Here is a 72,089-nt window from a genome sequence, read left to right as displayed (position 1 = left end):
GAAGCAAATGTCTATCCCTTCCCTTTGTAATCTTCCCCGTGTCTATCCCCAATATTCTCATCCTGTATCTGCTTCCTCTCAACTTCTGGAATTTGAGAAGTCAGTTTATGGGCACAATTCCTTCATCTCCACTCCTCAGCTACTGAGAAACTCTTTTCCCCCCAACACTTATTTCCAGGATATTGTTTTTCCCAAGATCTCTAGAATCTACTTTGCATAATAATGCAATAGATGCCAAAGGGAGTGCTTCAGAAGGAAAGTGAAAAGGCATTAGACAGAAATTCAATGTGATAAAAAGAACAAAAACATGGCGGGGAAAGCTAAGACTATACTTGAATGTTTTTAAAAGAAAAGGCATAGAGAGTGGTCAACATATATCAATGAACATACAACATTTAAAAACATATATGTCTCCTTTAGAAAGACAATGTGATCTCCATTCTATGGGCACACATACACACTCAGGTGAAATTTTTAAGACACACTAAAAGACTGGAAAAAAATCAATGTAAATTTTGAAATGAAGAAAAAAAAAGAGCTGAAGAGATGGCTCATAGTTTAAGAGCACTGACTGCTCTTAAAGAGGACCCAGGCTACATTTTCAGTACCTACATAACCACTCAGAACTACATGCAAACCCAGTTCCAGTGATTCCAACATCCTCTTCTAACCTCTCTATGCACTAGGCATGTGCATTGTATACAGACATACATCAGACAAAACATTTATATACAAAAGGAAGGAAAATGGTTCCTTAGAGGAAGCTCTATTTAAAACAAAGCACTCAACATTCATTTATTCTCAGAGATTTGACCAGTTGTGGGTCTCTGTCTCAAGCTCGGTTAACTACAAAAAGAATGTCCTTTGATACGGGCTCAGAGCTGCAGCAATCCACGCCAGTTAAGTACTTAGAAAGCAGTCTGACTCTGTGTCCGTAATAAAATGTAGTTGCTGGTTCTTACCCAGGGTCTAAGGCTTCCCCAGCAGTGGGCTCCTGTTCCAGATTTGGTGTGCTCAAAATACATTACATACATGAATAAATTTTTCAAAGAATAAATTAAAATGTTTATTTAAAAAATAATAAACCCATAATGAGTAAAGAGTCCATCATGAGTCAACCATCCTGAAAACTGAAGTGAGAAGCTATGCTCCTGTCTAGGCAGCAGAACAAAGTCTCAAAAGACACATGGGCTGAAACTACTGGCTTTGACCCATATCTGCAAGATAATTCCTGAGGTTCATCTCATTTCATCGTGCCTCATGCATTCCATGTGTGTTGCTTGCTTATTTATACCTCACTCTCTTTGCAATAACTTTTAAGAGGTTCATACAACACATATTGATCCTACTCAGCCCATGGATAGATCTCAACTCCTCCCAGATCCATCACTCAACCAACTTTGTATTCTGTTTAAAAATCCAGCAAGTTCAGTTTTGCTATTCATATATTCTTAGATGTATGGTTATCCACTGGAATGAGACCAACCTACCAGTGGCCACGCCTTTATACAACATCACCTCTCCCTCTCCCATTAGCTACCAGTTGCCTACAGCTACTCAGCTAAGAGTCAGACTTTAAGCCCACATTCCCTCTCCATGATGAGATTTTCTCTGGCTTCAGCTTGTGCAGATCAGTTTTTTTCCCTTCTAGTTAGAGAGGTCCTGAGTCTCCTTCTGCTTTCGGGACACCTACCTGATCTCTAGCACCCTCCCTAACTTCACACCGAGTCTTACAAACTTCCTCTGGGCCATTTTGGAGAAAGATCCAAGATTTCAAGCGTACTTCTCATGATCACTGGAGTGGCCACAGTGTGATTTTGTTTTACAAATGACTTAGGTCTTTTATGAGCTCCTATGAAGGGACTTTTAGGTACTTGAGCATCCACTGGCTACCTCAACACCTGAGGTATTTGTAAACACACTCTAAGCACTGGGGACCTGAATCTCTTCATCCAAATGACTTACTTTCCCACTCAGGGATTGCACTCCCTTGGAATGCCATGTATCCAAGAGTACAAGAGCAATGAAAATTTTAATTCATTTAAAAAAAAAAAAGGACACAAGTTCAGTGGGAAGGAATGGAGCATGGATCTGGGAAGAAATGGAGTAAGGGATGAAAATTATCTGAATACATTGTAAGAAATTCTCAAATAACTAATATCTTTAAAATGTGATTGTAACTGTCTGGCTTATTTTGTTTGGCATAATATCATCAATATTTATCATATCCAACCAAGACCAGGATGTCTATGTCTGAGTAATATTCTGCATACCAAATGGCCATACTTCACTTCTCCATCCTTCCACTGATGGACACTTGGGTCACTTCCACTTTGGGTGTTGCTCTTTTCAGTTGTATTTGCCATGTGTCCACAATTGCAACTGCTGAGTCACATGATAATTCTATTAACCTTCCAGAAAAATTGCTACATTGTTTTCAGAGCTGCTGAGTATTGTTGCATTCATAGTATCAAGGGGCATGCATGGCATTCAACTTTGACAACCTTTTTCAATTGATTTTTTTTTTTGCATAAACAATTCCAGTTGAGTCTAAAGTCCTGGAGCTTTGTTTTCCCTGGGATCAGTAGGTTGGATATTTTTTCTCATATTAATTATTGATCACTTATGTGTACTCATTGTATAAATATCTATTTGGGTCTTTGTCTAATTTGATATTAGAATGCTTCTTTTGATGATTTAAGGTGCTATCTTCTGGGCATTAATTTCTTACATGATTTTTTTTTTTTTTTTTTTTTGGTTTTTCGAGACAGGGATTCTCTGTATAGCCCTGGCTGTCCTGGAACTCACTTTGTAGACGAGGCTGGCCTCGAACTCAGAAATCTGCCTGCCTCTGTCTCTCGAGTGCTGGGATTAAAGGTGTGCACCACCACATCCGGCTTTGATTTTTATTTTTGAGATAGGGTCTCACTATGTAGCCCTGGCTGGACTGGAACTTGCTATGTAAACCATGCTGTCCTCCAACTCACAGAAATTGATCTGCTGTGATTAAAAGGTGGCCACTGTGCCAGGCCTTTAACTAATCTTTAATTTGTATATATTCTTTCCCATCCTGTGGATTATCTTTCTAAACACGCGTGTTTTATACCATGTGATCATAAAGTTTAAGGCATGTGTTCTTATACCTAAAGTAATAATACTACTTTACCTTTGCACTAAAAACAGCACAACCACCGTGCCTAGAGTTTTTGAGTCACATTCCAGAAACTTGTCACTAGATGGCACTAAAACACCGATCAAATGGGATAACTTCCAGCAAGCAACTACAAGAGAGTATGCATATGCACTACAAGGACAGTGATTTGGCTAAAAGGATATTAATATTGTTGCTTTACTGTCATCTCTATTCCATTTGGACATGACTATTACGGAGCTATTGCTGCAGGACAGCTGAGTTAGAGGGTGTACAGGAACCTCCATTAATAGATAGGGGTCTTGCACCCGGGACACGAGTTGCTGTGTCCGTGGTGTGCTCTCTCTCTCTCTCTCTCTCTCTCTCTCTCTCTCTCTCTCTCTCTCTCTCTCTCTCTCTCTCTCTCTCTCTCTCCCTCTCTCGTCATTTATTTATATTTCAAATGTTATCCCCCTCCGTGTCCCCCCTCTGAAAACCTTTCATCCCATCCCCCCTCCCTCACATTTGCCTCTAGAGAGTGCTCCTCAACCCACCCACCCACTCCCACCTCACCACTCTAACATCCCCCTTATGTTTGGGTATCAAGCCTCCAGAGTGTGTGTATGTGTGTGTGTGTGTGTGTGTGTGTGTGTGTGTGTGTGTGTGTAGCAAAACTTCTCTGTTGATATGTGGGAGAGGTTAAATAGAAGGAGGGACTGGAAGGAGTGAAGGGAGGAGAAACTGTAGTTAATATGTAATATATGAAAGAAGAATAGAAGTTAGAAAATAAACTTGAGCCTTCCTCACTGAGATCTGTCCAAACAAGGTGAAGAGAATAGGGTGGGGAGGAATAACTATATATTCAGGAGCCACTCAAAGAAGAATGAATCAGGGACATTAAGCAAGATGATTCTACCTGTCTTCTGGTCTGTGCCAGCTCTGAGCCACCTTGAGCAGGAACTCTGCGGACCATTCCACGGTCCCCAAAGGACTCTCCACCCCTCAGGCATTCTAGCATGTCCAGGATCTTAGGATCACAGGTAAGTGGAACGCAACATCTATCCAACACAATTGAGAGTGCCTGGGGTCAGCAGGAGCAGGGACACAGGAGCCCTGCCCAGCCAGCAGCTCAGGTTCCTTCTGGTCAGCAATGTTCTACCTTGGTTTCAAACTCAGCAGACAGCCCCACAGTTCCCAGAGGAGGTACCATTTCGAGGTGCTCTAACACGGGCAGGATTCTAGGATCCCAGGATATTGGTCACACCAGGATCTCAGGGTCTCAGAGAAAGCTTGACTGCCAATAACTCTGACACACCCAGAACCACAGGATCACAGAGAAAGCTGGACTCTTAGAAGTTCTGACTCAACTGAGATTACAGGAAGAACAGGTTCCAATCAGATATATTGAGGGCAAGGAGCACTTGAGATAAGCAAATAACGGGAGGTAAGCATAAGAACAGAAGCCACAGAAACCAAAGATACCTGGCATCATCAGAACCCAACTTTCCCACCATAGCAAGTCCTGAATACACCATAACACCAGAAAAACAAGATGTGGATCGAAAGTCAAAGAGACTTTGGTCACTTTGAAGAGAGAAGTTCATGATGAGATGGAGGACTATAAGAAAGACATAAATAACTCCCTTAAAGAAATACAGGAGAGCACAGGTAAACAGGTATAAGCCCTTAAAGAATAAACACAAAAATCCTTTAAAGAGTTACAGGAAAGCACTACCAAACAGGTGAAAGAATTGAACATCCAGTATCTTAAAAAATGGAAGTAGAAACAATAAAAAAATCACAAAGGGAGACAAGTCTGGAGATAAAACACCTAGGAAAGAAGTCAGGAGCCATAGATGCAAGGCTCACCAACAGAATACAAGATATAGAAGAAAGAATGGCAGATGCAGAAGATACCATAGAAAACATTGACACAACAAAGAAAATGTGAAATGCAAAAAGATCCTAACTCAAAACATCCAGGAAATCCAGGACACAATAAGAAGGACAAACCTAAGGATAATAGGTATAAACGAGAAGGAAGATTTCCAAATTAAAGGACCAGTAAATATCTTCAACAAAATTATAGAAGAAAACTTCCCAAACCTAAAGAAAGAGAAGTACATGAACATACAAGAAGCCTACAGAACTCCAAATAGACTGGACCAGAAAAGAAATTCCTCCTGACACATAATAATCAGGACAACAAATGCACTAATTAAAGATAGAATATTAAAAGTAGTAAGGGAAAAAGGTAAAGCAACATATAAAGGCAAACCTATTAGAATTACACCAGACTTCTCACCAGAGACTATGAAAGCCAGAAGATCCTAGACAGATGTTATACAGACCCTACGAGAACACAAATACTAGCCCAGGCTACTATACCCAACAAAACTCTCAATTACCATAGATGGAGAAACCAAAGTATTCCAAAACAAAATCAAATTTACAAAATCTCTTGGCAAATTCAGACGTTCAAAGGATAATAAAGAAAAAACTCCAACACCAAGAGGGAAACTAGGCTCTAGAAAAAGCAAGAAAGTAATCTTTCAACAAACCTAAAGAAGATAGCCACATGAACAGAATTTCAACTCTAACAACAAAAATAACAGGAGGCAACAACGACTTTCCCTTAATATCTCTTAATATCAATGGACTCAATTCCCCAAGAAAAAGACATAGACTAACTATGTAGTGTAAACAGGACCCAACATTTTGCTGCATACAGGAAACACACCTCAGGGACAAAGACAGTCACTACCTAAGAGTAAAAGGCTGTAAAACAATGTTCCAAGTAAATACTCCCAAGAAACAAGTTGGAGTAGCCATTTTAATATCAAATAAAATCAAATTTCAACCTAAAGTTATCAAAAAGATAAGGAAGGACACTTCTTACTCATCAGAGGTAAAATTTACCAAGATGAACTCTCAATTCTGAGTATCTATGCTCCAATAGCAAAGGTACTATCATTCATTAAAGAAACTTTACTAAAACTCAAAGCGTACATTGCAATTCACACAATAATAGTAGGAGACTTCAACACCCCATTCTCATCAAAGGACAGATCCTGGAAACAGAGACTAAACACAGACGGAGTGAAAATAACAGAAGTTATGAAACAAATAGATTTAACAGATATCTATAGAACATTTCATCCTAAAACAAAAGGATATACCTTCTTCTCAGCACCTCATGGTACCTCCTCTAAAACTGACCACATAATCAGTCACAAAACAGGCCTCATCAGATACGAAAATATTGAAATTATCCCATGCATTCTATCAGATCACCATGGACTAAGGCTGATCTTCAATAACAACACAAATAATAGAAAGCCAATGTTGACATGGAAGCTGAACAACGCTCTATTCAATGATAACTTGGTCAAGGAAGAAAGAAAGAGAGAAATTAAGACTTTTTAGAGTTAAATGAAAATGAAGCCACAATATACCAAAACTTATGGGACACAATGAAAGCAGTCCTAAGAGAAAAATCCATAGCTCTGAGTGCCTCCAAAAAGAAACTGGAGAGAACATAAACTAGCAGCCTGACAGCACACCTAAAGGCTCCAGAACAAAAGGAAGCAAATTCACCCAAGAGGAGTAGACAGCAGGAAATAATCAAATTCAGGGCAGAAATCAACCAAGTGGAAACAAAAAGAACTGTACAAAGAACCAACCAAACCAAGAGCTGGTTCTTTGAGAAAATCAACAAGATAGATAAACCCTTAGCTAGACTAACTAGAGGGCACAGGGACAGTATCCTAATTAACAAAATCAGACATGAAAAAGGAGACATAAAAACAGAACCTGAGAAAATCCAAAATATCATCATATCCTACTACAAAAGCCTATACTCAACAAAACTGGAAAACCTAGATGAAATGGAAATTTTTCTAGAGAGATACCTGATACCAAACTTAAATCAGGATCAGATTACTGATCTAAACAGTCCCATAACCCCTAAAGAAATAGAAAAAGTCTTTAAATCTCCCAATCAAGAAAAGTCCAGGATCAGATGGGTTTAGTGCAGAGTTCTATCAGACCTTCAAAGAGACCTAATTCTAACTCTTCTCAAACTATTCCACAAAATAGAAACAGAAGGTACTCTACCCAATTCATTCTATGATATCCCAATTACTCTAATACCTAAACCACACAAAGACCCAACAAAGAAAGAGAACTTCGGACCAATTTCTCTTATGAATATTGATGGAAAATACTCAATAAAATTCTCGCAAACTGAATCCAACAACGTATCAAAATAATCATCCACCATAATCAAGTAGGCTTCATTCCAGGGATGCAGGGATGATTTAATATATGGAAATCCATCAATGTAATCCACTATATAAACAAACTCAAAAACAAAAACCACATGATCATACCATTAGAGGCTGAGAAGGATTTGACCGTATCCAACACCCATTCATGATAAAGTTCTTGGAAAGATCAGGAATTCAAGGCCCATGCCTAAACATAATAAAAGCAATATAGAGCAAACCAATAGCAACATCAAACTGAATGGTGAGAAACTTGAAGCAATTGTATTAAAATCAGAGACTAGAAAAGGCTTCCCACTCTCTCCCTGCCTATTCAATATAGTACTTAACATCCTAGCCAGAGCAATTAGACAACAGAAGAAGATCAAAGGGATGCAAATTGGAAAGGAAGAAGTCAAAATATCACTATTTGCAAATGATATGGTGGTATTTATGAGTGACCCTAAAAATTCCACTAAAGAACTCCTAAACCTGATAAACAACTTCAGTGAAGTAGCTGGATATAAAGTTAACTCAAACAAATCAGTGGCCTTTCTCTACACAAAGGATAAACAGGATGAGAAAGAAATTAGGGAAAAAACACCCTTCACAATAGTCACAAATAATATAAAATACCTTTGTGTGGCTCTGACTAAGGAAGTGAGAGATCCGTATGATAAGAACTTCAAGTCTCTCAAGAAAGAAATCAAAGAAGATCTCAGAAGATGAAAAGATCTCCCATGATCATGGATTGGCAGGATTAATAGAGTCAAAATGCCTATCTTGCCAAAAACAATCTACAGACGCAATGCAATCCCCATCAAAATTTCAATTCAATTCTTCACAGAGTTAGAACGAGAAATTTTAAAATTCATCTGGAAAACAGAAAACCTAAGATAGCAAGAACTATTTTCAACAATAAAAGAACCTTTGGGGAATCACCATTCCCAACCTCAAGCTTTATTACAGAGCAATTCTCATAAAAACTGCATGGTACTGGTACAATGGCAGACAAGTAGATCAATAGAATAGAATTGAAGACCCAGAAATGAAAACACACACCTATGGTCACTTGATCTTTGACAAAGGAGCTAAAACCATCCAGTGGAAAGAAGACAACATCTTCAACACTTGGTGCTGGACCAACTGGCAGTTATCATGTAGAAGAATGCAAATTGATCCATTCTTATCTCCTTGTACAAAGATCAGGTCTAAGTGGATCAAGGAACTCCACATAAGACAGACACTGAAATTTATAGAGGATAGAGTGGGGAAACGCCTCGAAGATATGGGCACAGGGGAAAAATTCCTGAACAGAACAGCAATGGCTTGTGCTGTAAGATCAAGAATCAACAAATGGGACCTCATAAAATTACAAAACTTCTGTAAGGCAAAGAACACTACCAATAAGACAAAAAGGTCACCAACAGATTGGGAAAAGATCTTTACCAATCCTATATCTGATAGGAGGCTAATATCCAATATATATATATATATATATATATATATATATCTCAAGAAGTTGGGCTCCAGAAAACCAAATAACCCTATTACAAATGGAGTACAGAGCTAAACAAAGAATAGTGAAGAATACCGAGTGATTGAGAAGCACCTAAAAAAAAAATGTTCAACACCATTAGTTATCAGGGAAATGCAATTCAAAACAACCCTGAGATTCCACCTCACACCAGTCAGAATGGCTAAGATCAAAAACTCAGGTGACAGCAGATGCTGGCAAGGATGTGGAGAAAGAGGAACACTCCTCCATTATTGGTGAGATTGCAAGCTGGTATAACCACTCTGGAAATCAGTTTGGTGGTTCCTCAGAAAATCTGACATAGTTCTACTAGAAGATCCAGAAATACCACTCCTGGGTATATACCCAGAAGATGTTCCAACTTGTAATAAGGACACATGCTCCATTGTATTCATAGCAGCCTTATTTATAATAGCCAGAAGCTGGAAAGAACCCAGATGTCCCTCAGCAGAGGAATGGATACAGAAAATGTGGTACATTTACACAATGGAGTACTACTCAGCTATTAAAATGAATGAATTTATGAAATTCTTAGACAAATGGATGGACCTGGAGGGCATCATGCTGAGTGAGGTAACCCAATCACAAAAGAACTCACATGATATGCACTCACTGATAAGTGTATATTAACCCAGAAACTCCAAATATTTCTTAGAATGGGGAACAAAATACCCATGGAAGGAATTACAGAGACAAAGTTCAGGGCAGAGATTGAAGGAAAGACCATCCAGAGACTGTCCCACCTGGTGATTCCTCCCATAAACAACCACCAAACCCAGACACTATTGCATATGCCAGCAAGAGCTTGCCAACAGGAGCCTGATATAGCTGTCTCCTGGGAGACTCTCCCAGTGCCTGGCAGATACAGAAGTGGATGCTCACAGTCATCCATTGGATGGAGCACAGAATTCCCAATGAAGGAACTAGAGAAAGTACCCAAGGAGCTAATGGGGTTTGCAGTGTCACAGGAGGAACAACAATATGAACTAACCAGTGCCCCCAGGGCTCCTTGGGACTAAACCAATCAAAGAAAACACATGGTGGGACTTGTGGCTCTAGCTGCATATGTGTCAGAGGATGTCCTAATCTGTCATCAGTGGGAGGAGAGCCCCTAGGTCCTGTGAAGGTTCTATTCCCCAGAATAGGGGAATTCCTGCCAAGGCCAGGAATGGGAGTGAGTGGGTTGGGGAGCAGGGAGACAGGGGAGGGGATAGGGGATTTTCGGAGGGGAAACTAGGAAAGGGGATAACATTTAAAATGTAAATAAAGTATCTAATAAAAAATAATAATAAAGATGATTCTGTCTATTTATTTTAGTAGTTGCTTCTCACTGCAGAAAACACATTTCCTCATTCTGAGGAAAGACCAGTCTTTATCTATGTAAATCAGATGGTAAGAAGGAGGCTATATCATGGCCCCCAGACAAATCCCAGCATGGGCTGTCAGGAAAGCTCCAAATCAGCTGTGATTGGAGTCAACAGTAGAAATTCTTGGGAAATCTGCCTCAGCATGACACCAGCACCATACCCATCACAGGGTAGAACTGAGCCTTTGTTCTCAGACCTCACCCTCTGTCTTGGGATTTCCATTGCTGTGCAGAAACACCATGACTAAGGCAATTCTAATGAGGGCTTTTAATTGTGGCTGGCTTATAGTTCCAGAGGTTTAGTCCATTATCATTAGGGCAGGAAGCAAGGCAGCTGGCAAGCAGACATGGTTCTGGAGGAGCCAAGAGTTCTACTTGTAGATCTAAAGGCATCCAGGAGACTGGGTGTGTTTTACTCTGGGCATAGCTTGAGCATTTAAGACCTCCAAACCCTGCCTCCACAGTGTTGTACTTCCTCTAACAAGGCCACGCCTCCTCCAATCGTGCCATCCCTTATGGGTCAACATTCAAACACATGGATCTAGAAGGCCCATACCTATTCAAATCACCACACCCTCCAAGCACCAGATACATCTGTGACTCTGAGATCCCATAACTGCCCACATAGGGCTCAGAGACCAAAGCCAAGGAAACCAAGATACATAGTATTGAAAAGGGGCAGTTGGTGAGTTTAACTTGAGGTATGTAAAGATATGGGGTACCCTGATGATAACTTTAGAAAGCAGTTAGAATTGTTCTTAGACTAACAGTGAAGTAATTAGATATAACTTCTGATGCACACATATTCTATATACAGTGAAATTTCTATACATATGAAATTCCTAAAAAAATATTTCAAGGAAGTTTGAAAGAGAAACCTTTCAGATGCTTCCCATCATGTAACATATTACATAATGCTAATATAATTCTTCAAATCAGAAAACTGACACATAATACAAGATGCCTGACTTTGTGTACTGGATGTAATCATGTTCTGTTTTCTTATTATTGTGTCTTTGCTATCCATGAATAAAAGGTCAGATGAATCCCTAAACTATTCAGGTCTCCACTAGAGCAGCCAACCCTTTTACCTAACTCTTCTACATCTCAGGTCAACCCGGAGCCAGAGACCACACAAAGAGCAAAGCCTACTCTGGTCCAACGTTACACACACCAGTCAAACTAATGCTCAGTATCCTGCCTTCCCTGTCTGACTCAGAAACATAGCAAAGGCTCTGTCATTCTTTTGCTTTTAGAACATACAGCCTGATTCTCCATGTGACCCTGCAGGACATGTTGGATGCTCACTTCCAACAAAAAGCCATATCCCATAGCCTTTCACTGTAACTGATCTGTCTGTGTTGTCACCTCCATAAACTAACATCCCACGTGTGTAAATGAGACAGACATCTCTTACATCTCTTCTGTCTTGGAGGATTGTGTGGTTACACAAGTTTTGTGTAGCCTGGCTCTAACAGGGAATTTCAGCAGGCCACACAAGAACCACCAGAGCACAGATCTTCCCCCTTTTTAAAAATCAGGTGCTTTTATTTTATTTTATTTTTAATTATTCTGTGTTTGTTGGTGTGGGAGTGGGGAAAAACAGGGTGTGAGAACAAAACGTCATTGATCCTAAAAGCCAATAGAGGCTACCAGATCCTCTAGAGCTGGAGTTACAAGCAGATGTGAGCTGACCTGCATGGGTGCTGGAAACTGAACTTGTAGCTTCTAAAAGAGCAGCACACATTCTTAACATCAGAGCCATCTCTCCTGTCCTGCCTACTTTTCTTGAAACCATACCACAGAAGGGATAGCTACCTCTGCTTGCAAGATAATCTACATCTGTACACAACTGCCTCTATCCAAGTCTCATTTCCCAGGAAAACATCTGGGTCTGAAGAATGGAATGAAAGGCATGCACTATCACATTCAGCTCTTTATAACAGCTTCAAAGCTGCTCTGATCAATAAAGGCCACCAGATCTAGTCACCGGTCTCATTAGTAGGTGGGAGATAGCACACCTTCAGTTTTGAAGGCTATTTTAGCAGAGCATACAAGTCAATATAGGCTGTTATTTTCTCTTTTTTTTTTGCAATAAATCTGTTTTATTAAATATTCTAATAAATGTGTCTAAAATTTAAAAAAGTAATCCAATGAACAACCGCCAAAGTGTGGCAGTTTTCTTAAGTGGTACATAGAACCATATCACCACACTTGCTACAAGTTTTGAGTTGTTCTTGTTTAAATATTGAAGTCTGTGTATCTAGTATTATAAGTTTTCCCATGTGACTACTATTTTTAATTATGTATTTTCTTCATTTACATTTCAAATGCTATGCAAAAGTCCCCCATACCTGCCCCCACTCCCCTACCCACCCAATCCCACTTCTTGGCCCTGGCGTTCCCCTGTACTGAGGCATATAAAGTTGGCAAGACCAAGGGGTCTCTTTTCCCAGTGATGGCCGACTAGGACATCTTCTGCTACATATGCGGCTAGACATGAGCTCGGGGGGGGGGGGTACTGGTTAGTTCCTATTGTTGTTTCACCTATAGGGCTGCAGATCCCTTTAGCTCCTTGGGTACTTTCTCTAGCTCCTCCATTGGGGACCCTGTGTTCCATCCAATAGCTGACTGTGAGCATCCACTTATGTGTTTGCCAGGCACTGGCATAGCCTCACAAGAGACGGCTATATCAGGGTCCTTTCAGCAAAATCTTGCTGGCATATGCAATGGTGTCAGCATTTGGAGGCTGATTATGGGATGGATCCCCAGGTGTGGCAGTCTCTAGAGGGTCCATTCTTTTGTCTCAGCTCCAAACTTTGTCTCTGTAACTACTTCCATGGGTATTTTGTTCCCAATTCTAAGAAGGGGCAAAGTGTCCACACTTTGGTCTTTGTTCTTCTTGAGATTCATGTGTTTTGAAAATTGTATCTTTTATCTTGGGTATTCTAAATTTCTGGGCTAATACCCACTTATCAGTGAGTACATATCATGTGAGTTCTTTTGTGATTGGGTTACCTCACTCAGGATGATGCCCTCCAGGTACATTAGTTTGCCTAAGAATTTCATAAATTCATTCTTTTTAATAGCTGAGTAGTACTCCATTGTGTAAGTGTACCACATTTTCTATATCCATTCCTCTGTTGAGGGTCATCTTAAAAGACCCACAATGTGAGGACTCTCCCACATTCTGACTCAGGAGAGGCGACACCCCAAATCACACAACAAACAATCTTGCTGCAAATTGCAAGAGGATTTTTATTCAAGAGCGCTCTCGGGCCCATGGTCATACACCACACAGGGGTAGAGGACCATGGCACCCCGAGTAGCTGAGTAAGGGGGTATTTAAAGGAAGAAACCACAACTCATGGAGGTGGGGAGGGCGTTGTTGGAAAATACCAAAAATACCAGTTAAGAGTCACAAGGAAGTATAAAGTCACAAGTGTCAGGTTATCTCTCAAGACAGTTTCTAAGAGCAAGAGCCCCTAACAATCTAAGAGCCCTTAAAGATAGCACATTTGCACTGCAGGTTCCAGTAATGGTCAGGGTGCCTTTCTTTGAATTGAACCCAGGAAGCAGGTGGGTGGAGGAAGGAATGTCGCTATCTGTTTTATGACCAGCACCTGGAGCACTAAGCCACAAAAGGCTACACTCCCAAGCCTGGGCCCAAAAGCCTCAAATTTTGTTTTTACTTTGCTATACTTCTTCATTCCCCCCTTCTACTTGTTAATAGTTCTAATCTTAGAACTAGACACTATCTTTTCCCTGACATACTTGATCCTTTAGGGCATGGTACTGTTGTCTCAAAACTAAAAGCCGCACTGCACTAATTCTTGTTTTAATAAAGGTGACTTGCCTATTTAACACACATGGACCTATAAGTAAAAGCAGAAGCAAAATCAAAAGGGGTCCCATAAAGGTAGAAAGTAGGGTGGTCAAGAGTACAAGATAAGGGCCTTTCTACCTGAGTCTCAAGGTTTTCTGCGTGGAGCAGGTCTTCTTAGGCCTTCTGAAGCTGCTTTTTCGCTTGCTGTCTCACTCACTGGAGCACCTTGAGTCTAGAGAACAAAGGCTGGGAAAGCAGTATGTCAGCACTATGTACAAAGGCTATTTTTACCAGTGGAGGGGGCCCCCTGTAGAGTAATTTATAGGGGGGTCAGTCTAAACTGTCCAGGGGTGTTTCTATCCCTGAAGAGCACAAAGGGTAGGAGAGCTATCTAATCATTAGCGCCAGTCTCCGCTGTCAATTTGGTAAGGGTCTCTTAATGGTTCTATTCATTTTCTCTATCTGTCCTGAGCTTTGGGGCCTGCATGCACAATGTAACTTTTAACCGATCTCTAATATCTTGGCCAGTCCCTGATTTACCTGGGCAACAAAGGCAGGTCCATTACCTTGAGAAGATTTTTTTTTAGAAATTCTACCTCGTCATAGCAAAGGCCTTGCAGCTTTTGACTATTTCTTTTGCCAAGTCAGAGAGTCCTGTAACATAGTAGTCAAAGGACCTAACCACACCTTTTAATTTCTTGGCCCCCAGGCCAAGTCAAATACTGTCCATAACTTGATAGTGCTCAGGGGTGTATCTAAAGCTGGTCTCTCTGATGTCATAATAATCTTTAGGCTCCTTGACTGCCAGGATCATTGCTCCTTGAGCCACCTGTTTGGCAGTTAAATCTGCCATCTGATTTTCTTTAGCCACAGTATCTTAGGTCTTTCTCTGCAGATGTCAACAGCCCTCTTTGTATATTGCTCCATACAGTGGCAAAAGCATACCATACCTGCTGTCAGTGTAGACTTTTTTTTTGCCATTTATAGAGCTTGTCTCAAAGTCACAAGTTCAGCTTTCTGGGCCAACGTCCCTTCAGGGATGCTGCTGGCCTAGATCACTTGCATTCTGTCCACCACCGTACTGCTGTCCCCACCTTCTGCTTACCTTTAACCTCAAGGCTACTGTCATCAGTTTACCAGCTCGAACCCTCAGGCCAAGGCTGATCTGATCCTTCAGATCATTTTAAGTACCAGTTTCTCAGCGCAGTGATGAGTAGGTGCAGTCTCACACAGTGGGACAGCAGGTGGAACGAAGCGAAGGTCACTCGTTCAGTCAACAAAAAGCTCTGATGTGTCACAGGAGCGTTGGTCATCATCTATCAGTCAGGGGGCTTTTAGATAATGCTTTCAAGAGCGTGGGATGCCATTACAGTTAGTTACTGTCCCAGAGTGAGCTTATCAGCATCCTTGACAAGCAGATTATGGCAGCAATAGCTTTCAGGCAAGAAAACCACCCACTGGCAACAGGGTGTAACTTCTTGGATAGGTAAGCCACTGGCCTTTTTTAAGGTCTTAAAGTCTGAGCAAGGACTCCTCTGGCGACCCCTGATCTCTCTTCCACATAAAGAGTGAAAGGCTTGGTTAGGTCAGACAAAGGCTGGCCATCAGTAGGGCCTTTTTAATTTTTTAAAGGCTTTCTGACGATCCGGGATCCACAAAACACCTCCCCTTTCTTGGTTAGGGGGTACAACAGGGCAGCTAAGGTCACCAACCCAGGTATCTAGAGTCTGTAGAAGCCAGCAGTACCCAAGAATTTTTTTACTTGCTTTGGCGTAGTTAGCCACTACTTCCCGTCTCGAAGGGTGTATCTTAAATAAGTAATTTTAGTCTGACACAGCTGAGTCTTTTTAGCTGAGGCTCGGTCTTCAGTTGCCCAGGTTTCCTGTCTAGATCCTGTCTTTTTCTTTCTCTCCTATTACTGTGGTCAAGATTTTAGTCAAATTTCTCTCTTGTCTAAGATCCCTCCTGTTTTCTCTTTCTTCTGCCTCTCGCTTCTCTCTCTCTCACACACACTTTTTCTGCCTTTTTCACTAGATCACATAACTGTCTCTCTCTTGTAATACACCTTTTAATCTCTGAAGTTTCTTCCTAGGTAAGATCAAAGGGAGTGAACCACCTGAAGGCTTCCATAAGCCTTTTAAGGAACATTGAGGGAGGTTCGATCGGCCCCTGCATTACCTCTTACCTTAGCCAAATTAGTGGGCCTGTCTTGAGGCACCTTGGAGACCAGAGCCTGGTGTTATATTTTTAAGCTCTCCTTACCTTCAGCCATGTTGCAGTCGCAACTGGGGTGAGTCAAAGGGAATCCGATGTCCATCTCATTTTGTAGCTGTGTAGACTGCCCATTGGCTCCCAGGTTATTTTTCTAGCCTCTAACAGAATTTTCTCTTGCTCTTCGGTTGTTAAGAGCATCTGCAACAGCTGTTGACAATCATCTCAAGTAGGCTGATGAGAAAACATAAGGAACTCTACCAACCCTGTGAGGCGTTGGGGATCCTGAGAAAGGGGGTGGTTAGTTTTCCAGTTATAAAGATCAGCAGAGGAAAATGACCAGTACTGAAGGGTTAAAGTTTGGTCGGGTCCACCAGAGTCTGTCCGGACACTGTGCTCTGCAGCTCCATGTACCCGCAGCGGTCCACCTCTTGACACCCCGAGGGGTTTGGGGTTCCCTCCGCGGCTGGGGTTGAGGCTGTGGATAAGGGGAAGGTTGTGGACTAGGCCACTCAGGAGGCTTCATACAACCACAATTTTGAGAAGCAAAACCAAATTTTAAACAATCTATATATTTTTTAAATGAACTTTAAAAACATTACTTGCTACAAAGTTTGGCTGTCCGTTCCTGCACACAAACACAAGAAGGTGTAGCCGCCAATATATCTGTTATAAATCGGGTTTCTAGGATAAGAATTAAAACATATTTATACTTTTGAAACTATTTAGAAACAAAAATGAAATGGCCGTATACATTTGCTCATTTAAACCAAACAAAATTCTTAATTTTTCTAGCTGTAATTTCAAGAGAGGAGCACCTTGTCACCTGATGAATCCAATTTTTACAAGCACAGAGATTTTAGTAGGAAAAACAGCCATTTGTTCCCTTACCATAGAACTTTAGAAGCTGCTGGTCCCTATAAGAGCAGCGTTTATAATCAGCTCCTAGCAGGGCTTCTCCAGCCACACTAGATTCCTAACTACAGGTGCAGGGCACCAAAGACCAATTAATACTGTTTATTTAATTCTCTCTCGCTCTTCTTGACATCCACTGACAGATTGTGGGCCCTAGTCCTTACTTCAGTCCAGTGATCAAGAGTCAAAGTCAAAGGAGTTATCACTGTCTGTCCCATCTCGAGCTCGACAATACACACCACACAAGCAGACACAAACACAAAGGAAAAAAGAAACCAAAACCTACGTCGACTTCGTGTCGACCAGAGTCAGCTGGCCTAGAGTTAGGACGCTGACACAGATTGTCAAGGAGAAAAACTATCTCTTGACTACCGCAGGGGTCCACCAGGCATCCCTGGTCCTCCCCCTGTCCTCCCAGGACGTCTCCAAGGGTGAACGGACGGCGGGCACCTGGATACGTCTACCCTTACCCACCCCACTCTCCTGGAGCGCAGTCTCACTACTGAGCATCCGCAAAACCTAAACTGCGATCACACTGAACAGAACACAGAATCAACACAGAGACTACACAGAGAATCTTACCTCTAAGTGGGTCTAGGACTCCTGGGTGGTCGCGCAAAGAAACATAGGACAAGAAACAAACAACCCAACACAACAAGCACATGTTCCAATGTTCGGCACACACACAAGAGGGGATCCCCATACCTCTAAGTCGAAAGACCCACAATGTGAGGACTCTCCCACATTCTGACTCAGGAGAGGCGACACCCCAAATCACACAAGAAACAATCTTGCTGCAAATTGCAAGAGGATTTTTATTCAAGAGCGCTCTCGGGCCCATGGTCATACACCACACAGGGGTAGAGGACCATGGCGCCCCGAGTAGCTGAGTAAGGGGGTATTTAAAGGAAGAAACCACAACTCATGGAGGTGGGGAGGGCGTTGTTGGAAAATACCAAAAATACCAGTTAAGAGTCACAAGGAAGTATAAAGTCACAAGTGTCAGGTTATCTCTCAAGACAGTTTCTAAGAGCAAGAGCCCCTAACAATCTAAGAGCCCTTAAAGATAGCACATTTGCATTGCAGGTTCCAGTAATGGTCAGGGTGCCTTTCTTTGAATTGAACCCAGGAAGCAGGTGGGTGGAGGAAGGAATGTCGCTATCTGTTTTATGACCAGCACCTGGAGCACTAAGCCACAAAGGCTACACTCCCAAACCTGGGCCCAAAAGGCTCGAATTTGGTTTTTACTTTGCTCTACTTCTTCAATCTGGGATCTTTCCAGCTTCTGGCTATTATAAATAAGGCTGCTATGAACATAATGGAGCATGTGTCCTTCTTACCGGTTGGGACATCTTCTGGATATATGCCCAGGAGAGGTTTTGCGGGATCCTCCAGTAGTGTTATGTCCAATATTCTGAGGAACCGCCAGACTGTTTTCCAGAGTGGTTGTTCAAGCTTGCAATCCCACCAACAATGGAGGAGTGTTACTCTTTCTCCACATCCTCACCAGCATCTGCTGTCACCTGAATTTTTCATCTTAGTCATTCTGACAGGTGTGAGGTGGAATCTCAGGGTTGTTTTGACATGCATTTACCTGATGATTAAGGATGTTGAACATTTTTTCAGGTGCTTCCCAGCCATTCAGTATTCCTCGGGTGAGAATTTTTTGTTTAGCTCTGAGGCCCATTTTTTAATAGGGTTATTTGATTTTCTGGAGTCAATCTTCTTGAGTTCTTTATATATATTGGATATTAGTTCCCTATCTGATTTAGGATTGGTAAAGATCCTTTCCCAATCTGTTGGTGGTTTTTTTGTCTTATTGATGGTGTCTTTAGCCTTGCAGAAGCTTTGCAGTTTCATGAGGTCCCACTTGTCAATTCTCGATCTTACAGCACAAGCCATTACTGTTCTATTCACGAATTTTTCCCCTGTGTCCATATCTTTGAGGCTTTTCCCCATTTTCTCCTCTATAAGTTTCAGTGTCTCTGGTTTTATGTGGAGCTCCTTGATCCACTTAGATTTGACCTTAGTACAAGGAGATAAGAATGGATCGATTTGCATTCTTCTACATGATAAATGCCAGTTGTGCTAGCACCATTTGTTGAAAATGCTGTCTTTTTTCCCACTGGATGGTTTTAGCTCCCTTGTCAAAGATCAAGTGACCATAAGTGTGTGGGGTTTTTTTCTAGGTCTTCAATTCTATTCCATTGGTCTACTTGTCTGTCACTATACCAGTACCATGCAGGTTTTATCGCACTTGCTCTGTAGTACAGCTTGTGGTCAGGCATGGTGATTCCACTAGAGGTTCTTTTATCCTTGAGAAGAGTTTTTGCTATCCTAGGTTTTTTGTTATTCCAGATGAATTTGCAAATTGTCCTTTCTAATTCATTGAAGAATTAAGATAGAATTTTTATGGAGATTGCATTGAATCTGTAGATTGCTTTTGGCAAGATAGCCATTTTTACAATGTTGATCCTGCCAATTCATGAGCATGGGAGATCTTTTCATCTTCTGAGATCATCTTTAATTTATTTCTTCAGAGACTTGAAGTTCTTATCATACAGATCTTTCACTTCCTTAGTTAGAGTCACACCAAGGTATTTTTTATTATTTGTGACTACTGTGAAGGGTGTTGTTTCCCTAATTTCTTTCTCAGCCTGTTTATCCTTTGTGTAGAGAAAGGCCATTGACTTGTTTGAGTTAATTTTATATCCAGCTATTTCACTGAAGCTATTTATCAGGTTTAGGACTTCTCTGGTGGAATTTTTAGGAACACTTATCATATCATCTGCAAATAGTGATATTTTGACATCTTCCTTTCCAATTTGTATCCCCTCGATCTCCTATTGTTGTCGAATTGCTCTGGCTAGGACCTCAAGTAATATATTGATAAGTAGGGAGAAAGTGGTCAGCCTTGGGATTGCTTCCAGCTTCTCTCCATTTGCTTTGATGTTGGCTACTGGTTTGCTATAAATTGCTTTTATCATGTTTAGGTATGGGCCTTGAATTCATGATCTTTCCAAGACTTTTATCATGAAGGGGTATTGGATTTTGTCAAATGCTTTCTCAGCATCTAACGAGATGATCATGTGGTTTTTGTCTTTTACTTTGTTTATATAGTGAATTACATTGATGGATTTCCATATATTAAACCATCTACGCATCCCTGGAAGGAAATCTACTTGTTCAGGATGGATGATTGTTTTGATGTGTTCTTGGATTCGGTTATCGATAATTTTATTTAGTATTTTTGCATCAATATTCATTAGGAAAAATGGTCTGAAGTTCTTTATATTTGTTGGGTCTTTATGTGATGTAGGTATCAGAGTAATTGTGGCTTCATAGACTGAATTGGGTTTCTTCTGTTTATCTTTTGTGGAATAGTTTGAGAAGAACTGAAATTAGATCTTCTTTGAAAGTCTGATAGAACTTTACACTAAACCCATCTGGTCCTGGGCTTTTTTTTTTTTTTTTTTTTTTTTTTTTGGTTGGGAGACTATTAATGACTGCTTCTATTTCTTTCGAGGATATAGGACTGTTTAGGTCATTAATCTGATCCTGATTTAACTTTGGTACCTGGTATCTGTCTAGAAATTTGTCCATTTCATCCAGATTTTCCAGTTTTGTTGAGTATAGCCTTTTGTAAAAGGATCTGATTGTGTTTTGTATTTCTTCAGGATCTGTTGTTATGTCTCCCTTTTCATTTCTGATTTTGTTAATTAAGATGCTGTCCCTGTGCCCTCTAGTGAGTCTGGCATCTTGTCTGGGCATCTTGTCTGGGGCTATCAACAATGAAGAAAGAGGCATGAACAGAGCTCATTAAGATGATATAAGACTCAGGGAAGGGTGTCAGTGTTGAATAGAGGTGGTTCTATGGTAGAAGAACAATGAGGACAGGAAGAGAGGCCAGGACTGAAAGTGAAAATTGAGACAGAGGAAGTTATGTATGATGATTGGAGATATGTCAGGATGGAGGGTTTTTTTTAATAAATCATTTTTTATTATTGTTATTTTATCTATTTACATTTCAAATGTTGCCCCCCATTCTCAATCACCCTTACCAGAGTTCTTCATCCCATTCCCTCTCCCCTACGCCTCTGAGATGGTTCTCCCACACTCACCCACCCACTCTCCCACCACCACCTCCCTCCACTATCTCACCCCGACAGCATCCTCTTTCCCTGGAGGATCAATTCTCTACAGGATTAGGCACATCCTCTCCTACTGAGGCCAGACAAGGCAGTCCTGCAACATATGTGCCAGGAGCCACAGGACAGCCTCTGTGTGCTTTGGGTTGGTGGCTTAGTCTCTAGTTGCTTCCAGGAGTCCAAGTTAGTTGACACTATTAGTCTTCTTATGGGGTTGCCATTCCCTTCAGCTCCTTCAATCCTTCCCCTAACTCTTCCATAGGGGTCCCTGATCTCAATCCAGTGGTTGACTGTAAGCATCTGTCTCAGTCATCTGCTTGTAGAACTTCTCAGAGGACAGGCATTCTAGGCTCCAACACAACATGTCATCAGTAATAGTGTCAGGTTTTGGTTCCTGCCCATGGGATGGATTCCAAGTTGGGCTGGTCACTGGATGGCCTTTCCTTCATTCTCTGCTCCATTTTTGTCCCTGCATTTCTTTTAGACAAGAACAATTCTGGGTCAAAAATTTTGAAGGTAGGTGGGTGACACCATTCCTCCACTGGGGGGCCTGTCTATCTACTGAGGGTGGTCTTGTCAGAATCCATCTATCCCCACTGTTGGACATTTGGTTAAGGCAGGATGGCATTTTGGTTCTGTTCTTCTGATTCCCGTTACAGCCTCCTCTGTTGGCCTTGGCTCTAAGGCCATAAGAAGACATGAGACATGGCGATTGTTAAAGCAGCCTGAAGCTCATGTGAGCTCATCGCAGAGTCTTTTACTGAACACAGACATGTAAGGTGATGTGACCTTCCATGTCATTCTCATAATGACAGGACTTTGACCCAAGGGATTATGTTAACCTGACCTGGAATTGAATTAGGCTGAGTTTAAGAGTTTAAGAGATTCTATGAAAATATTCAGATGTCTTGGATGTTCCTCATGTGCACTTTCCACCTGGGAGCTCAGGAAGCATTAGAGCCTCCCTTGCCTTGAATCTAGAGGTGCACATAGATGGTGCAAGTAGGTGCTACTGCCTAAGTTTGCTAGATTTAGGAAGTAAAGGAAAACATAAAAGTCTCATAGACTGTATTAGTCAGCTTTCGTGACCACAGCCAGATGACTGAGGCAGGCTATCCATGAAGAAAGACGTCTCTTAGTAGCAAAGAAATCTGAGGCACAGGATTCAGCCTTTCCAGTTCAATGCTAGGGGATATGTTTTGACCCCACTGAGATCCCCAGTGTCAGATTCTCTCAGGCACAGGGAGGTGTTGATAACAATGTGTCTTTTGCTATAAAGTAAAGAAAGGAGAAAGAGGATGCTCAAGACAGTCAGATGCCAGAGCCTCCATTATTGTTCAGAAGAATGACCCCTTCCTGGGGCACATGGGCAAGCTTCTACTTACTATTTTGAGTCTTCAACATCTTTCCTTCTTAAATTTTGAGATTTTTGTGTTTTAATATGTATGGGTGTCTTGAGTATATATATATATATATGTGTGTGTGTGTGTGTGTGTGTGTGTGTGTGTGTGTGTGTATCACATTTGTCCTGGAACTGGAGTTACTGATGGTTGTGAGCTATAACATGAGTGCTGGGAATTGAACTCAGGTCTTCTACATGAGCAAGTGCTCATAACTGCTGAGCTATCTCTTTAGTCCTGAATCTCCAACACCATCAATGAAAATGACTGACTACAAGAATTGGTCCATAAGATTAAGGTTCTCATAGTCACATATAATTTTTATCATAAGGTTCAAGCCACTTTAATATTTTCATTTAAATGCACTTCATTTTCCAGAGGAAAAAAATAGCCACTAGCCTTAGTCACTCTGAACCTAAAAGAAAGACTAAGAATGTGGGTTAATGTGGATGCCTGGCAGCAATGGAGACAGAAGTGGGTGAAGGGTCAAGACTCAGAAACAGGGCCTTTTTGATACACCTGTGAGACTGGTGCCAAGAGTAGGCTGAGAAAATGAGTTGAATGTTTTCTAAATATATTCTTGAAATTATATTTAATCATTTTCTCCTACACTTTCCACCCTCTATACACTCCCATATACTCTCCATTCATGTATTTCATCTTCATACCCTCTTCTGATTAAATTGTTCACACTCACACTCACACGCACACGCACACGCACATGCACACGCACACGCACACGCACACACACACACACAAATATTCCTAAAGACAAGATGGAGTTTGAGAGAATGGGCTCTGATCCAGTTCCTGTATTTATAAGACAATCATAGCCCCAATAAGACTTCCCTGGAAATCTCTCAGGCACAGGGAGAAACCCTCAGGTAGAAACCTTCAGGCATCATTGCATGACCCATCCTGTATCGGTTCCATGTCTAGGATCACGTCCAGGAAAGTATTATTCATTTCAATTTGGAATTGAAAATCTTATAAATGAAGTAAAAGACACTGGCAGTAAATTAGGATACTAGAAACATCCAGAGTGAATGAGAGAGACACTTGGCTAGGGCACGTTCCCACAAGAAGACTGAAGACAGAAAGAATGACTTTCAGTTCCAACCTAGGCCCCAGGAGGTGACCTTCTCAAGAAGAATCCAAGAGCTGAGTGATGAGCAGTCTGCCATGAAAACACCCTTTACTGTATCAGACATTGGGGTGGTGGAGCCACAGATGACAAGTGAACTCTGGAAATGGAACAGCACAGCAAAGGGATAAAATGCTTTGGTTGTGTTTTTATTGTTCTTGGAATTTCATACATGAGTATTTACATAATTCATACCCTTTCCTTTCCCAACTCCTTCTGTGCCCTCCACTACCTCTCAAATCAAGGACCTTCTCTCTCTCTCTCTCTCTCTCTCTCTCTCTCTCTCTCTCTCTCTCTCTCTCTCTCTCTCTCTCTCTCTCTCTCTCTCTCACTGTGTGTGTGTGTGTGTGCGCGCACACGTGCGCATTACATTGTTATGTATATTATATATATTATATAACATATAATATTCAGTCTGTTTAGTGTAGATAGCATGTACATATGTTTAGGGCTGACCACATAGGATTGGATAGCCCATCAGGAACTTAATCCCAGGGAAAACATGATTTATCCTACTCTCAACATATATTGATTACCTATAGCTCTTTGTCTGGTCTACATGAATCCCTTCCCACTCATAATGGCATGTCAAATGATAACATTCAGGTTTGGTGGACAAGCATATGGTTGAGAATTAGTGGAAACACCTCTCACAGGAATCCTGATTCTCCAGCTCTTACAATCATCTCTTCCTCCTCCTTCTCTTCCTCCACGTCCTTTTCCAGTGGGAGCTGGAGACAGAGATCACATTTTATCTGCTCACAGGAAATAGAGAATAAAGGAAGTAGGGCTAAGCTAGAAATTCTCAAAGCCCACTCCCAGTTACCTACTTCCTCCAGGAATCTTACACCTTCTAAAGGTTCCATGACACACCCCACAAAACTCCAATGGAGGACCAAGTGTTCAAATGAGCCTTTGGGGACATTTCTCATACAAACTTCACACAATAAGCATCTCTGTAATATGTTCACATATTATACCCAAGACTTTCAGAGCAGGGTCACATGGTAGTGCTAATTTCAGTACACACACACACACACACACACACACACAAGTATGAGCCCACATATAAGAGAAAGTCTTGTGCGTGCCCGACTGGCCAGGAAGAACGACTCTGCAACAGGATCCTTCTGCACATGTTTATTGGGAGAGCTTGATTGAAGAGGCGAAGTGACCACAAGCCCAGAACTGGTGCTGTTTATATAGGCCTAGGAGAGGTGTTCTCTCTCATCTGATTGGTTAACATGTCTCTCATCTGATTGGTTGATGTGTCTCATATCTGATTGGTTAACTTTGGTTAATTCTCAAAACCTCATCTTGGCAAAAGAACCTTTACATGTATGTGTGGTGGCCAGCAGTAGCCAACTGCCACTCTGCAACTGCCACTCTGCAACTGCCACTCTGTAACTGCCACTCTGCAACTGCCACTCTGCAATGACTTCCCACAAGAAAGCATTCATGATTTGTCTTTCTGAGTCTGGCTTAGTTCACTTAACATAAGTTGTGGTGAACTTCCATACTGATCTCCATAGCACTTGGACAAGTTTCCTATCGCACAGAGGTGAATGGGGTTCCTCGTCCCCGGCATCCTTGCCTGTATGTGGTCATTGTCCCCTTACAGACAAGCCATTCTGACTTGAGCAGTTCTAATTTGCATTTCCCCAGAGACCAAGGATGTTGAATACATTTTCAGGATTCTTCAGTTCAGTGATCCCGTTATGGTGGATGAGCCAGTGGATGATGGTTTCTATTGTTTGGTTGGGGGTTGGGGGGTAGTTTCTGCAGTTCTTTATACATCCTACATATAAATCTTTGTTCTGTTGTCTAGTTGGCAAAGACTTTTTCTCACTCCATGGTCTCTCTTTACCATGGTTGTTGTTTTGTTCTCTTTGCAGAATTCTTTAAGTTAACAAAGTTTGGAGCTGTGACGAAAGAATGGACCATCTAGAGACTGCCATATCCGGGGATCCATCCCAAAATCAGCTTCCAAATGCTGACACCATTGCATACACTAGCAAGATTTTGCTGAAAGGACCCAGATATAGCTGTCTCTTGTGAGACTATGCTGGGGTCTAGCAAACACAGAAGTGGATGCTCACAGTCAGCTATTGGATGGATCACAGGGCCCCCAATGGAGGAGCTAGGGAAAGTACCCAAGGAGCTAAAGGGATCTGCAACCCTATAGGTGGAACAACATTATGAACTAACCAGTACCCCGGAGCTCTTGACTCTAGCTGCATATGTATCAAAAGATGGCCTAGTCAGCCATCAGTGGAAAGAGAGGCCCATTAGACTTGCAAACTTTATATGCCCCAGTACAGGGGAACTCCAGGGCCAAAAAGTGGGAGTGGGTGGGTAGGGGAATGGGGGGGGAGGGTATGGTGGACTTTTGGAATAGCATTGGAAATGTAAATGAGGAAAATATCTAATAAAAAATATTTTTTAAAAAGTGAGATTTATTTACTTCTTGGATTTATGTGTGGGTTATCTGCATGTATGTCTGTGCACCATGTACATGCAGTGCTTACAGAGGCCAGAAGAGGGAACCAGATCCCTTGGAACCAGACTACAGACAGTAGTGAGTCACCATCAGGATTGATGGAGATGCGGAGGAGACAGACCTCTGCAGAAGCAGACTGTCCTCTCTGAAGGAGAGGAGACTGTGAGCCCAGCAGAGACTTTAAGGGAACTTTAAAGGGCAGAGGGGGGACTTTGGAAAAGGAAAATTTTATCAGTGGATGTGTGGTTTATAGTTCCAAGGCTAAATAACTTGGCAGATGTTGTCAGTATGATGTTGCCTTTCTGGGTGAGAAGTTGTTCTTAATGTTACATTGAATCAGAAGCACCCAGCTCATCTAAGTTTCTGTATTCTAGGTCATCGATGCTTCATTATCCACTGAGATGTCTATTCAGGGCAAGGGAATTTTATTCTATCCCTTAGGAAATCCTTAGGATTATACCTGTGCTTTTCAATTCCTGTTCTGAGCAGCATTGCCTATGCACATATCTTCACGTATTTCTTTTGTATTTCTCTTTGGTACTTTCAAACTTGAGAGAGAGAGAGAGAGAGAGAGAGAGAGAGAGAGGGAGAGGGAGAGGGAGAGGGAGAGGGAGGGAGAGGGAGAGGGAGAGGGAGAGGGAGAGGGAGAGGGAGAGGGAGAGGGAGAGGGAGAGGGAGAGGGAGAGGGAGAGGGAGAGGGAGAGGGAGAGGGAGAGGGAGAGGGAGAGGGAGAGGGAGAGGGAGAGGGAGAGGGAGAGGGAGAGGGAGAGGGAGAGGGAGAGGGAGAGGGAGAGGGAGAGGGAGAGGGAGAGGGAGAGGGAGAGGGAGAGGGAGAGGGAGAGGGAGAGGGAGAGGGAGAGGGAGAGGGAGAGGGAGAGGGAGAGGGAGAGGGAGAGGGAGAGGGAGAGATTAAGTCCTTGAATACATTTTTTAATTTAATTTTTTAAATAATTCAAGGCAGATGGATTCTAGTTTCATCCTTTTACATGTGGAAATCTGGCTTTCCCAACAGCAGTAGGTAAAGACACTCTTGTTTCCTCCAATGCATGTCTGTGGCACTAATCTCAGTGCTATGGGGAGAAAAGGGAGGGTTGCTGGAGTGTGCTGAGCAACAAGCCAGGCTACCTGGAGCATGAAGTCCAAACAAGTCAATGAGGACCTAAGTTTGGTTTCCAGCTCCCATCATAGGCACATCACACTGGCCTATAACTAATGCTCCAGGGGATCTGATCCCTTGGCCACTAGGAGCAACTGCATTCACCTGCACAGACTATATGTAGACATACAAGCCTGTACACACATATAATAAATTAGGTCAATCTTTGGGAAAGCAAAGATACTGACAAATACAGTGATGGCAAACAAGATGATGATCACATCACAAAGCAAAATGGCACTGCCCAAATGGGGAGTCCAGGATGGAGCCACTCTGTCTAATGAGCCACTTGGCTATTCAGGCTCCATAGCACCACTGTTCACTGAGACATCCTCATGCAGGCAGCATTCCATGGCCAGCTCATCCATGTAGTAATGTCTTCTGAACCAAAACATGCCATCCTGGATGCAAGCTTGGTGTTACTCAGCTCTAAAGAGAGGTTCTCAAGACTCAGAAAGAAATGAACTCACAGATCTTGGGAAGTCCCTGAAACATTCTGGATTCACAAGGCCTCATGCCCCCAAGGGTGCATTAGTGTCAAGGACTGCTAAGGAGGAGGACATCAATTGCTGAGCTTGCTCAGAGCCATGAAGTGAGCCCCAGGGCTCCAACTTTTAAGAGTTCCAACTTTGATGGGGTCGGCTTTTGGTATGCAGCCATCTTTGTGGCATGCATGCTCCTATAGATGATATTTCATTCATTCCTCCTGTAAGTGATTCCAATAAAATCATTGGTTCACAAAGATAGATGTAGTGATACCATTACTATTGAGGCCTGCTCCCCTAGCATAGATGTAGCCATTTTGTTCCATGCCTGACAGTCAAGGATGCAGAAAAAGTTTGACTCAGAGCAGGGACAAGCTGTCCCACATACCCTGTTATGTTCTGTATGTTCTGAGCATTGTTAATTTATTTTATAAGATTCCCCAACCATAAACTCCACTTAGGACCAATGAGAACAGTTAAAACTGTTCTGTCTAGCTAGCCAGAATAGCTTGCATCAGAGCCAACCACCAATGAGCACTTCTTGCACCTGCACGTGAACTCATTGAGGTTTTGTGGAGATTTTTCCTTTTTAAGATGGCCCTGACATGTGTTTGATGACCAGCCTCAGCTCTCAAAGGCTATGACCCTGATCAATCAGTTTTGGGGGGGGGGTGTTGTTGTTTTTCATGACATACATGAATGATTTCCTAGTACTGAGAGGTTGAACTTCAACTATCCACAAGAGTCCATCAGGACCTGTTCTGCTGAAGTCGTGTGTCCCCTTCCCCAACACCACTGCCTCCCAGCCCAGCACTGCCACCTGCACAGTACTCAAACACTTTCCTCCTGAAGAACATCCACTAGTTGTGGGGACCACCTGTACATCTCTACCAACATGTTTTCCTGAGTGCTGTGCCATTGATCATTTGCACCACTGTTTTAAACTTTACCCTCATGGTATCTGTGAGGTTGTAGTTCACCAGGCTCCTCACTAGTCTTGGCTTGTGGTTGTTTTGAAAGGAAATGGTCCCCATAGGCTCACAGGATGCTGGACTGTTAGGGGGCTATGGCCTTGTTAGGAGAAGTGTGCCTCAGTTCTCTTTTGCTGTCTGCCAACCTGGATGTAGAATTCTCAGCTCCTTCTCCAGCACCATGTCTGCCTGTATGCTACCATGCTTCCTGCCATGAGGATACCAGACTGAACCTATGAAACTATAAGCCAGCCACAATTAAATGTTTTCCCTTCTTCACAGCAGAAAAACCCTAACTAAACATGGATTGAGATCCTAAAACCTCTAAGCCCAATTCCACTGACACATTTCCTCCAACAAGGCCACACCTACCCCATAAGCCCCTACATCCCCTAAGGCCACCCCCTAAGCATTCTAATTTTCATTCTGTGGAGGCCTTTCTTTCTTTCTTTCTTTCTTTCTTTCTTTCTTTCTTTCTTTCTTTCTTTCTTTCTTTCTTTCTTTCTTTCTTTCTTTTCTTTCTTTCTTTCTTTCTTTCTTTCTCTCTTTCTCTCTTTCTTCCTTCCTTTCTTTCTTTCTTTCTTTCTTTCTCTCTTTGTTTCTGTCTGTCTGTCTGTCTTTCTTCATTCACTTTACATCCTAATATCCATAGTCCCCCCCCCACCCCTATCTCCCCTCCTCTTTTTCTCTGAAAAGAGAGATATATCACCTCACCTTGGCACATCAAGTCACTATAGAACTAGGTGCATCCTCTCCCACTGAGGCCAGACAAGGCAGCTCAGTTAAGGGGACAGGATCTGTAGGCAGACAGATTCAGGGATAGCCTCCACTCCATCTGTTGAGGATCCAGAATGACAACTGAGTGGCACATCTGCTACAAATATTCAAGGGGCCTAGGTTCCATACTCATTCTTCTGTTGGTGGTTCAACTGGAACTTGTTGCCTGTGGGGCCTGGAATTGGGAGGAACTGGAAGGAACTGGAAACCTGTGGGGACCATTCTTATTTAAAACACCAGACACCCAACTTTCAGTTCTTTCTCAACAAAGAAACAAAAGCCTAATACAGCAAAAATATACCCCAAAACCTACAAAACAAAATAAAACCACATCCAAAAAGATCACACACACACACACACACACACACACACACACACACACATACACACACATATACGACCAAATAGAAGTACACACAACAAAACTGTGGTGTCCAATTATACATCATTGGTCCATTGGTCAATTACTCCTGATCATGAAGGTCCTGGAGTATTGATACAACAAGAGTCATTTACTGAAGAAAACAGATTTTTCCCTTGCCTAGTAGGTACAAGTGACAGATCAATTGTTAACCTTTACCACTGTGGCTAGTCACCAGGACCTGCCTGGACTTTAGGGGACCAAGCTGAGGTGGAATACAGAGTTGGACAAAGGCCAAATCCTGAAGATCTATGGCCTTGTAACTTCCTCTTACTGTTCTGAGGGCCAGAGATTGATAGCCTCTGCAAACTTAACTCTTTCTTACTGTTAGCACTGGTCTCAATAGTTAACTAACCTGGACCCTTGAGGCTCTCAGAGTCTGAGCTGCCTAAACCAAAGAACATACACGGGTTGGACCTCTCTGCACATATGTAGCAGATGTGTAGCTTGGTCTTCATGTGGGTCCTGAACAACTGGAGCAGGAGCTATCCCAAAAGCTGTTGCCTGACTGTGGGATGGATATATTCTTCTAGCTGGGCTGCCTTGTTTGGCCTCAGTGGGAGAGGATGCACCTAGTCTTGCAGAGAGTTGAAGTGCCAGGGTATGGAGATACCCAGGGGACCCCCACCTACTCAGAGGAGAAGGGGAGGAGAAATGGGGAAGGATTGTGGGTGGGGGTGACTTAGAGGGGGTCAGCGAACAGGATATAAAGTAAACAAATAAATAATTAAGTTAAAAAGAAAAAAGAAAGAAAAATTAAGTGCTGGTCTCTTAGTCAATAACTCTGTGCTTTAGTGAGCAGTGATCTCTGGGGATTAACACATGCTGCTTTGCAGAGGGGAATTAAGTAAAGGATTTATTGCCAGGGCTGCTTCCCCTGTGAAACCATCCAGGAGCTCCATTGGCCAAGCCAGAGGCTCAAAGTTTGTTAACTCTTTGTGAAATAGGGAGAAAATAAAGGAAAAGAATTTAAATCTTTTACACATGCAATATGCACACACACACACACACACACACATACACACACACATTCTGGCCGGGTCTGATAATTTGTCTCAACTCTACAAGTGTTCTTTCATACTTACATACATATACACATATTTACACACATATGTATAGACAAACAGACATATGCATATACGCATTTGGTGGATGGGACTGAGCCCCAAATACCACACACATGCATTTGGATGGATGTGTGGATGGATGGATGGATGGCTGGCTGGATGGATGGATGGCTGGATGGATGGATGGATGGCTGGATGGATGGATGGATGGATGGATGTGGCAGAGCCCTCCAAGCCACTGCTTTGTTTCCTTTCTTTGTCCTTTTAGTAATCAAAAGTTCTTAGAAACTTACCTCATAGATAAAATGTCACACAAAGAGGGAGTTACAGAAGGATGATGATATCATGTTCAAAGCAGTGCTTCAGTCTCTGACCTCAAAGTACTGCGATTATAAATTCCAAGCCACAGTTTCACATGGACTTGCTTTACCATAGTGCACACTTGTGACTCTATTCTTGGATCTGAGCTAGAATGAATGTTTTTCCTTGATCACAAATTTTTCTGAAGTCTCTCTTTTTAGTGTAATTGTGGAAGCTTATTTCCCAATTTCTTGTGCAGCCTTTACTTACTATTTTATGAGAAATTGGCACATTCTATCCTGATTCTAACTTTATTATATCTTTCTGGCAAAATAACTAAAACCATTTCTTAAAACTTTCTTCCCACTTTTATGCAACTGGTTTGCTGTCACAACACAAGTGTTGTGAAAACCACCTCTAATTCAAAGCCAAAATGGGAACAGCCAACATTGTCCTTATTGGACATATATATTCAGGCAAGTCCACCACAACCAGCCACCTAATCTACAAATGTGATGGAATAAACAAATGAACCATCAAAAAGTTTGAAAAGGAGGCTTTCAAAATGGGAAAAGACTCCTCAAGTACTCCTGAGTCTTGGACAAATAGAAAGCTGAGCGTGAGTGTGGTATCACTATTGACATCTCCCTGTGGAAATTTGAGCCCAGCAAATACTATGTGACTATCATTGATGCCCCAGGACATGGAAACTTCATCAAAAACATGATTACAGGCACATCTCGGGTCAACTGTGCTGTCCCGATTGTTGCTGCTGGTGTTGGTGAATTTGAAGTTGGTATCTCCAAGAATGAACAGACCCGTGAGTGTGCCCTTCTCGCTTACACCCTCAGTGTGAAACAGCTAATTGTTAGTGTGGACAAAATGTATTCCACTGAGCCACCCTACAGTCAGAAGAGATACTAGGAAATCATTAAGGAAGTCAGCAACATTAAGAAATGTGGCTACTACCATAAGTCAGTAACATTTGTGCCGATTTCTTGTTGGAACAGTGACAACATGCTGAAGCTAGGTGCTAATATGCCTTGGTTCAAGGGATGGAAAGTCACCTGTAAAGATGGCAGTGTCAGTGGCACCACAACACTGGAAGCTTTGGATTGTATCCTGCCACCAACTCTTCCAACTAGCAAGCCTCTGCAACTGCCCCTTCAGGATGTCTATAAAATGGGGGGTACTGGTTCAGTCCCTGTGGGTCAAGTGGAAACTGGTGTTCTCAAATCTGATTACCTTTGCTCCAGTCAAGTCAAGTCTGTTGAAATTCACCGTGAAACTTTGAGAGCAGCTTTTCCTGGGGACAATGTGGGCTTCAATGTAAAGAATGTCTCCATCCCAGTACTCAGGAGGCAGAGGCAGGCAGATTTCTGAGTTCGAGGCCAGCCTGATCTATAAAGTGAGTTTCAGAACAGCCAGAACTACACAGAGAAACTCTGTCTCAAAAAAAAAACAAACAAACAAACAAACAAAAAACCAAAAACAAAATGTCTCCATCAAAGACATAAAGACATTAGACATGGCAATGCTGCTGGCAATAGCAAAAATGACCCACCAATGGAAGCAGCTGGCTTCACTGCTCAAGTGATTGTCCTGAACCATCCAGGCCAAATTAGTGCTGTTTATGCTCCTGTACTGGATTGTCAAGTAGCCCACATAGCATGCAAGTTTGCTGAGCTTAAAGGAAAGCTTGATCCTCATTCTGGTAAGAAGCTGGAAGATGGCCCCAAATTCTTGAAGTCCAGTGATGCAGCCATTGTTAACATGGTCCCTGGCAAGATCCTATGTGTGAGAGCTTCTCTGATTATCCTCCACTTGGTCATTGTGCTTTTCATGACATGAGACAGACAGTTGCTGTGGGTGACATCAAAGCTGTGGACAAGAAGGTGGTTGGAGCTGTCAAACTCACCAAAATTGCCCAGAAAGCTCAGAAGGCTACATGAATATTATCCCTAATACCTGCCACTCCAGTCTTAGTCAGTGGTGGAAGAATGGTATTAGAACTGTTTGCCTCAATTGGCCATTTAAGTTTACTAGTGAAAGACTGGTTAATGATAACAATGCTTCGTAAAACCTTCAGAATGAAAGGTGAATATTTTATGGACCATTTTTTTTGTGTGTGGCAGTTTTAAGTTATTAGTTTTCAAAATCAGTACTTTTTAATGGAAACAACTTAACCAAAGGCCTGTCACAGAATTTTGAGACCCATTAAAATGAGTTTAATGAGAAAAAAAATCTTCCTAAAATTATTTGAATCAATAAACTGTTGTATAAAAGAATTCATTTATTCACTCGATCATTCTTTTTTCCCAATCAGCAAACACTTTACTTGTACAAGCTCTTCATGGCAGATCCTGGATGGTGGAGGGGAGGAGGGATTCTCCTGCACTAGAGTTGGTAGGGAGGAAGCCAGCTCCCAGGGACATATTTGCTCCAGCAGCTGGCTCACTAGTCCCGTGGGAGGGCAAAGAAGACCTGTATCGAGTGGCCCCAGGTTGGGAGGGAGTTTGGGGCAGCCTGGCTGATGGGGAGTGGGGAGGCAGACAACCAAGCTTGGGGCTTAGTTCCAGATCCTGCCTTCTCTCTTTCTTCTTTTTTCTTTCTTTTTCTTTTTTTCTTTTTTCAAGACAGGATTTTCTGTGTAGCCTTTGATGTCCTGGAACTCACTCTGTAGGCTAACCTCAAATTTATAGAGATTTACCTGCCTCTGCCTCCCAAGTGGAAATAAATGCATGCACCGCCATCACAGCCCAGCCATTCATTATATATATTACACTAAAGTAAAAGAAAAATTATCACATTGTAAGTTGGACAAAACAAATCAGTAGAAGAACGAGCCCAAGAAAAGGCACAAGAGTCAGAGACCCACTCATCTGCATACTCAGGAATCCCATAAAAACACTAAAGTGAGAGCCATAATATATGAGCAAAGGACCTGGGGCAGACCAGTTGCAGACTCTGTGCTTTAGTCTCTGTGAGTTCATATGAGCTTTGTTCATATTGATTTAGAGAGTCTTGTTTTCTTGGTGTCTTCTAATCCCCTCTGACTCTTGCATGAGTTCCACCTCTTCTGCAGGGTTCAGTGAGCTCTGAGGAACTTTTCTACTGTGTTAGAGTATATACATATATATATAACCTTGACTTTACCCTATGTTCCTGAGTTCTCTAGTCTCAGGATTTTGGTCACCCAAGAAGTACTGGGTATGGGTCCATCTTCTGGAATAGACAAGTCAGTTGTCATTTGGTTACTCCCACAAGCTTTGCGTCACTCTTGCCATAGCATATCTTGCAGAGAAGCCATCACTGTAGATAAAGGTTTAGTGGATGACTTGATATTTACCTTTCTATTTTGGTAGCCTGAGGAGTATCTCCCTGTACCAAAGACACTAGAACACAGGAATGATGGCTCTATGTAGGCACCAGCTCAACTTCTCCAAATCCAATGAGTTGTGTAGGTGTTGTCTTCAGCAATGGGGCCTGCTGTCAGTCTGTAAAAAGCAGCCTATAGTCTTGTTTGGTGATTCCTATGGGACCAGGTGGCCAACAATTTAAGTAGATGTAACCCAATTCAGGTCCTGGGATCTACATTTGATGGCAAGAGATGGCTAGTGGAAATTCTGTCTCCTCCATAATTTGAGAATGTCAATTAGATTGCCTTCATATATGTGTATATTTGGGATTTTTCTACTGTTTCCATACTACCCCTCAAATGCCCCCTAATTTTAGATGTCTCTCCCTCTTGTCCTCCCCTCTGTACTTGATCCTCCCATTCCAGTGCCCCCATACATCTATAGTAATCTATTCTGTTTCCCTTTCCTAACAAGGTCTATCTGTTCCCACTAGCCTCTTACTCTCTATACCTACCTACTGTGGCTTGGTGGAGTGCTTAGTTATCGTTGACTTCACAGCTAATATTCACATAAAAGTGAATTTCTACCATATTTGTCTTTCTGAGTCTGGGATACCTCACCCAGGATGATGGTTTATTTCTGATTTACATCCATTAATCTATAAATTTTGTAATTTCATTTTTTTTTTGTTTTTTGTTTATTTGTTTGGTTGGTTGGTTTGGTTTTTCGAGACAGGGTTTCTCTGTGTAACCCTGACTGTCCTGGAACTCACTCTGTAGACCAGGCTGGCTTCGAACTCAGAAATCTGCCTGCCTCTGCCTCCCAAGTGCTGGGATTAAAGGCGTGCACCACCACCTCCCAGCTTGTAATTTCATTTTTTAACAGCAAAGTAATACTCCATTGTGTAAATATGCCACATTTTCTTCATTGATTTTTCTGTTGAGGGACATCTAGGTTGTTTTCAATTTCTGGATACTATGAATAGAACAGCTATGAACATGGTTGTGCAAGCATCTTTGTGGCAGGATGAAGTGTTCTTTGGGTGTATGCCCAAGAGTTAGGTCTAGCCAGATCTTGATGTAGATCGAGTTCCATCTTTCTGAGGAATTGCCTCACTGATTTCTATAGGGACTGTATAAGTTGGCACTGTCACCATCAATAGATGAGTGTTCCCTTTACTCCACATCCATGGCAGCATGACCTGTCGTTTGTGTTGCTGATCTTAGCAATTCTCTAAGTGCAAGATGAAATCTCAAAGGAGTTTGTATTTCAATTTCCTGATGGATAAGAATTTTTTACCTTTCTTTATGTGTTTTTCAGCCATCTGAGTCTCCTCTACTGGTAATTCTGTTTCATAGGGCCGGATGTGGTGGCACACGCCTTAATTTCAGCACACGGGAGGCAGAGGCAGATGAATCTCTGAGTTCAAGGACAGCCTGGTCTACAGACTGAGTCTCAGGAATACAAAAAAAACAGAGTGGGGGTGGGGGAGACAGGGGTGGGGAACGGGGGACTGGATTATATAATGAAGAGTCCAGCCCCTGGCCTGGAAAGTTCAGGGTGGTGGGCAGTATGCCAGCCCAGTAGCAGGTAGGGACTGACGGATTCTGGGACAACCTGGAAGCTTGGTCTGCTTTGGTATGTTAAATAGCCACCTCTGTGGCTTGTCCCAGGTCTCAAATTCAAGCATAAGTCATTCTCATCTAAAGCAACTGTCCACTGGGAAAGTGTGCCCTGCAGTAGGACCAACCACCTCTTTAGATGTTAAGACCCAGTAGAGCAACCTCAGTGGCAGCAGCTAGAATTGTCCTTTGATTCACTGTAGAAATCTGCCAATCTCAAAGTGTTTGCTCTTTGTTGGTATGCTAATGTAATGTACCACGTATCAAAACGAAAACAAAAACACTAAAACAGCAGGATAAACATCCTTTTAGCTCAAGGAAGCTGAGCCCATAGGTAGTTAAGAGAGTGGTTGGAAAAGAAGGGAATGAGATCAAATAACGAATTCTTTTACGTCTCCCTAAGAAATGTTACCTGTTCAGTTTCAGCTTTTAGCTTTCGTAATTATCTTTCAGGACAGTTACTTTAGATGAGAAAAATTTATGGTTGGATTTGAGACCTCTGATAAGCTGCACAGGTGCCTATTTAGCAATACCAAAGCAGACCTAGACTCCAGGTTCTCCCAGAATCCCAGGTTCTCCCAGAATTCTTCTGTCCCTACCTGCTACTGCTCTGGCATACCAGCCAGCCTGAAAGATAAAGACAGGGAAACCCTGTCACACAGCCAGGAGGTAGGTCTGACTCAGGAATGGAGTTAGAAACATAACAGGAGAAAAAGGCTTGAATCTGGGACTGGGGTGGAGAAGGAGTACAAATCCCACATTCCAGAGTCTGCTTTGCTGCTGAAACATAAAACAGCGCAGGGCAATGTGGCAGGGCTGCTCTGCTTTGAAGGAATCTGCAGGATGCGGCGGAGGGGGGGGGGGGGGGCGTGCCTCATCAGCCAGATTAGCAGAATTTTAGCTGGTAAAATCAAGGTGTAGAAATGAAGCCAAGGGAGGGGTGAAAACAGAAAAGACTTGAAGATAAGAAACATTTTAAGTCTTCATCTTTATGAGCTTGTCCTGAGTTTGGGCTTCCTGGTCACCCACCTTCCCATGCCTACCCTCACCCCAGACGCCTTCATTCCTTCTGCCCAGTCTTGGGCCAGTCGAGTATTTCTCCTCTGTACAGATCCCTTGCAAGGAAGAAGGCGACCGCAGGCTGAACACGGAAACAGAGCAGCTCCCTTCCCCCATTTCAACAGCACCCCTCTTCCCCCCGCACCCCCCCACGCTGTCAAATATCCTGCTGTAGTGGCGATAATTCAGAACAAAACCCCCCAGGCTTTTTTACCCAAAACACTATGAAGCCGGTCAGGCTCCTCAGACTCCTATTAGTGAAGAATGGAATAGTGTCACTTTGTGGCTGTGGGGGTGAAGTTCTACTCTGCTGGATACCCCACAACAATCTAATAATCCTGTGTGTGGTGAAAGCAGAGGAGCGCTTGGTTTCAGAGCTATTTCAGGTGGTTTTTAAAACCATGCCATCTAAAAAAATGAACTCCTCATCCTGTGAGGCATCACATTGGAGGGAAAAAGCCAGCACAGGACTTTAAAACCCAAAGATGCAATTATTTGCATGAAGTGTCTCACACTAGTCCCAGTATTTCCTAAACAGTGTCTTGCTGAAAAAGAAAAAAAGAACAAAAACAAAATTCAAACAAACAAACAAACAAACAAAACAAAATAAGCTTAACAATCAGGGACCCATCTTGCTCAAGTACTAATAATCATTACATTATTACACTATTGTACATGAACTTCATTTTTACTCCAAACTCCAGCGAAAAAATCAAGAGATTGGCTTTTTGGTTCCAGAGATACCCCCACCCCCACCCCCGCAATTTAAAAAGAGAGGAAATGAAAGAGACCCAGATGTAGGAATCAGGTCTAAGAGTCATCATCATGAGAAAATTTTCGAAGTGTAACGGGACAAGACAGTGCAGAGGTTCCTCCACCTTGTATACTTGCTGAGGCCATTTAAGATTTAACTAGAATGTGATCTCCTTGATGGGAAGCCCTGTGGAAGCTTACATCTGAACTAGTTGCTAGAAACTGAGTTTAGGTAAAGAACTGGGTCTGTTTTCCAGCTGTCAAGCTACAGTTATCTTAGCTGGTAACGTAGTCAGAAATCTGGGGAAGAACAAATTATAATCTACCAGTCATATATTAATTAAAAAATGACAGAGTTCATCTATAGTCCAAACAGTTTCCTGTGGTCTCTGCGGCAGCTTGGGCAGAGTCAGTCTGGCTTTCAAGCCCAGAAGACTCGGGGCTTTTTTGTCTGTGGATAACTCGTGAAATGAGAAACGACTCACTTTGGCTTAGGCAATATGAGGCATTTGACTCTCTAATTCTTTTCCACAGTGTAGACCAAGCCCAGGTGGGCAATAGCAGTGCTTTTCAGTGGTTCTCATACCACAATCTAGGCAATTTCTTGTAGCTGTGTCCATATCTTCTGAAACTTTGTGGGGTAAGCTGTTAGGCTTTGCAAGTCTGTCTGTCCTCATCTCCACAATCAGTGCCAAGGTGAGTTTTCTGTTACAGTTCAGGTGGGAGAAGGAAAAGGCAAGGACAGAGCATGGGTGACTGAGCCCCACCCCCATGAGTGCAGTATCTGCTGAGGCCCCATCTTCCCATATCTGGGTAGCTATATATAAGACACTCCATGCGTCTCAGTCTCCTACCCTATACCTCCTCATATCCCTCTCTCCACAGGAGTCTCATGCCCACCAACACTCAGACAGATGACTTCCTCTAGACCACCTTGGAGAGCAGTTTCAAGTCATCTCAGAATATGATATTTTGTAATAAGTCATGTGGACAGTGTTTTTCACTATTATCATTAAGCTAGTTTTTTGATGGTTTCACAGATACATATATAGTGCATTCTTTCTTTACTGTTGCATTTATTTACATCCCAATGTAAATGTTGCTCCCCTTCTCCATTCCCCCTCCAAGAGTTCTTCATCCCATCCCACTCCCCTTTGCCTCTGAGAGGATGCTCCCCACCCCCTCACCCACCCACCCCCAACTCACCCCCCCATACCTTCCTTCCTGGAAGCCCCATAGGAAGAACAACAGTATATAATGCATTATTGCCCCCCAGCTCCCTACTGGACTGTTTCCAGCATTCTGAGGCATCTGTGTGACACTGAAGTGTGACATTTGCTGTAGCCTGATGGGGTCACCAATGGCACACATCTTCCCCCAAATCTATCCAAAGGAAACAGTTCAGAAGTAAATGTGAGAGCTCTTTCAGTCCCTCCTCCATTCTTCCTGGCATTCTTGTGTAGGCCCAGCATGGATCAACCAGATTTGCAAGTTCCTGCTTACAGTGGCTATGTCTTGCACAGAAGATGGCATTTACAATGCTTCTTCATTGTACCTTTCAGCTCTTACAACCTTTCCATCTCCTCTTTTGCAATGTTCTCAGAGCCTAGGAGAAGATGTCTTATCTAGTGCTGGGCACACACACACACACACACACACACACACACACACACACAAACACACACAAAGATCCCTCATTCTCGGTACCTTGTGCTGCTTACACCTCTCAGCCTTCAATGCAGTTCAGCCAAAGAGAAGCCTGTCTGATTAAAAGCAAGAGTGTTAACTGTCTGTGAGTATAAACACATGTATTTAGAAAGTGTTCCCATGCTTTGTGAACTGGATTAAACCACAGATTTGTGCAAGCTCACACACCACACCACCAGGTCCTAGTACCAACCTCCCATGCCATGGATTTTGAGTGGAACTATGGAATCACATATGGAACCTCTCTGGTGAAGTATACCTCCAAGCCAATCAGGAACCATGCTGGTTACCCCCAAAACATCTGTATACCTCCAATTCAATCAGGGAGCAGCTGGTTACCTCCATAACATCCATGCCAATATTGAGCCTTTCCTAGAAGATTGATATCATAGTTGCATTCACATCTGGGTAAAACTTTTCTCCCCCAACAGTCTATCTAGTGTTTTCTGACACCACAAAAGGTATCAGGCAGGAAGGAGGCTTCCAACACAGCTACATCCTGATGGTTCTGTATCATGTGACTCTACGTGTCATGTCTTCAGCAATCAGGTGCTACCACCTAGTTCTGACAGGCAGCCAAGGACAAGAACCTGTGTTGTTTCTTGAGCCAATAGGGACTCCATGATCAAGAGATCAGGGCATGAATGTTTTGCAACCTACTTTTAGTAAGAGCTTAACCTCTGCTCTAGCCTACTACTCAACAGAGGTAGTGGAAGAGAAAAGTTCTTAGGGTATGGGGGAAGTAGACCTGTTCAACAATAGTTCTTTGGGTGCAAGCTTGATCTTCTTTGGCAGCAATCCAGTCCCCTAGCAAACACCAAATATGACTCAGCAGTTGCAATCCAGTCCTCTCGGGAGGCAGATACCAGGCACAAACCAGCACCTACAGTCCAGTCCTTTCTGCAGGCAGACACCAATCAGGTGTAGTTCAATCCTGAAGAAATGGCCTCACCAACTGGCCTGAAGCAAGGCCACAGAAACAGCAAGCTGCTGCAGGAACCTCACAAGCAGTTCTTGGGCAAGTTTCTCTCAATTGCAGCATTACCACAAGTTGAGCTCAATATGTATGTAAGGTGAACCAATGATGCATGTCTTTAGTGAAGAATATCAAGGCAGAGCAAAACAAACCAAAGCTCAGTGCTTGTCTTCCACTGTCTGTGGGGTCAAATTTATATTCCTTCATCAAGCCTCCTTTCACGTGTCTGCTATACCCAAACATCCTTTTACCCATGTCTGCTTAAGGAAAACAGTCTTTCATGTGTTTGCTTTAGCAAGACATCCTTTCACCTGTGTGCCCCAGCAGAACATCATTTGGCATGACTGACTTTCCAAAGAGACTGGAAGTTTCCACTTCATCTTGGCACTGGAGATTTTGTTCAATAACCTATAACTTCAAAAGGGAGCTTTTGCTAACCATGTAGGGTATTGCCCTTCAAACTTTTAACTTTGTTTACAAGATTGTTGGTTTATATAGAGCTTTTTCCCTTTTCTCTCTCAGTTTTATTTTTTTTAAATGTACAAAACATGATGGTCATATTAATTCACTCATGTAACTCCTTCTAGATCCATCACCCTTTCCCCAGTGGGTGACTAGCTAGAAACAGTCTTTTTCTGGACACAACAGGGCACTTGCAAGCATAAATTCACAACAGTTGAGGCAGATGCACAAGATCAGCACAAGGTGGAGACAAAATCCCAACGTGGAGAGGGTCAACATGAAGTCCCACCCATAGCTAAGAAGATATTGTCAATGGATAGTTGTTATGAGAAGGGATACTCTTGGTGGCTTGGGCATATGGCTTTTTCATACCCCCTTACCCTCAGATCTGCCCCCTCATTTTCTCTATCTCCCCACCCCTTTCCTTCTTAAACCTGTCTCTGACTAGTATTCCCCTGTTATTTTTTTAATACATTCACATATATAAACAAACAAATACATAAATACAACCTTCTCAGTGTCTTTAGTGTTGAGTGCATGTCTCCAGGGCTGACCACCTGGTATTGAATAACCAGTTAGGGGACACATCTCTTGAAGAGGCAAGTTTTCCACCTTCCAGCATCTGTCATCAGTTGCTTGTAGCTCTTTATCTAGGGCTTGGGCCCATATCATTGAGCTCTCATGTGTTCAGCTTCCATCAGATCTATAAGACATGGCCTCACAGCAGTCTTGCTGAAGCCCTAACACTCTTACAATCTATCCACTCTGACTTCTGTACCTTGGGGAGGAACTAGAGCCATGGCCTCCTTGGTCAGGCTTTTGCTTTTTGATTGCCTCCACTCTTCCCCTATACTCCCCGGTCTTTGTCATACTAGGAGCCTGGGGTACAGCTCCTTCAACCAGGCAAATGCCATGGGGAGGAAATAAAATCAATGACTATTCCTTGAGAGGGTGCTCTGTTCTATGATGTCATCAGTACCGCATCTAGTGTTTCCTCTCCTCAGGGGCCACCAAAGTTTACTACCTACCCTTACAGGGGAGACAACACGTGTGCTCTATAGCATGTCACAGCAGATTCTCTTAAACTAGGAGGGGAAGGGGGGAAGGAGGAGGAATCACTGGGTGGCACCCTGTGCCCAAGGCTTAGTGGATGAGGTCAGACACATACTGCCTATCTACCCACACATGCTGGCATATTCCTTTACATCAGAAAGCCATGCTGGTCTCTTTTTTTTTTTTTTAACTACATTTCAACATAGGACAGGATTCAAGGATATCAGCAGCATCAACCACCTGCAGGTCAAGAGGGCACTGCCTGTGGCTCAGAGCCAACTCTATGCCTACAATTATTAGCTACTGGCTACAATCACAGAAAGAGTGTTCATTCCATCATGACCTGGATGGCACAAAAAAAAATTATCCCACACTGTGAGCTATCAGTCTTACTTGGGGGAGCTGCCCTTTCCAATCACAATTCCGTTAGAGTAAGCTGTACCCTCTGTGCACACAGAAGCCTAGACAAAGAGGGAAAGACCTTTGAGGGCAACCTGTCACTGGTCTAACCTGTTCTTGGTTGTGGCCTATTGGGAGTGTAGTGATGGTGTGGATTCCCCCTGCCTGGTCAGAATGTCAAACAAACTCCTATAACAACATTGATCAGAGAGAACTTCACCTCAAAAGCCATCGGTTGCAGGGCTGGAGGGGTGGCCAGTATGTTTGAAATGACTTTAGCACAGGAATCCCATGTGTCTTCAGAAGACTTAGAAGTAAGAGTCTCGGGGAAAGTTTGCAGAGAAAGTTGGAGTGTGTGGGTTATAGCATATGATGACGAAACTGAAACTGAAACTGAAGAAAATGACACAGGACACCCAAATGCTGAGATCTTACTACAGCTGCAGCAAAAGGTAACACTGGAGGTGGCCATGATGATGACAAGTGTGGCTTTACACTGAAGAACTGTGGATGTCTTGGTGCTGAGGACATGGCTCAGAAGGAAACATGCTTGCTGCACAAGCCGAGGACCTAGGCTTGGATCCCCATCGTCCATGCAAAAATTAGGATGGTTGTGAGAGATTGCAACCCCAGGGCCAGGATGGAGCAGAGGACAACAGAGCCTGGATGTGTCACTCCCAGCTAGATAGGCAAAATGAAGATCTTAAGTTACGTGGGAGATAATATTAGATTGAAGGCAACAGCAAAACATCCAAAGTTGGCTGTGGTCTCCACATGTGTATGGACACACACTCGTGTACAATGGTGAACAGAGCACACACAACAGCAGCAATAGGCATGTTTTCTGATGTGGTAAGTAATGTGATATTCAAATAACTGGGGTAGTTTCATGTTTGTATGCTTGCAAAGAACCTCAGGTACACATCCATGTTCAGTGTGTGTGAAGTGGCTGGAGAACATGGCTTATGGTGAACATGTCAGCCATTGCTGGAGGATTAAAAAAAGAAAAAAGAAAAAAGAAAAAAGAAAAAAGAAAAAAGAAAAAAGAAAAAAAAACCACTTTGGATTATAAGAGTCAAATACTTCATTAGTTCCCTATACCACAGCCATGTTCCTGAAGGCTCTGGGGCCATTATGTATCTCTCTCTCTCACACACACACACACACACACAGAGAGAGAGAGAGAGAGAGACAGAGACAGAGACAGAGACAGAAACAGAGAGACAGAGAGAGACAGAGACAGAGACAGAGACAGAAACAGAGAGACAGAGAGAGACAGAGACAGAGAGAGAAAGAGAGAGAGAGAATCCAGCTCAGAATTATGAAACTGTACTTCCTCTCAAGAAATCTAGATATAAATGTATGGGCAAAGTGTGTGTGTGTGTGTGTGTGTGTGTGTGTGTGTGTGTGTGTGTGTAAAAATATATGGGTGTGCATATGTGTACGAAAGAGGTGAAAGTAAAAATGGGATCATGAGAGAGGAGGGAAAGATCTCAACATGTGGGATGTGACCCTTTCACACTGATCACCAAAGGGCATTGGAAAACACAGATATTTACATTATGATTCATAATAGTAGCAAAATTACAGTTACGAAGTAGCAACAAAAATGAAGTTATGGGGGGGGGGAGATCACAGCACGAGGAACTGTATTAAAGGGTCACGGCATTGAGAAAGTTGAGAACCACTGGCCTAAGGAGGACTGTAATGATCCATGTGCCATGAAAGAAGGAAGGATGTCATGACAGGAGGGGGGGGGGAACCAGAGATGGGGTGGGAGAGACAGGGGAGGGCAATGGGACAGGGAATAAAAAAGAATCACATATAATGATAGATGAAAGCTGCCCCTTTGCATGCTGACTTTAAAATAATTTTAAAGGGCTGGGTGTAATGATGCATGCATTTAAGTCCAGCACTTGGTAGTTATTGACAGGTAGTTCACTGTGAGTTTGAGGCTAGCTTGGCCTACATAGTGAGTTTCAGGACAACCAGGACTATATAGAGAGACCCTGCCTCAAACAAACAAACAAACAAATAATTAAAATAACTTCAAAACTGCAGAACATGACAGCCACTGTGCACCTTCTAAATTTCCACTTACATTCATCATTAAGTTGTCTCTGCAGGAGAAACAGGCTGGTCTGACAAGCCGGCCTCAGGTTCTCATCTGAACAGTGCTGTTTAGTTAGTTAGTATTTTTCCTAAGAAAAACTGGAAACTGGAGACTTCAGTAAAAGAAATTTCTGTAGGGGTTTGCATGCCCCTTTTGCTCCAGCTGCAGGGTATTTCTACTCCCTCTCCCTCTCCCTCTCTCCCTCTCCCTCTCCCTCTCCCTATCCCTCTCTTTTTCTCCCTCCCCCCTTTTCTCTCCCTCTCCTTCTCTCTCTCTCTCCCTCTTCTTCTCTCTCTCCTTCTCCCCTCTCCCTCTCCCTCTCTTTCTCTCCCTCTCCTTCTCCCTCTCCTTCTCTCTCTCCCTCTTCTCCTTCTCTCCCTCTTCCTCTCTCTCTCTTACCCTCCTCCTCCCCCTCCTCTCTCTCCCTCCCTCCCCTCTCAGAAGAGGTCTCTCTACATAGTCCTGGCTGTCCTGGAACTCTTTAGGGTGTCCAGGCTGGAATCAAACTCACAAAGATCTGCCTGCCCCTGCCTGGAATTAAAGTGCTGGGATTAAAGATGTGCCCCACCACCCTCAGCCCTTAGTTTCTAAACTACTGAGAAAGTATACAAACGGTGTCTCTTCTTGCTATAATTACTTTTACTTCATTGTTTCTGCTTTAAAATGCTTAAGGCCAGGCTGGGCAGGGTCTGCTCAGCAGCAGAGGGTGGTGAGTTTAGTTCCTAGGGCTCAGCTCACTCCAGGCAACAACAAACCTAAACTCAAAGAGCAAACAACAGTTAATTGATTGTTTCAAATTTCCCTCCAGAGTCTTCCATAGCTTTACTCACTTCCAGTCAGTTATTAATAGGAAACATGCATCATTTGTTTTTATAGTTGTAAAGGGAATTTTCCCAAGTCCTGTGTGAGCATGCACAGATACCTGAGTGGGAAGCTGGAATCTTGTTATGGGGAGCAGGTAATAAAACCCCGGTTGAGATACCTGCCTGTCCTGCCTGTCCTTGTTGATGAGAGGTTCACTTGCATTCCAGACTCCTATCCAAAACATTAAGAAAAAAACCTTCCTGCTTATTGTAGAGAATGCAGTAGGGATAGCTGTGAAGGAGGGCTTTGATGATTTCAGGGAGGAGCATTTGAATCAGGGCTGCCTGAGCCCAAAGCATTCTGAGCACCTCTGTGTTTCTCAGCTTCTCTGTACAGGGACCAGCAGCCCTCCAGCCAGCCCAGCCACTTTCAGGATCCCCTTTCAGCCTCTTAGGATCCCCCTCCATCTGAAGTCCCAGTGATACCCTCCTTGGATTCCTGAGGTGGGTGGATCTAGTAAGAGGAGCTCATCTGGCTTTGAATCTTCAAAGTAAACTCAGAAGTCTCAAGCAGAGGGAAGATGTTGCTGTCCAGGAACCTCAGAGCCCTAGCTGCGATCCACCTGTGGATAGTGTACCTGCTCCTGGAGGACTTACTGGGCTCCTGCGCAGGTGAGCACTGAACAGGAAGAGGGACCTTGCTGTGTCTCTGTGCTGTTGAGTGTAGCAAGAGCAAACTTGGTGTGTATGTATGTGTGTGTGTGTCTTTGTGTGTGTGTGTTTGGTGTGTGTGTGTGGTGTATGTGTCTGTGTTTCTCTATGTCTATGTATGTCTCTGGGTTTGTGTGTGTGTGTGTGTGTATATATATATATATATATATATATATATATATATATATATGTCTGTATGTGTTGTGTATATGTGTTTCTATGTGTCTATGTCTCTTTTTGTATGTCTGTGTTATATACGTGTGTGTGTTTCTGTGTATATTTCTGTGTGATATGTGTTTGTGTGTGTCTCTGTATGTTTCTGTATGTGCCTGTGTGTGGTATAGGTGTGTGTGTATATCTGTGTTTGTCTGTATGTGTTGTATGTGTGTTGTGTGTGTGATGTGTGTTTCTGTGTGTATGTCTGTGTGTGTTGTGTGTGTGTGTTTCTATGTGTCTGTGTATTGCTTGTGTGTATTATCTACTTAAGTGTCTAGAAAAATGCATCTCTGCTAGCCATCTGGAGAAACTTCTGTGTCTAAAGGACACTCTGACTTTGGGAGGAAGTGTCCTTGGCTGTCCTAGTATAGTAGTATAACCATAGACTCCTGTGAACTTGGTGGGGCAGGATGATTGATGGTTATCCAGAGCTGGTGGTCTCAAGCTTTCACTGAGTTCAGGAATCATATGCTACACAGGGATACTATGTTTCCATGGCAACAAGAAGAAATCCAGTGTCTGTGAGAAGGTACAAGGAAAGGTGCATTGAGTGTTCAGCTTGGTAGCAGGCATGGTTGAGGGTTTTCAGAGTCCAAATCCTGAGACAATACAGAGAACGCAATGATCATCTTAGGGACTCCTTATAGCCTGAGGTCTGGGTATAAAATCTTGAGGGTCTTTAGAGAAAGTGAGTGTGGTAGTGGTAGCAAGGCTGTGTGTTTGACCTGAAGCCGAGTGAATCAGCATCTCCAACAGGAAGATGCAGAGTGGGAGGATGGGTGATGAGAAAGAAAGAAGACAAACAATAGCTGGAACCAGGAGGTCTTACATAACTGATCCTTGTGCCAAGCAAGCTTTTTGAAGTGCTGCATCATATATACCAAGCACAGATGGGACAACAACCAAGGGAAACAACAGTGTTGGCAAAGAGCATGGAAATCTCAGACCCAGATGACATAAGACATGAACCACACTCCATGTAGGAGTCTGGTTCCCAGAGACTGCAACCTTGACTCTTTCATGGGTGTATCTCCAGGCTCAGACCAGCCTTGCCAAATCTGACCCTGAACAAGAATACATAACCAAAATCCTTTTTTGTTTGTTTGTTTGTCTTTATTTTCCTTTCATAGAAGCCAGGTATTTTAAAATAAACCTTGATTTGACATACATTAAAGCCAAGTTTTTTGGAATTATTGATATTAGACCTCAGAAACTTTAATATCATATTATCTTTGTCTTCTCACAATTTTTGTATACTTTAAACATGCTCAGGCCTTTATGACTCATAAGAAGTTTTTATTTATCTATTTTTTAAACAAATCAATCTTAACCTTTATATATAAATTCTTATTTATTAAAATAATATTTTTATAACTTTTATTAAAGCAGTTTTATCTTTTATCCTTATTTTTACCATTGAATGCCTTATAGTAATATTAGTATATTTTCACATTTAAACTTTAAGGTAGAAATTCAATGTTTATTTAGTAGTTGATTAACCTTGAAGATGAGGTAGAAGCCCTGTGTTGTACCTTTAAAACCTCATTTGATGACTAGTTTGTATTTAAAGAGATACTAGAGGTCAAAAATAACTTTTTTAAAAAATGATCACATATAGATATATCATGTTTAAAGGCACAGACACCAGTTAGTTTCATCTAAAGCAACTTTTCACTGGGAAAGTGTGCCCTGGAGTAGAAGTAATCACCTCTTTTAGACCCTGCAGAGCAACCTCAGTGGCTCTTCAATAGCAGCAGCAATAAATGTCATTTGATTTTGTTGTTGTCAAATTCAAAGACTTAACTCTCTTTGTTAGTATTATTAATCCTGAAGATGCAAGAAAAAAAGATCACTGATCCAAATCCTCACAGCCAAATTAATTAAAGCAAGCTTTTCTATTTGTGAACATGGGCTCTCCCTTCCTAAAGGCATGGTTCAATAGATCAAGCTTGGACATGAGTAAAATAAGGGTTTTTATAGTTCAGGAGGTATGGCCTTCATAGACTCATATGTTTGAACAAGTCTAGGGGGGCCAAGGAGTGGAATGTGATGGTTTGTACATGCTTGGGCCAGGGAGTGGCACTATTAGGAGGTGGTGTTGGAGTAAGTATGTCACAGTGGGCATGGCTACCCTAGTCCTAGCTACCTGGAAATCAGTGTTCTGCTAGCAGCCTTCAGATGAAGATTTAGAACTCTCAGCTCCTCAAAACATTAAAATAACAACATAAACATATTTTTAGCTCAGGGAAGCTGTACCCAGGATTATAGTCAAGAAAGCCATGGTTTTTAAGAAATGAAGACTAGAGGCTCTTCTAACAACAGGAACCATTTTCTTTCTTATCCCTGTCAGGCGGACAAATGGCTATCTGTGATGCTTATCAGCATACCAAAGCCCATGCTGGCCTCCAGGCTTCCTCAGTATTATGAGTGCCTATTACACATTTCAGAGTCCATGCTAGCATCCCAGATCTTCTCAGCTCTTCTCAGTTCTGTCCCTATCCTAAACTCCTCAAGCTCGGGGCCTTCCCTCCCAGCTACTCATTCTCCTTATAACCCTACTATTTTGACTTTGCATCCTCTTTTGCCCACATCCTCTTTGTCTTCAGCTCTCTGGCCCCTCATCCCCCCTCTTTCTGCTCTCCACTACTCTCCCTCTCTCTATGCATCCCCCTTTCTGCTCTGCTTCTCTCATAGCCAAGTTCAGTCTGTTGGCCATGTTCAGTCTACTCTCCATCTCCCTATTCTGGCTGTTGACTCTCAAATATCTATAATAAAAACCTTCCCCATTAACCATACCATGGAACAGTCATGTTGACAGTTTGTGCATCTGGTGCCAAAACTGAGGATGGGTTTCAATGTGCCCTTTTCCAAGGGGCTTGACCTCTCCTAACTGGAACCAAACTGCTGATTTAATTCTTCTAAAGTATGGATCAGTTGTTTTTGAAGGCTTCTGACATCCACCATATTAGACTATAAATTCTCTAATTGGCCTATTTAGCGGGTGCTCCCCTCCAGCAGCTCTCTCCTGGTACTTGAGTGTCACTTCAGAGTTACCTGTTATGTTTCTGTCTCCTGTTCCTTCTTCCTCAGCTCCCTCATGGAGCTTGCTCTGTCTCGATAAAAATCACAGTGGTGTGCTAAGCAACTTCTCTCATCCTACTGGGCCCCTGTAGAGTGGAAAATGATGCCTCTCCTTTGTGTTTTGGGACATTTCTCTCTGATAAAGTCTCTTAGTCCACTTGGGGGACATCCTGGATTGAAATTCCTGTCACCAGAACACTTACCCTTCTCTCTCCCATCTTTGATCTCCCTCCCAACATGCCTCAGGTTTTTATGGAGCTTATTGGAATCGTCCCTCTGGCTGAGTTGCTGTTTATGACCTTTCTTACCTCCTTTTAGCTGATGGACTTGGGAGGATGCTGGAATGAAAATGTGTATCTTAATCAGGGTTTGTATTCCTTCACAAAACGTCATGACCAAGAAGCAAGTTGGGGAGGAAAAGGTTTATTCCGCTTATACTTCCACTTTGTTGTTCATCACCAAAGGAAGTCAGGAAAGGAACTTACACAGGGCAGGAACTTGGAGGCAGGAGCTGATACAGAGGCCATGGAGGGGTGCTGCTTACTGCATTGCTTACCCTGACTTGCTCAGCTTTCTTCTTCTTTTTTTTACTTTTTTTAATTTTAATTAAGTATTTTCTTCATTTACATTTCCAATGCTACCCCCAAATCCCCCATACCCACCCCTCACTCCTCTATCCCCCAACTCCCTTACCCCCCCCCCACTCCCACTTCTTGGCCCTGGCGTTCCCCTGTACTGAGGCATATAAAGTTTGCAAGACCAATGGGCCTTTCTTTCCACTGATTGCCGACTAGGCCATCTTCTGATACATATGCAGCTAGAGACAAAAGCTCCAGGGGGTACTGGTTAGTTCATATTGTTGTTCCACCTATAGGGTTGTAGACCCCTTTAGCTCCTTGGGTACTTTCTCTATAGCTGTCTCTTGTGAGGCTATGCTGGGGCCTAGCAAACACAGAAGTGGATGCTCACAGTCAGCTATTGGATGGATCACAGGGCCCTCAGCTTGCTTTCTTATAGAGCCCAGGACTACCACCCAGGGATGGTACCACCCCAATGAGCTGGACCCTCCCCTCTTGATCACTGGATCTCATAGAGGCATTTCCTCAAGGGAAGCTCCTTTCTCTATGATAAGTCGAGCTGTGTCAAGTTGACACACAAAACCAGCCAGTACGTGTGTGTGTGTGTGTGTGTGTGTGTGTGTGTGTGTGTGTGTGTGTAGCAGAAGATAAAGTTAAGTGGGTTAGGGAGAAAAAAGGTCTTAGGTGTACATTTGAAATTTTTAGGCCCATGATCTTGGTAGTTTAAGATGGAGAATCCCAAAACCAGGGAAAGAAGAGATTCCACCCTCAGTAACAAGCAGGTAGGGAAACAGGATATTGATTGACAGGTATTTATCTGGAGTCCTTTTGACCCATGAGAGGTAAATTCAAGTTGATTCTCTGAAGCTTACAAGAATTTATTAAGCTTACAAAATAGATAACTTTTAGACACATTAGCATTACCACTGCAATCTGTACTAAAACCCACATATTCACACCTTTGTGTCATCGTAGAGTTTAGAAAACACTTTTGGGTTAAGAGAAAGTGAACACATTTTAAGGCAATCTCAGGGAAGACAGAAACCTTCTGTGGAGCAGAAGGGACAAAAGCTCCATTGATCTTGATCATTAGTGTGACTACAAACCAGGAAAGAGGGATTCCTTCCCTCTATCCAGAAGGCAGGGTGTATATAAAACTAGTACACTGAGAAGTCCCTTTTAGGTATATATTTAAAAACAACCAAAGTAAATTTAAAATCTTGAGTTTGTGACTATACTAGTGAATCATAAAGTTGAAGGTTTTTAGCAGAGTTAGACTAATACCTTATCAGAGCTCCATTGATAAATGTTAAAACTCTGAACTTTTGAAGTCTTAATACAACAGCAGCATAGCAAGGAGAAGAAATCTGAGCATTTTTTTTATTTCTTTTATATACCTTAAATCACTTTCTTATCACCATTTAAGCTTTCACATCCTCCAACCTTTATAACCTACACCGACCAACCTTAAATACGTTCTTAAACCCTAAAACACTTTCTTAGCTCCTTTCAACTTAAGCTTCTGTATCCTCAGATCTTACACAAACTTTATACATTTTTCCTAATTATTTACCATGAGACACAGGTGGTTGATTACACAGGGTGCAACCACTGTAAAATGAGTTTCTTTAGATGTGAAGCTCCTTATACAATTCATATTGCAACCTTATATTTTTCATAGTTAAGAAATTATATATTTTTGAACTCATGCTTTTAGAGTTTTTTTCCCACAACCTTAAGGGCTGTCCTGAAGGTCCCAGCATTTGCTGTTTTGCTGAGACATTATCTTTACCTTCACCTCATGAACTCATGCTGTCTCAGATTATCATGGAGTTATTAACCTTAACAGGGAGGACATTCCTTGGAGGAATGTGAAAATATATAATTATTATACAAACAAGCCTTATGCCCAAGGCAGCTATTGACACTCATGGAGGCCCATGTCCTCTGGCCCTGTCTCAGGGGTAGGAACCATGTCATTCTGTTCCCACCAAGGCCATGCCAGACTCAGTAATCTACCTATGACACACTGAGGCATAGAGTAGTCTAGTTTCAGTCTTTCAAGTTAGAACTGATCATGGGAACCCATGAACCTGTCTCCTCAGAACCCCACACTCTGCGCTATAACCTCATGGCCTTGTCTCGGGAGGTGCCTGGGTTGCCCCAGTTCCTGACCCTGAGATACTTTGATGATGAGCCCTTCCTGCCCTATAAGAAAAGCAGCAGCAGAACAGACTCCCAGGAACCCAGGATCAAAAACCATTTGAGAGCTGAGATCTGGGCAAGAGAGACTGGGGATCTTCAGGAAGAAGAGGAGCAACTCAAAGGGATGCTAGCTGAGGTCACAGCCCAGAACGGCCAGGATATGGGTGAGTAGATGGAGCTCAGTGCATACAGATCCAGCACTGGTTCCTAAAGTCAGGGTGGGGGAAAGGTATGGCCAAGCTGATTGAACAAACTAGTGGTCTTTCCCTAAGAAGCACAAGATTCCCATACTTTGGTGGATCACAGGATCTACCCTCCTTGCCCTCAGCCCCACTGAGAAATTAAGTCCAGAGACAAAAAGATAACAGGTCATTGCCTGGGTGGGACAGTTGTTCACACCCTCCAGGCAACCTTCGGCTGTGAGCTTCAAAGAAACGGAAGCATTAGAGGCTTCTGGAAACTGGGCTATGATGGGCAGAACCTCCTCACCTTTGACCAGAAGACTCTCACGTGGACAGTGGATGGACCCTCCACCCAGCAAAACAAGATGTTCTGGAAGACACGTGCACCCAGAGCTGATCTAGTTAAGACATTCTTGGATGACATATGTCCTGCTCGGCTCCAGAGATACCTCCCTTCCTTGAGAAATGGTCTGCTGGATACAGGTACTGACTGTCACCAGAGTTGGTTCCCAGAACCCAGGGGAACATTCCTGTGGCTAAGTGGCTCCTTCCATGGGATTTGTGGGGGGGTTGGGTTCTCATTTGTGTGTACAATGGTGGTAGAGCCTAAGGTAATGCCTGGAAGTTGGGACACAGAGTCTCTTCTTAGTTTCCTCAGACCAGAAAGGAGGGGTTCCCATATGTTGCCTGGATCTCAGACACAAGGGCCTCACATACAGAATAAAGAGCACTCCCTTCTATCCAACAACCCCCTGTTCTAGGATAGAGATTGTCCTGGAGGAGGGGAGAGCACTGGGTGGGACTGGGTGGGTTCAGAGCCATCCTCACTAGGAGCTAAAATAGGCGAGGAAGATGCAACCCTGGAGCTGTGCTACAGATCAAACACAAGCTACCCCATATCACATAACCTGGTCAAGGTCCTCTTACTGTTACTCAACTCTCACTTTGAAAAGGTCAACCTGGGGCTGGAGAGATCACTCTGCAGGTAAGAGCTCTGGTTGCTCTTGCAGAGGACCCATGTTGAATTCCCAGCACCCAGGTGGTGGCTTAAAACCATTTGTAACTACAGTTCCAGGAGATTCAGTGCCCTCTGTTAACTTCCATGGGCACTAGGTATACACATGGTACACACAATTCATGCAGGCGAAGTAGTCATACACATAAAACAAAGAAAATAAATATAAAATATTTAAAAGGTTATGTTTTCTTTTTAAATGGCTTTGTCTTTTAAAACAGAGTCTCATAATGCCCATCATTCACACACACCCATCCCCGACCTCTACTTTCCTAGTGCTATAATGATAGGCATGTATCACCGATTCTGGGATCTGAAAGGTGAAGTTTAAAGCTTTGGCCAAGTGACAGAAAATGAAAGGTTGCCCAGAGAAATCTGTGGAGGAAGAAAGACAAGAGGCAGACACTGGTCATCAGTCCTGGGTCAATTCCAGAATCAGGGCTACAGTCAGTTGACTCTACTTTGGGAGTCCCTCAATTGTCCCTTAAGGCTTGTAGAGCTGGCTTTAAAATAGAAATAAGAACATCCCACCCAGGTCAGATTTGTAGCCCCTGTAATGCTGAGCCCCTGACCTCTCAGTACCTGGTGCTCCCTGTGCCTGAATGAGGAACTGTTGACCCCTGAGAGCAGGGACATCGTGTTCTTTCACCGAGGAACTCAGGGACTGACCCTAAAGAACATCAGGATCCAGTGGAACTGAGTCTCCATCTCCCACAATCCTACAGCCACTGGGAGCCTCTAGGGAGGGTAGATTGGAGGCAAATATCAACAGGGAGGTTCTTCTGGACCATCCACCATGCTGAGATAGAAGGATCTTCACCTTCACTGACTCACTTTACCTTCTCCCAGGTTCCCCAGAGGTGATTGTAACCTTCAGGAACTATCCAGTGGGCAGGATCACACTGACATGCCGGGCTTTTGGTCTGTATACACGTGTGGCCACCCTGACCTGGCTCCAGCATAGGAAGCCAGTACAGCAGAAAACCTTTGGATCTGAAACTGTCCTACCCAGTGGGGATGGCACCTACCAGGCCTGGGTGTCCATTCGGGTACTTCCTGGACAGGAACCACAGTTCAGCTGCAACTTGAAGCACGGCAACCACAACATCAATAAACCTGCTGCCACTGAGGCCCCCGTCTATGGTGAGAGAAGAGAACAACTTCCCACCTCAGGTGTGGGAAGCAGGGTCAGGAAAAGCCTGTGGAGTGCAATGACTACAGCTGTCATGGTGATCTCCTGGACATCAAGCCAGAAAACTGATGGGGCCTCTGCTCTGGTTCTGCTCTGCTGGCTTCTGCTCTTTTCTACAGAGCAGCAAGAACATGCAGGAGGACTGCAAGAGACCAGGTGAATATTCCTGCAGGCTGTAGCAGAAGGTGACAGGAGTGGTGAGAGGCCTTTGCTTCTTTTTATAAATTGTACAGGTAGAAAGGTAGTCACACAACCACCATTTTACCACACTGGTGAATGGAGGGCCCTAAGGAGTTACCATACCATACCCTAACCTGCACTGCTGTTGGGAGGCACCGCCCCCTGGTGGAAGTGCAGTGTTACTTCCGATGTGTTCTTATATATATTATGAAATACAGGGTCAAAGAAGCAGGCTAGACACCCACAACAAAGTACAAGTTGTGGCAAACTACACATGCCCCTGTCTCTTCACCAAATACATAGAAAACAAACAGCCAAACAAGACAGAGGAAAAACTGAGAGTCCAAGAGATGATCGAGAGTCATTTTACCAGATGATGATAACTATTCCAGCTTTTTCTTGATTTAAACACAGAAATTTCTCCTCAAAAGATATCCATGAAGCATCTGGGGGAGATATTGTGTGTGTGTGTGTGTGTACGTACACATATACATACATATCTGTGTGTGTGTGTGTGTGTGTGTGTGTGTGTGTGTGTGTGTGTATGTATGTATATGTTGCGGCCCGCCCGCGGTCCACAACACGAACGGTTCACTGAGAATGGCAGTTCAGGCCTAAAGAGAGGAAACTAGACGGGGCGGAAGAAACAATGGAGTCAAGACAACATTCGGATCAAGACTCAATTTAATATTTCCAGACACTCAGTTTATAAAGGAAGGGGGAGGGAACCCAATTTCCCGCCAAGTAACTCAGGGTCCAGTAGCAGGACGAACACGTGTGTGCCTCCAGGCAGCAGAGAGCAGGTTCCAGCAGTGGGCGTGGCAGGACGAATGAGCCGGTAGCTCCACCCTTGAGCAGGCAGGTTCCAGGCTGGGGGGAAGGGAGGCCACATTTCCCCCCATTAGATAACAAAACAAAAATAAAAAAGGGGGTGGCCTGTGGCAGAAAAATTATCTATGTTCAATAGTTCTGCCTGAGTTCCTAGGGCTAAAGAAAAAACCTATTTCCGTGGGATTCCCTAACTATTCTAATGGTAAACTGTATCTGGCTGAGACTGTCTTAAAAGCACTGACTGAAATACCAGCACTGGGCTGTAGGCTCTGACTTTATAATGCTAATTAGTGCTGAATAGGTAGCTACCTGTTTGCCTTTTAAGTAGGGCGTTGGAACCCTGGCTGAGTTTAGCTAAACAATTTTAGAATAACACTGAACTGATAATTATCCACAATTTTGGGTGACAGGCAGGGGAACAGTGAGAAGAGATTAAGACTGGCTGGCTCCTAGTACAAGGCCAATTGGCTTTTTTATTTTTTTTTGGGTGGGAGGCAGTGAAGGGCCTGCTCTTACAACAGCAAGGTCTCCAATCTCTCTCCCCCCTATTAATTAAGTTTAAATAGGCAATGCTTAACAGAGGTGATCAAATGATTTTCTCATCCGTAGATGAGTGGGCCTTAACCTTGACTTGGGTGGACATTGGCCTGATTCCTCCCGTGAGCATTGTAACGACTCACATCTGTGGCTCTTGGTATCTTTTGGGGAGGGGAGGCAGAGCCTTAAGTATTTTTAGTTTTTAGCTGGAGTCAGATACCAACCTCTTTCAAATCAGGTGTGTCGCACAGGGAACTCAGAAACGGTCAAACTGGACCTTCCCTCCGCAGTAATCTCCTGCGCCAAGCGGTGCCCATACCGTATTCATATGATTATGAATCAGTATTGCAATTCTGAGTTATTGCGAGGTCTCTATGTGAGACTTGTCAACCTCAGATTTAGCAAGGCCTAGACAAGAATTATGTCAGTATTAACACCATTAATTTTGGTTAAACTAGGAGCTGAAAGTCTTTCCTCTTCATCCCTGTTATTCCCAGTAGCCTGAGGAACTAAGGACACCTTGCAGTAACAGCAAGGGTGAAAAGCCAGAGGCCAGCTAAGGGACTAAGCCTATATCTATCAAAATAAGAACTAATCTTTGTAAATATATATGAAATTTCTACTTCCCTAGCTCTCCTGGTAAATCTAAATCTTATCTTAGACTGAAAAGCCACATGCTGGGATGTCCCTGGAAGGGAGATTAGCAGAACCACCTGTTTGCTCTTAGGGGCGGGGCGGAGAACCGGAGAATGTAGATTGACCTGCTTGAGAGAAGGAAGAATACTAAACAATGAGAGTGTAGCAATGTAAATTTTCTGTTTGGAGAAGTCAAGGTACTTTATTTAGATGCAAATTGTAAAGCTAAAGTTAATCTCCGGCCTCTTGTAGGGGAATAGGCTCAGAGGAAACAGTGTTTTTTGAGAGCTTCCACTCCCAGCTCAAGAGGAATTTTAGTCTTTAGAATGATACTTACGAGGAGAGACAGAATCTGTGTTTACCTGACGAATTAATCTCTCTGGTAGCCACCGTGCTTCATCTTCATCTCGTGAAAAAACACAAACCGAGCCTCTTCCCCGGATTAGAACTGGATCTGGACCCTTCCATTTATTAGTCAGGGCGTCCTTCCATTTTACCAATGCATAAGAATTAGAAGTAACTGGGTGCCAGTGGCGTTCTGCTGCAGACTGACCTTTAATGTCAGTTTGCAAAAAGTTTAGGACAAATAAGGTAAAGGCGAGGTGAGCCTTTGGTGACTTTGGGGGAAATGCTCTGAATTAACTTTGCTAGGTAATTTAGAATATAGGAATCTCTAATAATTGAACTGAATATTAGACCAGTCTAAGATTGAGTTAGAATGGCTGGTTACACTTAAGAAGAGTGAAAAATCATTATGACTCTATTAAATGACTAATTTTACTAAGTCTGAATATACAGTCTCTGATGTACTATTGCCATAAAGTTAAAAGGCTAGAAGCTAGTCTAAACTGGAAAAATGACAAGCAAGGATGGATCTAAAACATGAATTTAATCTTTTAGTCCTTTTAATCAGGACACTGAGTTAACTTACCTGTCAGCTCAGCACACGAATTACCAATATGTTTCTGTAGAGTTCTGTGGAGAGAACCTGTTTTTCCCTTTCCTAATAAGGTAGCTGTTTTAGGATCAATTTATAAGCCAATAAGTAGATCCTTTTAAGATACTAAAAAGCATTTATTAAATTTGACATTTTAATCTCAAATTTTGAAAATAAAGGTATGTTTTAAATAGTGTGCATGGAAATGCACTAAATAGTATATATGGGGATACAATTTCTCTCTTTTGTCTTTTAAGAGGTTAAAGTTTAAAATTTTACAATATCTAACCTTTTGAATTAATAACTTTTTGGACAAAACATTTTAAATATTTGGCTGTAAAGGGGCAGTGACTAATTGCACTTTCAATTATTCCTCCTAAGGAACGGTTGTAACTAGAAGGCTAGAAAAGTTATTAAGAGTCACACGTGCATAATTTATTTATTTATTAACTAAAAATATGTATAAACAATTGTAAATTTGAGAATTAATAGTATCTGAGGGACGAACAATTTTAAGTAATTATGAGCTCAGAGATATAGCATTGACTATCAATATAAATTAAGGTTTGATTGTTCAGCATTTTAAAACACCATCTACAGCACACAACCAGATTATTTGTGCTGGAATAGGGGCAACTGTGTGTCTTAAGACTCCGCTCCACAGCAGCTAGTTGGGCCCACGTGGCCAACGATTGGCTGGGAGGATGAGAAAAATGACTTTACAATAATGTTTTTTCTGGCCAAAGAATTGTCTTGGGCACAACTAATTTTTAATTACCAATTAACAACAATTATAAAAGCTTTCTTTATTTTTTGTAAAACCTTTTGCAGCAAATCAAAACACCAAATAATAAAAGGATACTGTCTCTGAATCTTTTGGGTGAGAGCAAGGATTTAAGGTAAACTTCCCTTGAGAAGCATTAGTTAATAAAATACTTTCCACTTAGGAAACAATATATACTGAAAGATTAAAACTTTTGGCTTCTTGTAAAGAAGCAGAAACAATAAACATTTTTCTTACATAATGTAAAGCTATATTAGCCATACATAGAGGCAAAATTTTCTAGTGATTACCAGTTTACTAGAAGCAAAAATCTTTGAATTTAAGCATTATTTTAAACATCTGAATAGATCTGTAACACTGTTAAAAAGAAATTTTCTTGAACACAGGGAAAAACTTTTTTAGGCATTGTTTGCAAAACAAAAGAAAGTTCCACAAGCCGCTCTGGGACTGCCCAGAGCCCTGTATTGACTCAAAGGTAAAATACTTTTTAATTTGAGCATCAATCTTAAATTTGCAATCAAACTGCAAGCTGCAGTCAATGGAACAATGGCAGTTTTAACCATAATTTTTAAGTTTTTGTGCAAGGTTAGGATAATACCTACAACTTTGGGAAAGCAAAACCTATGTTTAAAACAATTTATCACTGTTAAAATCAATATTAGAAGCATTACTATCATATTACTAAGTTTGGATATCAATTAATACCTATGAATACCTATTAAAGCAAGCTTTAACGCTTTAATAAAGAGGCATTGCTTTATATCTTATCTTAAATTTTACTATTTAGGATAGGAACCACATTAATCATTATCTAAACTAGAAATATCTTAAGAGACTCAGCCTCTAGGGCTGCCTTAGGCCACGTGTCGGAAGGACTCTAAACTTGAGTTATCAAATTTAACATTAACCATCTGTAGCAATGTAACAATTATTAATTTTAACCAACAACTTATGAGCTGAATGCGAAAACATGCAGAGCACATTTTTAATAAAGAACCAAATGAAGCAGTTAATTTTAGACCAATCAGAGAATATTAATCTTTGTAGCTACAATCATAGAATAAAAAAGGCACTTTACCATTGTCAAACACATTAATCATGAACCATTTATCAGATTCGAAACTAAGAGGCTGTGTACTCGCTGCTTTTTCTTAAAACGAACATTTTTTCCATCAGGGGCCCTCCTGCCATGTGTCTGGTTTTTGGCTGAAACACGTGGCAGCTCTCGGCCTTGCAGATAAAGTTTTTTATACCATTTTTATTATCCAACATAAAACATAGAACATTCATTCATACAGACTGGACACGAACATACATGAATTGAACACGAGAACAGATTGGTGCACCAGACATAAACAAGACACAAAATGGGGCAGAGTACTCCTGCTATTTGGGACAATTTCCTCCCTCATGATGCAGTTTTTATAACTGCGGCAATCCGCCTGTATTAATTTCCTTTTAATAAACCCTTTCCTTTCTCACACCTAACAATGTAGCTTTTTTCTAGCCACGGCCTACCGCCTGTGCCTAGCTCCTCTTAAGCTTCACTGCTGAACCTAAGTGAACCAGCGCTCGGGCTTAACGCTGTCTCAGCTTAGCCCATACCTTCTCCGGTATGAATTTCCTTTATCCTTAAGCAACTCCTGAAAACTAAACACAATCGCCTGATCCATGATTTTGAACCCTTCTTTCTTCCACCTAAGCAGTTTTCTAAAAAACTGCGGCACACCGCCTGTCTCCGTATCTAGTTCCGATTTACGAACTGCTGACCCCAAGCAGAACCAGTGTTGAGTCAGCACTGCTTCAAACTTGTTCGTATCCTACCGCATCCCCAGCAACACTCTACAAAACTGAATTTTTTTAGGCTAGCGCTAGCATGTGTACCTGTCCGTTGCTCCGATGCTCCTCCTATACGAAGATTCTTTTCTTTCTTGTGGAGCTCCACACAGCAGTCGTTTCTCTTAACATCTCTCTGCCATTCTTCAGGTCCCAGTTCTGGCGCCAACTGTTGCGGCCCGCCCGTGGTCCACAACACGAACGGTTCACTGAGAATGGCAGTTCAGGCTGAAAGAGAGGAAACTAGACGGGGCGGAAGAAACAATGGAGTCAAGACAACATTCGGATCAAGACTCAATTTAATATTTCCAGACACTCAGTTTATAAAGGAAGGGGGAGGGAACCCAATTTCCCGCCAAGTAACTCAGGGTCCAGTAGCAGGACGAACACGTGTGTGCCTCCAGGCAGCAGAGGGCAGGTTCCAGCAGTGGGCGTGGCAGGACGAATGAGCCGGTAGCTCCACCCTTGAGCAGGCAGGTTCCAGGCTGGGGGGAATGGAGGCCACATGTATATATATATATATATATATATATATATATATATATATATATATAAACATTTAAAAGATTTTGAAGATATCTTATTCTCTATGGTCTCTTTAAATACGTACTGATAATCAAAAGGATTCTTAGTGTCCCGATACAGGATTTCTGCCGTGTCTTCTAAATTAAACTATTCTTCTGCCTTCACCGTGCCAGCCTAAAATGATCACAGCAAAACTTGTTAAATGTTAATATGCCTCCACAATAAAAGAAGAACGAGTTATCCCAACCAATTTTATTTTTAAAATAAAATATAAATTAAAATTAGAAATTATATTACTATAATGGTTTTAAAAATAAAAATGTTACAAAAATAAAGATATATAGTATAAAAATATAAAATGTTATAAAAATATTAAAATTTAAATAAAATAAAAATTCAGTGGCATATCCAGGTTTCTAAAGAAAACTCTGTACCTCTGAAGGAAAAAAAAACAAAACCCTGAGGAACTGGTCATCTGGTCAACCTGTCCTGAAACTACCTACCAGGTCTGAATGAAAATGACTTTCTAGGACCCCCTCATTTTCCACATCTTGATACAATGTTGTCTTTGTTAGGGTTTTAATGCTGTGAACAGATACCACGAACAAGGCAAGTCTTATAAAAAAAAAAAAACAACATTTAATTGGGGCTGGCTTACAGGTTCAGAGGTTCAGTCCATTATCATCAAGATGGGAGCATGGCAGTATCCAGGCAGGCATGGCGCAGGAGGAGCTGAGAGTTCTATGTCTTAGACCAAAAGCTGCTAGTGGAAGACTGATTTCCAGGCAACTGGGGTGAGAGTCTTAAGCCCACACCCACAATGACACACCTATTCCAACCTGGTCACACCTATTCCATCAAGACCATACCTCCAGATGGTGCCACTCCCTGGTTCAAGAACATACAAATCATCACAAGTGTCTTCGAGACCACACCCTGTTATAGTGTCTCCTGAGGGAAAGATTCAACCAGACTTTTGGCTATTAGCCCCAGGTAATGTGAGCATTTTTGGGACATTTGGAGAAAATGAGCAACTATGATACAGATCTTGTTTTACATTTGGCCTCACTACCTAAGTTAACTCTTCATGTATGTTACTAACTGGGAGTCCCTCTACTGAAGAGAATAGGGGACACTTCAAAATGACTTGCATCAATTTGTATCTCCTCTAATTGTGTAAACTCCACCTCTCTGCTAGTAACAGCCTCTCTTGCTTCCACAGCCTTCCTTGGCTGAAGCCATGTTGTCTCTCCTGGGAAAGGTGCGTGAATGTTCTGTGAATGACCTCCTTGAGGCAAGGCCCCTTGGAGTTTTTTTTCCATTAGGCAAAGGACAATGAAAAAGATAACCAGGACAACTTCATCAATCCTTTGGAGATGAAGCTATGATTTCTATTTTTTCAAAAAGTTAAGTAAAGACAGGACTGACTAAGACCTTTTTTTTTTCTTCTTTTTTTTTTAATTGGCCATTTTATTTATTTATATTCCAAATGTTGTCCCCCTTCCTGATCTCCTCTCTGCAGACCCCCTATCCCATTCCCCTGCCTCTATGAGTGTGCTTCCATCCTTACCACCCAGTCCCACCTCACCACCCTAGCATCCCATTCCCTTGGGGCATCAAACCTCCACAGGACCAAGGGCCTCTCCCCACTTTGGTGCCAGATAAGGCCATCCTCTGCTACATATGCAGCTGGAGCCATGGATCCCTCCATGTGTACTCTTGTTGGTGGTATTTCTAGGTTTAGACTAAAACCTTCAAAGAGGATCCCTTACTAGATGGTCTCAAAATGGATAGAAATATATGAGGCCAAAGAAAGGGGCTTGGAAACATAAGCTACTTCTTCTGAGGATCTAAGCATGCCAATACATTGAAGAGAGTGAAAGCTCAAAACTCAGAGAAGATAGAGCCCAAAGGTCAACAGTAAAAAGTTCATTCTCGGGGCAAGTTAGTTCATTCTTAGGATAAGTTAGTAAGTAAAATTTGCTATGCTCTTCAAAGAAATATAACTTGGATAGACTCATCTTTGCCTTAGGAAAGGGCTTATATAGAAGAAACAAAAAGTACGAGTTGATGGGAAAGTGTTAATTGTTAGTTTCTGCTGTTTATAGGAAAGTTATATAGGGCAGGACCATACTGTCAAACTAAGACAGACTATGGCATAAAGACAACTTAAAATATGTTGTGAGCATACTGAATTAGGAGATGATAAAACACAGAGGTTATATTCCTATTAAATGCTTGGATTCCTATTGGCTTTTACTTGAAACTGCATGTCTGCTGCCAGCCTGTGCACAAACTAGATGTACCTAGCTAGACATAATCATTTTGGCTTGCAATACAACAGTTAAGTCATTATGGCTTGCACTATTCAGCTGTGCTTAGCTATGACATAATCATTTGTGTTGAAATACTATACTGTTTAGATGTGGGAAAAGGTTAATCATTGACCACAAGGAAATAAGGGGAACTTAAAATGAGTTTTAATGAACACTTTTTGAGATACTTGGATAATGATTAAGGAAAATCTAAAACTGTATGTGTTTTAATGCTCTAAAATTCTGTATAAATAAAGATGGTTTAACCTATTCAGGACCACTTGCTCGAAGGACATCAAGTGGTCAGAGCCCTTTCTTTAGCTGATTCCACATCTCCATTCTGGGTTACTGAACTCATCAGGCAAGGACTCCAGCACTTCCTGTGTTCATTATGGCTCCTGTGCTCCCTGATGATATTCTGTATGATTTCAAACAACAGATTCGCAATGAACTACACTGGGCTCTTTCTAGAAAAAGGAAGGTTTTTAGATCTTGTTTTAACTAGTATTTTTGTAGTAACACTGCTATTAGCATCTATAGCTGTTTCCATAGTGACCCTTACCCAACAAATGCAAACTGCCCATTTTGTTAACTGGTATATGCCATGCAGGAAGAGTGGGCAAGTGAGTTCCCTGGATATGGCCCACCATCTTGCTCTTCTGTGATGGGTGTGCTCTGGTGAGGCATTCTAGGATTACTTCTTGATACTGGTGTGCTTTCTCATGTTTGTCATTGCCATGCTCCTCGTTTATGTGGCTTGGTGTGAGTGGACACCAGGGGACTCTCACTGCCTGTAGACTGGTGTGATTACATCCTTGTTGCTAGCTACTCTATTAGGAAAATTTCCTGCAGATCAACATGAAGATGAGCTTTCATGAATTAATGATGTTTAGTTGGTTGTTTTGCCAGAAAGTTATAATAAAGTGAGAATCAAGAATAGAATGTGCCCCCTCCTCGTAGAATGGTAAGTAATGGCTGCATAATAAAGAGTACAATGAGCTTTCATGCATTGTACTAAGAAGAGAAATAGAATTAAGACAGATTTGTGATGAAGGGAAAACATTCTTTCTAGGTCAGGTCCAAGGATGAAGCCACAGGTGTGCACTATGATAAGCAAGGCCATGTGAAACTGTTGCTTTGAACTTATAAAGAGCTTATAGAATGAAATGCTGCTTAGAACTTACTATCCTTTTGAAAAACTGTCTCCTTTTGTGTAACAGTTTCTCTGTGAGGTAATTTTACAAATAAATTTTATCTAAGAATGTATAAAAAGGCTGAGAGGAAAAAATAAACTGTGGTTGTTGGGGCTCTACTCCGTCCACCAAGTATGTGTGTGTGTGTGTGTGTGTGTGTGTGTGTGTGTGTGTGTGTGTGTGTGTTTGTCTGTCTGTCTGCCTGAATGTATGTATGTATGTATGTATGTATGTATGTATGTATGTATTATTACAATGTGTCTATATGTATATATGTCTGTCTGTCTATATGTATATGCATACATACATACATATATGTATATGTATATAAGTATGATGTGTGCTTGTGAAATTGATGAAACAGGTGGTCAGGCCCAGCCATTGTGTGTGTGTTTGTGACTTTCTTCTTTCTTTCTTTCTTTCTTTCTTTCTTTCTTTCTTTCTTTCTTTCTTTCTTTCTTCTTTCTTTCTTTCTTTCTTTCTTTCTTTCTTTCTTTCTTTCTTTCTTTCTTTCTTTCTCTCTTCCTTTGATTCCTTTCCCTGTGAAGTTACTATCACTTTTTGGACCCAAATAGCAAGAGATAGTTAGATTACCAGAAGCCTTCACCTTTTGGCCCCAGAACAGTAAGAGAGACTTAAAGGCCAGAAGCCATCAACCTTTGGTCTTTGGACTAGGCTGTGTCCCACCTCAATAACTGACCCTGTCAAAGCTGGCCCACAGAAGCTAATCAGCTGGCTTATAATACTTCTATAGCTTCTGCCTCACAAGAATGTAAAAGTCGTGTTAGACGCTTTAGAAGCTGTGTTATTATACATAGGAGATACAGTACAAACTATATAGCATCAGTTAGTCACAGTATCCTGCTACCATTACATGTGTCTGTTATTCTTTTAAGCAAAACGAAAATAAAATAGAATTAAAAATCACTTACAGGGAATATGGCGTTTTAAGAATGCTACTTTAGATTTATTAGCCCTCAGGCCATTAGTTACTGACCTCATTCTCAATTACACTTTGGTGCTGGTCAAAGATTTATTGCAGAAACTACAAGGATCTGACCCTTTTAACATCCTTCCACCAATGTTCATTATTGGCTCAAAATAATGTTGGTGATTCATTTGAAAGTATTAAAAGGCATGTGTTGGTGTAAGGGATATTGAGGGTCTTCAAACATTCAGGTGCCAATCATATACTTAACCTTAAAAACTTAGAAAGGGGTGATATGAGGGGAGCCAGACAACCAAGAACATTCTCAGAGGCCCTGGGGACTAAGGAAAGGATGGTTGCTGTGTGTTGCATGTGCTGGCATGATAAGTAGAGCCAAAGAGGAAGGTGTTTGCTGCAAAATCTTCTGAGACAAAATGGGAGCCAATTCTAGAAAAGCAGAAGAACAAATCCACATCCATCCCTACGTAGAGCTGTTCCTGGGAGATTCAGAGGGATCCTGTTCCCCCAAGGTGAGCTTTGGACAGGATGGGGAACATCCCTAAAGGGAAGGGAGGGGTGAAGGGTGGGGCAGAGAGCTTGAGGATAGGGAAAGAGTGGAAGAGAGGGAAAGAGTGAGGAAGAGGACTTGGAAAAGTTTGAAGAGGTGCAGGTGTGGCAGGAGGGAAGCTTTAGTAACTAAAGACAAAACATGCCCAGGCTGACATAAGTGGGGTCACACTGGGGAGACTTTGTTGTCATATGGAGGACACACAAATATTGGGCTACACTGACTACTACTGTGAAGTCAGAAAGTCCTTGAAGGAAGGGACTGGAAGCTCTTTCCTAGAGCTGGGTGGGTGGGTGGCCTTCTGAGGAGGAAGTGGAGCATCTGCTGCTGGGGAAGGTTGCAGAAAATGCCTGACACGGTGACCAGAGAGGAGGGAGAGCTTTTTTGTCCCTGCCCTCAGGACACACACAGGAAGTTGGTGAGTGTCTGCATCCCATAGGTCTGGATGCTGAGTCTGGAAAGGACCTGAGTGGTATCACCTTATCAGGGGACAGTGACTGTGCTGGCACTAGGAGATGACCTAAGGCTCTCAGGGGATTAAGAGAGGGAGGGGCCTGTGATGAGACAAGCTTTTGGAGGGAAGGGAGGTACTGGCAGTAAATGGCCTGCCAGGAAGGTGAAAGGGAGCCTTAGCAGTTGTGCGGACCAACTGGAGTTGTCTGGAATGGTGTACAGAAAGGAAGGATCTGGGCAGGTGTTGACAGGGATGAGGTGGGAGGTTGGGGTAGTGGAAGGGCAGCTTCAAATCACCCAGCTGAGAATCTCCCCACCAGTCCTTGACTTCATGGGTAGTGTTTTAGGGTGTTATTGCTGTGAAGAGAATGTGACCACAGCAACTCTTATAAAGTAAATATTTAATTTGGAGCTGTGTCTTACTTAGGGTTTCCATTGATGTGAACAGACACCATGACCAAGGCAACTCTTATAAGGATAACATTTAATTGGGGCTGGCTTACAGGTTCTGAGGTTCAGTCTGTGGGAACTAAAATGGAGTAGAGGAAGGAGGGGGAGGGAGGATAGCCCACATCTGGCCAGACCTATGCTCTAGGCAGGCAGACATGGGAGGGCTGCCAGAAGCTTTCCACTCGGCCCCAGGTAGGCATCTAAGCCACTGACCCCACTTGACCAGGGGTGGACAAGGGGGAGTCCCCGACCTGGGGATCCCCAGGGAAATACCCTGTCACTCGAGGGTAATGGGAGAGAGGGCTTAGGGAAGAGAGATTCCCACATAGGCAAGAGTCTGTGCAGTGGGCCTTGATGAGCAGAGACTATGATTTTAGAGCTTTATTATAGAAAGGCAGGTGGAAAGAGAGAAGGTAAAAGAGAGAGAGGGGCTAGCCATGGCCAAGAGGAAAGAAGCGGGAAAGGAGAGAGAGAGAGAGAGAGAGAGAGAGAGAGAGAGAGAGAGAGAGAGAGAGAGAGAGAGAGAGAGAGAGAGAGAGAGGAGAGGAGAGGAGAGGAGAAGACAAAGAGAGTGAGAGGAGTGAGAGGAGTGAGAGAGTGGAAGGGGCCAAACATCCCCTTTTATGGTATGCTGCTATCTTTTCTGTTGCTAGGTAACTGGGGAGGAGTTTAGCCTGAAGGTCAGAAGCTTGGGAAATTGCCTACATGACTTCTAACCATGCTTCTCTTGTGGGGGCTGCAGGGGGGGTGTCGGGAACTTAGGCAGGATCCAGAGTCCCAGGAGCATGAGAGAACTCCTTCCATCCCATGTAGGTGAATTATCACCACTTGGTCCCAGGGATCAACATCTCAGCTCAAATGGAGACCAGACTGTCTTTGCATAGACCAATGCCCCACGTCAGACAATTATCATCAAGGTGGAAGCATGGCAGCATCCATGCAGGCATGGTACAGGAGGAGTGCTAAATCCACTCCAGTAGTGACACAAATGACAGGGGAAAAGTCTGGATGCAGTCCTGAGGCAAAGAGCCTCACAGAAACTTAGTTTCCTGGAACTGTGGCATTCCATAGCACGTATGCTCCAATTTTGTCCTTGCAATTGGATCTGTGTGCTTCCTTTCAGTATTGTTTTGTTATAGGTGCCTCCAAACAATGACTTGCCAAATACCCTAGCAAAATAGAACTTTGCTTCCTGGCCTTCACCAATGCTGTAGGTAGTCCTTGAGCCGACCCTGGGCTTGGAATTCAGTAAGAATGTTGCCTATTTAGTGATATTCAGAATTGCCTCTAGTATTGTAAGAGAGATAGTAAAAGAAATCAGGCTTTACTATCTACTACATAGAGTTAGAAATCTCAGGTCAAGCTTAGCAACGTAAGTTTAGAATTCTTATTATAGTTTTATACGGCAGACTACATTACTTATTAGTAGAAAAGTTCCCCCACACTATCACTTCGAATAAAAGCGAAGTCACTCCCATATACAGGAATTTACGATGGTTTAGGAAGTAGATCAGGCTGTGGTTTTAGAGTATTGCATTATTGATGAGATGGTTAGCTAGAGCAGAACTCCATAATTAGAACCATGACTTGGGTGTGAAAGCCCTTGCCCTAGGAGTGTAAAGACCTCACACCTGGCTTCTAAAAACTATAGCTGACCTTAGATAGAGCTGACTTTGTCTCAGTAGTTTTATTTCCCAGTTCCTGCCAGTCTTTGTGTTTACATTCCTCTGTTTTGTGTAAGAGTCATTAAGCATCAGTAACCTCATTTGTACCTTGCAGATGTGTCACCTAACTTCCCTATTTTCTTCTGTATAAAAAGTTTGATGCTCAGTTTGAAAAATTACATTCAGATCCACACTCCCACGTGTCAAGTCTGTCTGTCAATTCCCACCGACACCTTGTCCACCTGTGACCAGAAACCCATTCCACGCAGACAGGGACCAAAGAGGGTCTGCAGCAGTGGAGCTGAGAGTTCTACATCTTCATCTGAAGGTCACTAAGAGAAGACTGGATTCCAGGCAGCTAGGATGAGGGTCTTAAAGCCCATGTCCACAGTGACACACTTCTTCCCACAAGGCCACACCTCCAAATAGTACCTGCCTCTGGGCCAAGCATATTCAAACCACCACAGGCTGGCTTACAGTCTCAGAGGTTGAACCCATCATCATCATGGTGGAGCATGGTAGCATGCAGGCAGACATGGTGCTGGAGAAGGAGTTAAGAATTCTACATCTTGACCCACAGGCAAGCAGGAGATTGTCCCACGGAGTGTGGCTTGAGCATATATGACACCTCAAAGCCCACCTCTACAGTGACACACTTTGACAAGGCTACACCTCCTAATAGTGCCACTCCTTATGGGCCTATGGGAGCTAGATACATTCATACTGCCACAAGTAATTATATACAACTCTTCTTTTAATGTTTAGAAGAACTAATTTTCCCTTTTTGTTTATTTTTTGAAACAGGGTCTTACTATGTAGCTCTAGCTATCATGAAACTCACTACAAAGACTAGGCTGGCCTCACACTCATAGAGGTATGCCTGCCTTTGTATCTTTCTCCCAGTGCTGGCATTAACAGTGTATGCCACCGAGCCTGACTAGAAGAATTAAGATTATTTTTCTTTTGAGATGATTTCACATCACAGTGGTGCACAGAGTACACCTAATAAACCCGCATAGACTCATCAGTGTTATTCAGAGTCCACAGAACAGTAATGTAACTCCCCTGAAAGTATATTTGAACTAGATCCAAAAATATTTCTCTCTCTGATCTGCTTCAAATCCCATCCTGAGTCCATTCTCATCTTATATACTATGGTATAATACATAATTGTTTTTTTGTTTGAGTAACAGACAGCTGGCTAGCATAAACTTCTTGGGCCTGCAAAGTGGCCCAATACGTAGAGTACTTGCTGGACAGGCCCAACCCCTAGGACCTATGGAAAGATGGAAGAAGACCATAGAGTTCACTTTTAAGGCTTCTTTTTATTTTCATTTCGGTGTATTTGTGAGTGTAAGTTACTGTGGGGCAATAGGCTATACACAAACAGTCTGGTCTCCAGTTGAGTTGAGGTTGTGAACCCTGGTGAAAATGACTGGTGGTAATTCCCATCTACATGGGATGCAAGGCATTCCCTCGTGTCTCCCGGACCCCTGGCTCCTGTCGAAGTTACCTACCCCAAAGCCTCCACAAGAGAAGCATATGGCTAGTAGTCACATAGACAATGTCCCAAGCTTCTGACCTTCAGGCTAGACTCCTCCCAGTTACCTAGAAACAGCAAGAAAAGAAGCCCACTATAAGAGGGGCTGTTTGGCCCTTCCTCACTCTCTTTCTCTCTCTCTCCTTGCTCTCTTAAGTGTTTACTTTCCTTACTCTCTAAGCCTTTCTCTCTCCAAGCCTTTACCTTTCTTACTCTTTCCATGGCCAGTCTCTGTCTCTCTGTCTCTCTATCTGTCTCTGTCTCTGTCTCTGTCTCTCTCTCTCTCTTTCCCCCTGTCTTTCTATAATAAAGCTCTAAAACCATAGAGAGTCTCTGCTCATCAAGATCTGCTGCACTCACTCTCGCCTGTGTTGGGAACCTCTCTTCCCTCATTCCTCTCCCTGATTTTAGTGGGATTGCTTCAAGTTTCTCTCCATTTAGTACGATGTTGCCTACTGGTTTGTTGTATATTGCCTTTATTATGTTTAGGTATGGGCCTTGAATTCCTAATCTTTCCAAGACTTTTATCAAAAATTGGTGTTTTATTTTTCAAATACTTTCCCAGCATCTAGCGAGATGATCATGTGGTGTTTGTCTTTGAGTTTGTTTATATAGTGGATTAAGTTGATGGATTTCAATATATTAAACCATCTCTGCATCCCTGGAATGAAGCCTACTTAATCATCATGGATGATTGTTTTGAAGTGTTCTTGGATTTGGTTTGCAAAGATTTTATTGAGTATTTTTGCATCAATATTTATAAGGGAAATTGGTCTGGCGTTCTCAATCTTTGGTCTTTATGCGGTTACATATCAGAGTAATTATGACTTCGTAGAATAAATTGGGTAGAGTACCTTATGTTTCTATTTTGTGAAATAGTTTGAAGAGAATTGGAATTAGGTCTTCTTTGAAGTTCTGATAGAACTCTGCACTAAACCCTGGGCTTTTTTTTTGGTTGGGAGATGATTCATGGCCATTTCTATTTCTTTGGGGGAAGTGGGACTGTTTAGATCGTTAATCTGATCCTGACTTTGGTACTTGGTATCTGTCTAGGAAATTGTCCATTATATTCAGGTTTTCCAGTTTTGTTTAGTATAGCGTTTTGTAATAGGATCTGATGTTTTGGATTTCTTCAGATTCTGTTGTTATGTCTACTTTTTCATTTCTGATTTTGTTAATTAGAATACTGCCCCTGTGCCCTCTAGTTAGTCTGGTTAAGCATTTATCTATCTCATTGATTTTCTCAAAGGACCAGCTCCTGGTTTGATTGATTCTTTGTATAGTTCTTTTTTGTTTCCACATGGTTTATTGCTGCCCTAAGTTTGATTATTTCCTGCCTTCTACTCCTCTTGAGTAAATTTGCTTCATTTTTTCCAGAGCTTTTAGGTGTGGTGTCAAGCTGCTAGTGTATACTCTCTCTAGCTTCATTTTGGAGACACTCAGAGCTATGAGTTTTTCTCTTAGGATGCTTACATTGTGTCCCATAACTTTGGATATGTTGTGGCTTCATTTTCATTAAACTCTTAAAAGTCTTTAATATCTTTCTTTATTTCTCCCTTGACCAAGTTATCATTGAGTACATTGTTGTTCAGCTTCCATGTGAATAT

At 42.4% G+C, this 72,089-nt stretch overlaps 1 protein-coding gene and 1 pseudogene across 1 annotated transcript; both read left to right on the top strand.

Moving 5' to 3' along the window:
• Nucleotides 1-32,342: 32,342 nt before the first annotated feature.
• Nucleotides 32,343-33,571, top strand: LOC110297396 (elongation factor 1-alpha 1 pseudogene; annotated as a pseudogene).
• Nucleotides 33,572-46,506: 12,935 nt separating this feature from the next.
• On the top strand, nt 46,507-55,265 carry LOC147003466 (MHC class I-like protein MILL1). The gene is made up of 4 exons (XM_085842473.1): nt 46,507-46,597; nt 52,617-52,880; nt 53,106-53,381; nt 54,763-55,265. Exons 1-4 carry the CDS (start codon nt 46,507-46,509, stop codon nt 55,263-55,265), a joined length of 1,134 nt encoding a protein of 377 aa, XP_085698599.1.
• Nucleotides 55,266-72,089: the final 16,824 nt, after the last annotated feature.

This window comes from Mus caroli, unplaced genomic scaffold (assembly GCF_978045245.1).
Source record: "Mus caroli unplaced genomic scaffold, Mus_caroli_1 scaffold_8, whole genome shotgun sequence".
NCBI classification, from domain to species: domain Eukaryota; kingdom Metazoa; phylum Chordata; class Mammalia; order Rodentia; family Muridae; genus Mus; species Mus caroli.
This window is presented reverse-complemented; position numbering and strand designations above follow the sequence as displayed.

Excerpts from the sequence above, each read along its gene's own strand:
- LOC147003466 (XM_085842473.1), top strand. The coding sequence starts at position 46,507 with ATGTTGCTGTCCAGGAACCTCAGAGCCCTAGCTGCGATCCACCTGTGG. Across the intron at positions 52,881-53,105 it reads CCAGAACGGCCAGGATATGG|TTGTTCACACCCTCCAGGCA; the intron begins GTGAGTAGATGG and ends TGGGTGGGACAG. Across the intron at positions 53,382-54,762 it reads AAATGGTCTGCTGGATACAG|GTTCCCCAGAGGTGATTGTA; the intron begins GTACTGACTGTC and ends ACCTTCTCCCAG.